Source organism: Sylvia atricapilla, chromosome 5 (genome assembly GCF_009819655.1).
Source record: "Sylvia atricapilla isolate bSylAtr1 chromosome 5, bSylAtr1.pri, whole genome shotgun sequence".
NCBI lineage: Eukaryota > Metazoa > Chordata > Aves > Passeriformes > Sylviidae > Sylvia > Sylvia atricapilla.
This window is the reverse complement of record NC_089144.1, coordinates 25,134,582-25,206,670: the sequence shown is the minus strand read 5'-3', so window position 1 is coordinate 25,206,670 and position 72,089 is coordinate 25,134,582. Positions and strand designations below refer to the sequence as shown.

Sequence of the window (72,089 nt, the reverse complement as noted above, 5' to 3'; positions counted from 1 at the left end):
AACAGACTTTGCTTCTTCGTTTTGGATAGTGTAACCTGTGGTCTTTCTCTTCTATCTGGCTTATGGTTTACTGCATTATGTAATTTTACATCCACTTAAAGACCAGCCAAAGTAAAATACTTCGTTGGAAGTGAGATGTAAACAAATGTTTGATCTTGCCCTGACAGTTTTTTTAGGTCTTGTGCAGAGCTGGGTTACAACATGGAGGTATTCATTAAAGGAAATATATTTTAGAATCCATACCATATTGCTCATAAATATTTCAAGGTACCTGGTAGGTTAGAGATATCTTGTCTTAGTAAACTAAAAAGACAGCTATTGTGCACTTAGTTCTTTACACTGCAACCATGTTTAGGAGTAACTAAGTGGACACATGAATATTTATTTACAATCCCAACTTTAACCACTGTTTTTGCATGCCAGCTTGAAAGTAATCAACTAAACAAAGAAAAGAAAACAAGGAATGCTCAGGAACCTGTTGTTCTATATCTAAAATCTAATACTTTATTATAAGAATCTAAGTATATTCCCCCCATATTTTACTTTAAACAGATACTGTAGATACAGATGTAGTTCTTTTGCATTTACATAAGCTGGTGTATAAGAATATCCACAGGAGAGAAGGTTACAAAGATGATCCTTGTAAGAAGGTGAATCAGATAGCATATATTGTAATATAGAGTACTTTTTGCTATAGCTGAATGACACGTTTAGAAAAGCTGATACTTTGATGAGAAGATCAACTGCACAGTATTCTCCCAGAATCTTCTCCAGAGTCTCAATGCAAACTAACATAAGGACACGACGAATGTGTCAAGAGAAATAAACACACATTAAACCAGACATTCATTTTCCTCAAACTACACTCTGAAATCATATGCAACAAAATACTGTGAAAAGATAGGAGTGCCAATTTTACAGCAACAGTCACATTTCAGATAAAGAAAAGCTTTTGTATGAAGTTGCATCCACAGTCCCCAACATAAAATATTAATAGTTCCAGCTATACCACTTTATAACTGAGGAGGAAGTGTTCCTAGGAGAGAATAATTTGATTTAAAAAATCCTGCTGTTCAACAAGTATTTAGTATTTGTAATTAAAAATGTATATCTCTTGGCTAATATGTAGGAACATTGGTGAAATATGCTTGATGATTTTATTCAGGAGTGTGATCAGGCTCAGCATAAAAAGTCTCATATAAAATTACAAAGGACTATTGCTGAGCTCATATACTGAGGAAATAAATTATCTTATTTTTAATAACTTGATTGACCTAAAACGCTCTTCCTGTTTTTCATGCAAGGAGAACCCCAGTTAAATGCTGTACTTGCGTGTTCTTTTTTTTTTTTTTAATAGTCTGGGAGGAACTGAACGGCATTGTCCTTCCCCTTGCTATATGCTGGAGGTCAGGGATTTTTGTTTCTCACAGGGCACCTTTGCTTTACTCTGCCTCACCTCCTTACAACGTCCAGAAGAGGTGGCAAGCTGCTTTTGACAACGTGAACCTTGCTACATTCCGTGTGAAAAGGGAGCTGGTTGTGGTCAGATGTGGGCAGCAAGTTGTCATTTAGAAAAGAGCTCCCAACTAATGGATAAAGTATTTTTAAGCACGCTGGAATGGTTCCACAGCCAAGCTGTTATAAATGAATAGGCCTTTTGTTGGGAGCCTTGATCTCTTCCCTCCTTCCTCCGTTTCTCCCTTCCTCCACCTCTTTGTCAGGATGAGTCAATATCCTTCTAATTGGGGTGTCCTTTCTGGACTTTTCCCCCAGATTTTAGGCATTAGCAAAGTTCAAATCCTTAAACACATAGCCCAGGTGCCCAGAAACCATTTTTTTTTCTTTAACAGATTTATTGCTTCAAGAAGTATTCATTTCAGAAGGCTCAACGGTATTGTTATGGAGTTTTTTGCTGCACACAGAAAATGTAAAAGGAACTCAGATGTACTTCAGTGAAATGGTATTATCATCCCAAGAATGAACAAGCTGATTTGTTATGTCTTTAACAAGAACCCTCGTCAACTTCTAAATCATGTTGTGGGATTGTTCTGAAACTGTGGCCCAATATGCTTTCAGAGATAACTACCCTGCTATCTTGGTGGTAGTTCTGATTTTGTCATCACATCCTTTCTGACTGCCTGAGGAAAGCAAAAGTGGGGTGAAGCCTTCTCTGTCAAAAATACCACAGATGAGAATGGCCAGACTGGAACACAAATAGTCAGGCAAGACTCAAAATCTGGTAATGGTGCCTCCTAATGGAGACCCCTGACATGGTCCTGGTGAAGACTATTTACAGGTGTGTTCACTGATTCTGCAAATTTTTGCCCTGAGAGTCTTAACAAATAATAACTGCTTGGAATTCACTGGTACCTGGCATCCCAAGATCCCAGGCAAATTTAACCCTCCTGGGAAGCAACTAATGCCATTCTTATTTCATAGGTAATTGAAGGAGACATACAAGGATTAAGTGTTTTGCTTCTAGATGCAGAGAAAGTTTGTGGTAGATTTTAGAAGAGTTGAGGTTTCCTGTGGAAAAAAAAAAACAAAACAACAAAATAATAAAAAAAAAGCAGAAACTATGTTCAAAGAAATGCAGCTGGGACTCAGAATTTTTATAATAAAAGTACTCATGTATTTTACTGTGCAGTTGTAGTCCATCTCCTGTCCTTGCCAGAATGCTGTTTAAAAAACACTATGAAGTATGTTCACCAATTCAGATTTCCTCCCTGCTGTCTCTGTGAATCATTTGTGGATATGAAGACAGAAAACTGTTGGAGTAAATGAGGTCTTCTATTCTTTTTTTTTTTTTTTGTTATATTCTTTTCTGACTAACACTGACAACACTAACACTCAAGTGCCAGCTTGCCAGTGGAGCAAAGTTACCTGCTTCCAGCTTAGAGAGACTCTCCAAACCTGCCTGCCAAACTCTTTAGCATCTTCCACTTTCCTTCTTCATTTCCATTAAATCAAGACGGTTGAATTTAGAGGAAGAGGTAGAATGATGATCAGAAATATCATCAGAGTAGTTCTAGAAATCACCAGATTGCAAACTAATGTTCTTGGGCTTAGCTGTTCAGCTGCAGAAGACATTACCTCCTTTTAACCTGAGCACCAGTAACGCCTTTTGTAAAACCCCCGACATTAACCAACATGGCTGCTTTGTATATAGCAGGACACTGTGTGGGAATGATTTGAGTTTCTTGGTATTCACTGTCTAATAAATATGAAGTAACATCCTTGCACTGGCCTTTTACTTATAACTCACAACATTAACTAACAACAACAAAAAATCCTCGACAACTCAACTTCAACTTCCTCTCCAAACTCTTAGGAGATTTTTCACCAGAACCTCCCTTCTAATTCTGTAATGGCCTCTTCCTGAGGTCTCAATCTTTACTTCATCTATACTTTTGGGGATATAAACAAACAGGCTTGTTCCCACGAGATCAGAGAATTGCCACCGCGCTGGACTTGTTTCCAACATGTGCCTAACAGGTCAGTCTGGCAGATGATAATTGTTACCCTGTTACAGTGGCAATATGAAAATGAGTCATAAATCCCAACTCAAATCACACATGTTCACACCTCAGTCTCTGCCCTCAGTTTCAATGCGGGTAACTCCCTTGGGCAATTATTTGTCCCTAGCACTTTTCTTTCAGAGAGGAACATACTCCTTCCAACTTCTACACAAACTTTACCTACTCCTGCCTTCACAGGAGATGCATTGGGGCTCTCAACTGCTTTCAAACCTTCATTTACCCAGAAAAATATGTGTCCTAATTGGTTGTTTGTTATATGTGCTTCTCTTACTGGCTGATGGGAAAACAGTCATGTGGCTGGAATATTCAACACTAAATAGCTCTTGTGATTATCAAATGCCTCAGCTCCATTTCAGCATTTAATCACTCTCAAAAGCCATAAATTGCCCCATATACTCCTCCACTATGAACATTGTCTCTTAATCAAAGGGGTTAATAATTTTAAGAGACAATACACACTTATATGTGAATTTTGGCAGGTTATGGTAATAATGAGCCACATGTACTGCAGATGTAAAGAGCAATATAAGTTGCAAGTCCATAACTTACACAGCTTCAGAGAGCAGAGATATATGTGCTGTTAGCAGAGCAAGCTACCAACAGGTTCACAGTCATTTACATTCAATATGCAAATGGTTACATTGTGTCTTGTCCCTAGCAAGCTTAGACCAGTTGACAGGGGTAGGTATCAGTACTGTCTAATACTCGGTACTAACTGTATTTTCACTTGGGAAGACCCTTGTTATCCCAACACAGAGCAAATGGCTTGCTCTAGGACCCTTCATGTGTTGACTTTATAGTATTGTGGAAGAGACTGATTAAATGGTTTCATTCTTGTAATTGCTGAAAATTTAAATTTATGTATCAATTATCATCTATACAGTATTTATCCACAGTTAGAGAACATAGTCCAATATTTGTTTATTCTATTCTATTCAGGTGCTGTAAACATTCTTTCCAATAGCTGTCCAGAAAAGTCTGCTGTACAGCTACACATCTTACCACTGCTCATTAACTGGATTGGAAATTAAAGGTTTTAACTGTTCACTTATCCCAAAATACTAAAATTCCACCACATGGGCTATCACAAAGTGCAACATTAGCAAACCCCATCTATGGACAGCAGGATGGGGAATGTGTGTGCTTGCATTTTGAACCATAAGCTCTAATGAAAATATTTTATGGCAGGATTCTCTCAGTTCCAGCTCAAGAGCATCAGATCTGTGTCCTATGATACAGGCTCTGCTAAGCTAAATATAATGCTGACTTGTACTTTATGTATTCACAAGTAGTTTATGTATTCACAAGTGGAAATTAAAAATCTAGGTTATGCTAGGGGATTGCAGGTGTAGCCTGTGATTTGCAGAGATGAGTGAGATATCATAAAGTGAACAAACTGTAAATCTGATTTTGCACAGAGTATAGCACAGGAGACAATAGTACTTTTCCAGTTTTAACAGAGCCATGTCTCCTTTAATTGACTTAGTTTATATGATCAATATCACAAACTGCACATGGTATGCAGAAAACTGATTTTTTCCCACAGTAACATTTTATGAGATTGGCTGTGGATTTGTAAATAGACAGAATATTTTAAAATGAAGACAGAAATCCAAAGACAGAAAGACATAAGTAGAAAGAATCTAGTCATAAATTAATGAAACTAACATCCTTCACACATTAAAAACAAATTTAGTATTGATTAATGCAGTGAGAAGCACAATTCCGTCCCATTGATACCATATTGTCACTTCAACCTGAACTTACAATTTTCACAAGTTTCAGCATTTGTCTTTGAAACTCTTACCTGTCATGCTCAATGAAACTAAGTGACAATTGTATTCTTTTAGTACATTAATATAATTAGAGTTTTAAAACATCCACGTCAGGGTTAAAATAAGCCATAAAACTTCATTAATTATTGCATGAAAAGAAGTCCAGCTTGCTGTGGTTTTTTAATGAAGTAATGTAGGTTTGGTGCTAGTGTTACTTTGTCTCCTTTAATAAATATTGATTAGGATTAAATACTTTATATCATATCTTTTTCCATTCATGAATTCTAGGCATCCACCTTCACAAATGAGGATAAATGTATAATCTCGTGGTCTAGTGTAGCATGCACATTGTGAATGTAGTTAACCACAGATGTCTACACACTTACACAAATATTTCAGGTATGTAGAGAAATCTGTTGTACACTTTCCTTCAGTTTGGTTGTACCAAATTCCCAAATGGTGCATTTCCCTGCAAACTGTAGAGGAAATTATTATAGTAGTTTTCAAATTGCTGTATCCACAGGTCAAGAATCTGATTTTTTGCATCAAGGTGAGGCCTAAGTCACTATTGTTGCCAAGTTCAAACCATTTCCATTGAGAAAAAGACCAGATTATCTTCTGCTTTATTTTAAGAAGTTCTTCTGTGTCATGACCTTGGTGCTATTTATCAGTACAAATTCAATAAGAAATCTCATACATTAAGAGAATTTAATGTATTATAAGATGGCTAGAAGCTTTGGATGCCATAAAAGAGTGTTATTTGTTGGTATTAACAGCATTTTTAGTGTTTCTGCTTATCTTCATGTTTTGACTTTTCCAAGTACAGTTTTATAACAAGACAATTAAATGGCTGATAATTCTATGTTTCTGAAGATTGACTTCCATATTTTTCCCATTGTAGTTAATCATTTAATTTTTTAAAATTCTTGGCATACTTGATCCCATATACAACGACAGGCAGAAAGAGATATGTGTTGAATATATGCCTTGAGTGCTCCTTCACATAAATTTCCAGGTGTATAGTTTGTTTTTTTCTCCAAGAAAATAAGACCTTGGTAATATTAGGGCATTTGAGAGAGCACTTCAATGAACCCTTTTCTAAATTTTACAATTCTCTTCAGCATTACTCACAAATGGCAATTTAAAGAAGCAATTTGCAGTTCTGGTGAGAAATATTATTGTTTTGGGCTGACAGTGTGGGATGATCTTAGAGGAGCATTCCCATTCCTTGTTCCAGACAAACATGGTGAGCGAGGAAAAGTGGAGTGGATGGGAATCTCTGCTGCCACCACTACCAGTGACAAAGCCATGAGAGAAAATAGCACTAGCATTTTTGCTACCCACTTGGTTTTCTCCTTATTATATTTCTGGTGCAAACTGATTAAAAATGTACCTTTTATTCTAAAAATCAGGTGCCAAATCTTTTTGAAGACCAGAGTAGAAGTGCTTGAAAGTTTAACTAGCCACTGCAGAGCACTGGATCAGGTCAGGATTGGTTACCACGCTTATGCAACCAAATCTGACTTAAAAAAAAAAAAAAAAAAAAAAATTTACTGACATAACAAATTGGGGGAAAAAAATTACGGAAGTGGTCAGAGATCCAGGACTGGAACCTACAAATTTGACAGTAAAAGCAGCCATGCCACAATTGCTTAAATTTTCCTTGTCTGTAGTTAATGGTTATCAGAATTTTACTTTGACTATATTAAACTGTATTAAATAAAAAATGCAAATAATTTAGTGAGAAAATATAAAGATCACTTTGTAAAACTACAGAAAAATATTTTACTTGCTTATGTTGATCACTGGTTACCAAGGTAATTTAGTCTGCTGGCATTTATATCTTGAAACAATCTCTCAGAGAGCAGCAGGTGTGTTAGAAGTACAAAACAACTGAGTGCAAACTATCTTATTTTATTTACAACAATAAAAGAAAAAAAAAACCCACAGCTCGGACCTCAAAATAACTGATTTTATAAATTTACAGGAGCCCATTTATAGATCTATAAATATAAAACAATATGAAATAAAATTACACTCTAGCATTGTGACTTAGACAGCATTTTTGCTAATACTTTAAAATGTTTGAAAAAGCCACAGAAAAAGTAAAAGAGAAATAAAGGAATTTTACACTGTAATAGGCTCCTATAGTAAGCTAAAATGTAACAACTTCTTTTAATAGTGTAACACTAGAATTACAGTCATTTTATGTCCACTACAAACATATGTACAATAACATATTCTTTCTCTCTCAGTGAAATGTGGCAGATGTTACACTATTAGTGAGCATATCATTGTGCCATCATTCACCATGCAGGACTGCATCTCCTAGAAGGGATCCATGAATACCAGCTATATGGGAGTCACTTAAATCTAATTTGGTGTGTTCTGATTTATTGGTATTTTAGCTGAGGTATATGATGGTCTTGCGTAAATATTTGGTTCTTGCATGGTAGGTGGTTTAGAATTGCCATCATTTCCAGAAATTATAACTGAAAATGTTCTGGAGTTAATATCTCTGTTGTAATAACAGAACTATAAAGTAACTTTCAGCATCACTTATTAAAATAATACACCTGAAATTATTCTAAAAATAATAGTCAATATAACAGCTATGCAGTCCTTGAAGTGGTATAGGTAATGTCCTCTTGTGTCTTTCCAGTTATTTCAGCAACTCCATAGGATGGGGAAGGGAACTGGGCAAAATGTAAATTGGTCCTTAGCTTTTATTTTTCTTCCTGGGGAAAATCCCCATCCTAGAAGCATAATCCCAGAATTAGATCAGACCTGGATCTAAAATTTGCATAACTTTCATTTTTCTAAGTAAGAAATTTAGGCAGAAGACTATTTTTCTTCATTCCCGGTTTTAGAAAAGTAAAATGGTGTCTTTTTCCATCCTTACTTGCATGGGTTGCCAGAATGGTTATCTGTCAATGGCAGACAAACAATAACTTTTTGTTAAAAAAAGTTTTTTGCAATTATGTTATTGTGTAATATTGCTTTGTAAATTTAGTTCTGTTCAATGCAGAGAATTGCATGCTCCTGGCTGGCAACACCACTATCACTCCCTCCCCCATCACCTCTCTCTTTATTTTAGGCAAATATACAAATAAACAAAATAATGACAGTAAAAAATATTATTAGAACTGACTGGCTGACTGAGGTTTATATTTATGTTTGCTTTTCCTATGATCTGCATTTTACATGTACTATCTGAATGAGCACTTGATGCTAAGAATTTGATGCAGTCACCTATATGGATACCAGAATGAAAAACCAGGAACATATCTATTAAGGAAATATTGATTATGATACAGAGAAAAACTTTCACAAAATATTTTACTTCAAGAAAACTGTAATTCCCCAGTTATTGTTGTACTGGCATTTTTTTTTCTTTTTTTTTAGTTGTTAAGATATGGGTGAGACATAACTGCAAGATAGCACAGTTGTGAGTGAGAAGCATGAGAAAATAAATTCTTTTTCTATCTACAGCCATGACTTTTTATCAACAATTTGGTTGTGCATTCAGTATTATGGACTCATAATATGCAAATGCATTTGGCTGTTAATACACATTCACAGCTTACATGTTAGTGGCTCCAAAGGAACTGTTACAATATATGTTCTGAATATGTATGAGGAATAATATGCAATACGTAAGTAAGAGCAATCCATATTATGAAAATATAAAATAGAGTGCACAGTATTTTTAATACTCATTCAAAGTGTACTCTCTTGAAGCTCAAAAGGAGCATCTGTACTCTTTATTATTAAGTAAAAGATGTACAGAATTAACTAAATTTTTATTGATCTCAGATGTGTTACCATGACCTCACACAGCAATTTAACATATAGTCTTCTGTTCCACTGCATTATTCATTCTATTTGTAAAACATGCTTGGTTTAGTATTTTCAGATTTAAAATTTTTGGGAACAGATTGATTAGATATTCTTTTCACATGAAATTATTTTTGGTTTTGTAGAATTCTAGATAAGGTATTTTTTAAAACATAATTTGATATTGGTGATTAGTTTGATACTGCTGAGAAAAGGTAATGTAAATTTCATGAATACTCACAATTGTAAGGAATGTGCATGAAATACTAATGTAGAATAATGCCAGATTCAGATACTTCTCAGTGCAAAAGCATAAGGAGCTTTGTTAACCTGAAAAATACCAGAAATATTTAGTTCAATTTTTTTTGTAAGCTATAAATGCAGCCTCTACAATTATTAGGACTAAATGTTTGCAGGCAAATTCATTAGTGGTCATAAATTTACTAAGTCTTTATATAATTCATATTACAATATTCTGTGTTCAGCTAGCTACACTTTTTAATCAATATTCCCTTAAAATTCCTGCCCATTTAACTCAAGAGATGCTGTTGTCCATCACTTGCCTTTGCTGTGATGAACTTTACTGTCACTACAAGTTCCAAATAATCTTCAACACCTTAAAAAATCAGTTCAGAGTTTGAAAATTTAATTTTCTGTTGAATTTTAAGTTTCTTCTGATGTCCTAAATAATTTTTTTATTATTACTGAAGGTGCAATATTAACTGTAAAGTGAAAAGCTGAATAACTGAAGGAATATATGCAAATTAATTAACTGTTGCTGTCCAGCCAAGCTGTAATTGCATACTGAAAACTTCTTGACTTATTTGTAGGACTGTAATGAATTACCAGTCGACATTCTGATGTGATGAAACGTCATTTTCCATGCCTCAAAACATGATCTGTTATTTTCATGAGATCTATTACCTGCTCAGGCTTGCTAAGGAATAGCTGAAACGACCGTAAGCCAGGCCATGTGATGTGCTTCACCCTAAGCAGGACAAAGCTTGTTGAGTGGAATTCATCTTCCTGCAACTCCTTGAACTTCATTAGAGTTACTTCAGAAAAATATAATCTCAGAAAATCTTCACTGTTTAACTTAATAATTTATCAGTTTAATTAAATCCTTACCACCTGTGTTAGACAATATTTTAAAGAAACTATCTCTTATACTACTACATTTCTTATACTTACTCTAAACAGAAAAAAAAAGGGAAAAAAATACCTTGAGCTGGCAGAAAGCATTAAGCCTTATATTCCCTTTCTCCTCATTGTGGAGTCCACCCCATGGCAGAAACATACAAACCTGGATAAGGATTCTTTATCATAGAAAACACTTTTGCTCCCAGGTACAGCATTACTGGAACAAGTTGCTCCTCTAAAAGATAATGCATATCTTTATTTCAGTTCTGGTTACAGACAGAGTTAAATCTGCATGTCTCTAGTTTAATTTTAGACATTCAACTGTTTATTTGTTTCGATTAGTGCTCTTTGGAGGTGGACTTCTTTGGCTTAAAAGGGGTTAGTTGCCCTTTTACGACCAGCTGGTGTTCAAGGCACCATCAATCCCACAGCACTTTATGCTTTATGAAGTACAAGTCCTCATCTAAAATACAGCTGCCCTGGCACTTGACAATTTACATGACTTTTTACAGGATGCTTTGCAGAAGAACAATATAAAAGCTAGGTCATGGACACCAGGAACTAAAAGTACTTCAAACCAAGCTTAATAGTGACCTTCAAATTCTCTTTTACTGTCCTTTTATGCACATATTGTGAGTATTTCTGCTTTTAATCTATATTTAAAATTATATATATATATATAAAGCTTCACTTGTAATTATGTTATTTTATAATATAATTTGATTTTAACTCCAAGCTTTTTATTTAGCCCTTTTAACTATTACTGTTTTTTCCATTTCAGCATTGCTGCACTATAAATATTTAGGGCAGAGATCTTGCCATGATCCTAATACTGAAAATACTGGTGAAGTTTAGAATAATACAAATATGTTAAAATTATATATTACAAAATTGAAAATCATGTTCTCAGGCATAGCAGAAAAAATAAAAAACTCACAGGTGCTGAGGTACAAGCAGCCAATCACAAAAAGATTCAATAACATTATGGTTCATTATTCAGAACTGTTTAAAGGTTTTAAGAGGGAAGTAAAATGTCTACCGTTTCTCTGTTCCTCCTGACAGAAGGAAATCGGCATCAGCCTTGGGGAAGGAGAGGGTAGTGTTAGGATGGGGGGGAAATTTTGAGTACCTAGACCTTCATTGATCCTTAAGTAATAGCTATTGACCACATTTTTTATTTTAAGAGCTTTGCACAATTTTCCTACAGCATTTCTGAGATGGGCATCTCTTCTATCCACAACTTCCTCCAACACAAACTACTTGGAATCCAAAACCCACAAACACTAAAAGTTAGCCTTGGAAAATTCAAGCTCAAAATATAACTCGAATTTTTAATAATGTGAGTAAACAACCTCTGCACCTGCTAATTTTGGAATGTTGTGGGTTTACCTTAAATAAACAACTTGCATCTTTCTAAAGCACTTTATTTTGTTCAGTGAAAGTTCTATTTTGACTTCAGGTAATATCTTTTGTATAGCTTGTGTAGGAGCTCAGTCTAGGAAATTATGATAAACAATTTTGTCCTGAAGACATAAGATTATGCTCTACATTTTGTGCACTTTTGATAGAAGTGCATTTTAGAGAATCTTTTTTTAACAGAGAAATAAACTTGGAGGGGTCTTATCATGGTGATGGTGGTGTGGTGGGTTTTTAGCGGGGTGTGATTTTGTGGGGATTTTTGGTTTTTTGTTTGCTTGCTTGGTTTGCTTGGTTTTCTGTTTTGTTTTGGGTTGTTTTTTTGGGGGGGGGTTGGGGTGTTTGTTTTTTTTTTTTTTGTTGTTGTTGGGTTTTTTTTTGTTGTTGTTGTTGTTTTTAGTCGGTTTGGTTTATTTTTGAGGTTGTTTTGGTTAGGGGGTTTTTTGTGCATTTTTTTTTTCTTCTATGAAATTTTAACTTGCCTACAAACTGTATTTATTTTCTATTTACAAGGCTTTTAAATTTAAATTTCACATCAATCCAAAGATCTACCACTAAATGCCTACAAGACCTGAATTTTATGGTTTAGCAATGGAAGACTATATTGGAATATATATGTGCAAAAGCCAGTAACTTGGTTGCTACAGTAAGATACAGTATATCTCAAATTTGTAGCCTGCTTGAAAGGCTGCTGCTGCGTATCTGAACAGCCCACTTCCTGAGAATTGTCAATAATATTTTAGAATTATACATATTTTACAGGAAATAATACAACAAACATTTTAGATTTGCTGAGTATTTGTTAGAAGTGCGTTGTACTGTCAGGAAGTGCAAATGCCAATGAGCTTTGCCTGTCTGTAGTATCTCATTAACAGGGACCACATCTGCACACGTCCTTTACAATCACAGCCTCTGGTATGTAATGTCGTGGATATTGCATAATATTTTTAATGTACTATTTCAGTGAATTGTGCTTTTTGTGTACTGATTTCTCTTACATTTTCTTAATTTGGTTTGTTTAGAACTACCTCTGACTGCATCAGTTGTCTACTGAAGATCCTGTAAATTCGCTTAGTTACTTTAAAATCTACAACTGAACCTTGTCAGGGTGAGCTCATCCCATCATCTTTTCAAAGAAGATAAACTGAACGTCATGGGAGTTTACCATGTGGGTTTCATAGATAAGGTTAAAAACCCACCAAAAATACCAACCCTGGGTGGTATCAGCTCTTCGTAGGCACTTATTATCCAATGAAATATTTGGAAGCGGGGTGTGGTTGGCTAAATTATTGCTCCTCCCACAGCTCTCTGCTATGTTTCCAGTTTCACAGGGAAAAACACAAGCTTGTATGTTGAGAGTGAGTCATAACCTTTCTTCTGCTACTGACTCACTTGGGAGTTTGAGGTAAGTCGTTCTACCTTATGTTTTGATCACTCTTCCCCCAGGACAGCAAGGAGGGGACTATGGAAAGTTATGCAATGTTTGCATAGACAAAAAGTGTAGATATTGAGACCAGTATTATTATTACACAGTAAAATAATAGCTGTGTTTGCCCCAAATGGATTTTTTTAAACACAGCTTTTCCCACATAAAACATCTTTCCCCCCCACTATTTTCCATATAAATGTTTAAAGAAAGACTATGCTGCACCAAAGAACACCTTAGGTTCCTGAAATATTTTAGAATGATAGTGTTTTACAGAGGAAAGCATATGCACCTTTCACCACACTTCTCTTTTGCACCAGCAATGACAAAAATAAAGCTGTACAGTGGTGCAAAATTGCTGATGACTTCTGAAATAAGAGTTATCCCTGAAGGGTGTGGAGTTCATGTAGAACTGGCTTCTTGTCAGGTGTCTACACTTTATCCTGGTTGTTTTGCAAGCATGTCAGGGAAAGGCTAAACTTTAAGAAGTTAACTTTTAATAATTAAGCATGTTGCTTAGCATGTGTGATATAAAAATAAGTATCTATCAGCTATAGTCTCTCATGTTAAGATGCTGATAGTCTATAACTTGTGTACTTTATACTCCTACTTTTGATTCCCAAAAATATATATCTAAATATCTTGCTATAATGAGACAAACCAGTAAAGCTGGCATATTTAATAAACCTAATAATAATTAAAAAAAATCTGCTTGTAAATTTTAAGGAAAATACATTTTAAACCTGGACACACTTCCAGGACACACTTTCCAGTTGAGAAAGGTGACATACTGTCATCCCATAAACAAGGCAAAGCTTATGGACACCAACACCATGACATGAGTGAGCAAGAGTTGCAGTATCCCATGTTTTGGGCAAGAACAGAGCATAAGACTGATAATCACATCAGACTGTGCCACGGGAAAGAAATGTTATTTCCTATGTGGACCAAGTCTAGGTACTTGGCAGATGGTAGCAGATGAAGTAGTTTGCACTTTAAGGTTCTGCTTTTGAAAACCACTTGTTCTATTCGTGTTTTTTGAGTATTTCTGTGTGCCCGCTGTGAAGTCCTTTTAATGGCAACATCTGCATGTTCCCCGTCAGGGGCAGGGGCACGGAGGGCGGCAGGGCCTGGCGGAGGGTGGAAGGGCCGGAGGGCAGGGGCCCGCGGCGCTCCACGTGTCCGCTCCGCGCTCCGACGCGCAACTGGTGGCGGCCGGTGCGGAGCACCGCGGCGGCGCCATGCAGCGTGCCCCGCACCGCTGCCAGCGCTGCAGCCGCGAGCCCTGCCCGGGCTGGAGAGCCTCCCTTTCACATTCTCCTGGGGTTTTTTTTTTCCCCTTCTTGCCTACTTCTGTCTGACGGGTTACGGTGTCCTGGGGGAATTTCCATGGCTGGAGGCCCGGCCGGGGGCAGCCCAGCCCAGCCCAGCCCGCGGGCCCGTCGCTGGCGGGCGGCAGGAGCCGCAGAACCGCCTCGCCGAGCCGCGGCCGCCAGCCGGAGCGGGATGTTTCATTGTCCGGAAATGATGGAGTGACTGTGGCGGCGGTGGGACAGCGGGTGTGAGTGCCAGGCCGTGCGCGCCACTGCCGGGGGAAGGCCCGCGGCCGCGGGGCGGGCGAGAGGAGGCGGCTGCCGGGACGGGCGGCGGCGCAGCGGCGCGAAGGCTCCCGCGGCCGGGGCGCGGCGCAGGGCCGGGCGGAGCGGGAGGAAATGCGGAGGTAAGCGCCCCGCGCTGCCGGCCGGCTCCGCCACGGAGCACGGGCCGCCCCGGGCACCCCCCGGACACCCCTGGACACCCCCCGGACACCCCCCGGCCGCTCCCGCCCCCGGCCCCGCGGGTGCTCGCTGCAGGGGGCGGGGGGCGCGCCCGCCGCCGCGCCCCAAAGTTGCCGTCGCTTCCCTGCTGTCCCTCTTCAGTCCCTCGCCCAGAGCCGTGAGTTTTCTGCAGAAAATACGTTAACGAGTCCTTTCATTTGCTTGTTCCTTCAGGGTCGCGTGTTAGTTTTGTTGGAGAGGGGTGCAGGCGCTGTGTAACTCGGCGAGAGAGCTGGCAGATGTCCCAAGTGAGAGAACCTCTTCCTCCGGGGCCTGGAGGGCCAGAGCAAGCTCCGACTGAAAACAGCTCTTTGATCTCTCTCCCTCGAGGTAAGTTGCTTTAAAGTTTCTCTGTAATTGTTGCACGTTATATTTGAATGATGCGTTTACTGATTTGACTTGTGGGTTTTAACCCCTCTTTTTTTGCCCCTCCCCTCTGCAGTGTATCTCTGTAGCACTTTCACTTCACCGCTTTATTGTTTTAACCCAAAATTCCCATGAAAAAATGGACAAAAAAATAAAAAGAAAGGAAAAAATGTGCTGCTCTCAGCCCTGATTTTCAGTACTTGAAAAACTGCAGTCATTCAGAGGCAGATGTTGCTCCTTAAAAATCGCTTTTGATTTTCTCAGCTTTGTGTTTGTGTTTAGAAATTCTTTCCTGTAAAGCTGTCCTTCCAGGTCTTGAAGCAGATTATGGAAAGTTGATCCAAGAGCAAGAGCGTTGTTCAGCTTGGAGGTCACTTTGCTGTTTTTTTTCTTAGATTACTCTGTGATGCTGCAGCTAAAATCAGTTTTTGAGACTATAACTTATTTCATATCAGCTATTCAAAAGGTTGTTTAAAAGTATATTAATCTTAAACATAAATTATTTAAGTTTTTATTTGTTTATTATTTGCTTTTGAACAAAATACACTGATACTCTGATCACCTTCATATATATGGAACTTTGTCAAAGTATATTTTAGGTTATCCTCAAAGTTGGGCAGTATGTTTGCCTGTCAAGTGCTGGTCTGCGAGGATGAGACTTTTCTTTGTTTATTCATTTACTGCTACGATTTTCCAGAATTCTGACAGGAGTTTAAAAAGTCTCTGAAAAACAGACAAACAATCTTGTTCAAGAACTGTAACTTTATTCATAACTGGTTAACTGGAGCAGAGCCTAGTAATACAGTTGTGCAACTGTGGATTAAAAATGCAGTCTTGTTTTTGTAACTAGGAAAATCAATAGCTATGTGTAATCAAAGCTGAAAACTTGTTTCAGAAAGTATCCGTAGCTAAGTAAAAATGTTTTGGCAGTGAGGCATAGCAAGTTGGCTTATAGTTATCTTATTGTTGGATGGGTTTTGTTTTGTTGGTGTTTTTTGTTGTTTTTTTATTTTCTCTAGAGAATGACTCATAACTTCTAAACTGTAAAAAATAATAATAAAAAATATTAAATGCAGAAGATCAAGCGTGCAGAACTGAACTGCTAGAATCACATTTTTGCCAGAACATCAGTACCTGTGATATGTGTTTATTTACAATGTGTTGTTTTTAATCTGTCATGTGGTCAACTGGCCACACTGGTTAAATTCTGCATGTAGGCCATACATCAAAGTTACTGAAGATTAAAGTCAGTGGACTAGCTAGCATGGAAAGTGGTCTCATTCTCACACTACCACTTCAAACTGAGTTTTCACTATGAAGTGAGAGTCCTATATATGATTGTAAATACATTGTCTATTTTTTTTTTTAATGTAAAGTAAGGAAACAAATTCTGATCTGTCCCAGACAAGTAATGTGCAGAAAATCCGAATTACACAATTAAACCTCACAGCTTTCTTGGGGATCACTAAGGTACACACAAACATTATGATAATGTGTGCACTGGCCACGCCTATCAAGACACATCCTCAATTTTAAAGCTTATGTACAGTTCACATAAAGACAAAGCAGAATTCAGCATTCAAATACATAATTCTTATTCTAATGAACTTAGATTTGAGGAAAATACGGATTTTTAATGTGGATATTTGTTGCTTTTTTCTAGTCTAAGTTGTTGGGGAAGTGGGGGTGGAAAGAGGAAAAGGTGAGTTCATAACATTTCCAGTCAATATTCCAGCATTTCTGTTGTCACTTTGCGGTGTGTGGTTACAGGATAAGGTAATTCAGATATTCCAGGGCTGAAAAACTAAGATAGTATGTCTGGAACTTTCAACAGCCCCAATCCTTGTATTCTACCCCCAGGACATCCAAAATTACACTGACTTCTCTAGAATTTGGTGATAATTTTAAAAGCTTTGATTGAAATTCGTATTACTGACCTATAAATGACTTCATGTATTTACAGTGAGATACTTGAAATCTGCGTTGACCTAGAATTCAAGATTCCTTAATCAGGAAAAGATAACTTATCTTGTCTTTATAATATTATAAAGTATTAAGTGCATTCTAATGAGAAGGAATTTCTCATTTGTAACAGCATACTTTAATGTGCTTTGTATATGTTTAACTGATATTGATACCTTATATCCTGGGAACAAACTTTTCCTCTTCTGTAGTTCTGTGAGGTATCATCAAGAAATCCAGATATGTAAAGTGTTCCTTTTGCTTGGTATCATACACATTCAGATGCTGGAGATTAATTGTATTTTTCCATGAAAGGAAAAGAAACTTCACTTGAATTTTGAATATTCAAAAATAGCTATCCCACAATATAATTAAAGATCAGACAAACTTAATAAGGCTTAGGCAGTATACAGGGATATTCTTCAGTTGTGGACATGGTGAAAAGTGGGTTGAGGCAGTTTGGCCTACAGATGTTGTATGCTCTGGCTTTCACAATTTAAAAGGATTTTTCTGTATTGCTTTAACCAATATGCTCTCTCAACATACTTCCTGTCACTGTTCTTACTTGTTAGTTCATTTTTGAATAAGTGCAAAAATATTTGTGAAAATCTGAGTGCTGCCCATCCACAATTACCATGCTGTGAGAGAGAGTGAATGAAATCATGGCATCTTCTTTTGTGGTGATGTCAAAATTCAACCTCAGTCTTCAGTGTGGTCTGCTGCTCTAAGAGACACGCACTGCAGGATGGAAGGTTTAATCTAATTTCTGCAAACATGTTAATTCCCGCCACAACCTTCCAAAAGTGCTTGTTCAAGATGCTAGTGATGCCTTCTTCTCTGTAGCTTATGGATCTTGGAACCAAATTATGATTACATCTACTTGTATGATGTAGTCAGTGAATAGTGTTATGTGTCTACTTAGACCACTTCAGTTTGGTTCTGATCAGGTATTTCTCAACTGGTAGGTACCAAAATAATGCCCCTGAGGAAGGAATGTGACAATTCGTGACCATTGGACTCTCTGCTTTAAGGAAAATGTTTCATAAATTAGAGGTTATGGTGTGATTATTGCCTGGACTATGGATAGACTTTTTTTAAAAAATCCTCTGCATTTGAATAGACCATGGAATACAATAAAGAAATTCAGTGAACATGGAACTACATTTGGAGAATCAGGCCACATTTTGGAAAATGTAGGACTATCATCTATAAATTATTTGGAATGCTTTATCTTTGCTTTTTGGTAACTAACTGTAAACTAGAATAAAGAAGAATAATATTTAGCTTTCTCAGTTAAGAAATAAAAACAATAATTGTGATAATTAACAACTTATTACAAAATTGAGACTGATAATTTCACTATAATAAATCTTTAGATAATGGAAATTCACTAGAAATTTTTATTTTAACGGGGATATGGAGGATGGAGAAACCTAGTATAAATTTCCTAGTCAAGGATCGGATTCTGTAAGTGACTTTTGTCTCTGGTGCAAATCATCTCATTGTTGCTGGATGGAGATACAGTTCTGATTTGCTATCTCAGGAAACCATATCCAGCAACTATTACTTCCATTCAGAAAGTGTATAAAGTACTCCTCTCCAAGAATGTGATTCTAATCTTTGTGTTTTCGGTGCTTAACTGTTTTCGTGATGAGCAGCACGAAAGGAATCTGATGGCTAGATGAGATTGGGTGACAAAAGACTTAATGCAGGGAATGTTTGGACGTTCTTGAGGTAACAGTGATTGCTATCACAATAATTATTCCGTTTTACCAGCAATGCCTCAGTGTTATGAGTAATATATTTTTATTTTAACGGTTAACCAGTGTACTCAGATTGCTCAAACTAACCAAGTATTTCCTCTGTAATTTTATTCCCTCTTGCTATCTGACAAGAGTTGAGAGAATCTGTATTAATTTGTTTCATTGCTTGTGCCAGTGCTGAGGCATATTTTTAATATTACTGACTAAAATATCTAAAACTTTGGTAAATAGATGTCTGACTGTCACATGAACGTATATGTCTGCTTTCAGTTTCATGTGCATACCGTTCCAGTCAAGTGATTCATGCCCACATGGGTGTGAGAGACTTGTATTTCATAGAGTTGACTGTAAAGATCATGTATCAAGTTAGAAATATTTTTGTTCCATCTTATATTACAGGTTTATTTTATATCATAGTAATTCTTCTGAAATTTGGCTCTGGGCTCTCAGAAGGTAGATTTCTCTTGGCTTTAAACATTTATTTTTTTTCTAGTAAGTAACATTCAGCAATGTGTGAATGTGTTATCCTACTGTTTTTATTTGGATCAGCCATGCAGTTTTGAAGTAAATCTGCTTGCCTCCACTTTGATTTGCATTGTGGAGTGATCCTAGGGAGTGACCTGGATGGGATTCCTTTTGCTCAAAATAATGTGAAAGCTGCAGGAATGTGCCTAATACACTCCAGCCACTAGTAAGCCTTGAATCTTTAAGATTAAATCTAAGAACTAGTTCAAAGTAGAAAGCCCTTGGAACATGTATAATATGGAATATTCTTAAAGTTAACTCTTTCACTGTACAGGCCCATCTTTATTGGCCATTGCTAATACAGCCATAGCTGCAATTGCTTAATATATCCATGAAACTGGTTTTGTATATATGTGAAACTTCTTTGGATGAATGACATCTATGCATAACTGACTGCATAATTAGTGTGATTATTTGTGAAAAGTTTTCACTTATGTATTTGACCTTTTTAGCACTTAAAATAATGAAGAATACGTATTTGCACATTGCTGTTAATTTTTAATTTGTCGTGACTCAAATTTGTTCAGGGCAGTCAAACTTCTAGTACTTTCATAGTTATTCCATAGCTTGCACCTGGAAAATTATTTGTAAGACTTTTCCAAAAAAATTGCTCGGTTAAATTGCTCTAATTTTGAGAAACTGCATTTTTCTGTGGCACTTCTGAAGCCATTGAAAGTTGCACCGAGACATTTAAGTGAAAGCCACTGAAATTAAATGAATGCAAATAATTTTATTTTTTTTTAGTTTTAAAACAATCAAACATCTGATTGGAGGTTTCCAACTCCATAATTTGTGTATTAACAGTATTAATTAGATGTCCTTAATGAAATTAGATTGTTTCAGGTAAATGCTGGAATAGACATTCTGTTACACAAACTGTTGAATTTATTTGTTATATAAAATGCATAAAAGTTTTAGGCATTTCATGAAGTAGATGGCATTACTCTTAATGATTACATTGTGAAATGTGGTTTTATCAGGGTTTCTTTGTGTTATTATTGTGAACAGTGGAATTTTCAATAGGAAGTAACATCCTTAGTGGTTCCTTGCCAGAAAGGTTATTAATGAACAAAGGAAGTGTTAGAAATGCAGTGTTTGCCACATGCTCTTCAATCCATCCCAACAATTGTAGGCTTGAGACAGAGAACTGATTATTACATTTCCCTTTGGGAACATTATTTGACATTTTTATTCCTCGTAGATCTATTTATGTGTTTGTGTTTATATTTTGTGTAAATCGATTTTCTTTTGTAATTTCTCTTGCCTTTGAAGGACAAAAATTCATTTGGGGTGATTTGAACTTTGCATGTGTATTTTTAAATCTGCATCTGCTTGTTATAGGATAAACTCAGACCTTCTGGTGACTCTTTCCAACAACTAGGTTAGCTTTAGGTACCTAGGTAATTTTGCCTCATGCTTCCAAATCTTTCCTTCACCCCTACACCATAAACTGTTGGACCATTTGTGACTGTATTTTTGGAGATCACAGTGATCACTGTGCTAGTCTGTTTTCCTTATTTCTCTCTTCTTAATGAGAATGATGCAGTCGGGTTTTCAGAAACTTTTCCCAGCAGTTTTTTCTTTACATGCTATTTGGAGCAGTCCACCACATTGCTGGTGAACAGAAAATGAATGTCGTAGTAGCAATACCTTTGGTTGCTGCAGCAGAATTCATTAAATTAATTATGTATACTAGCTCCTAAATTTTGTAGACAAACTAAACCTGTTTCTCAAGTCCAGTTTGTCATTTTGCTAGTCATGCACTCTAATGATTCACATTCTTGGAAGCGATGGCTGAGTGAGTTTATAGGGTTATGTGTCATCTAATGAACAGAAATCAAACTCCAAGGACATGAAATCCACTTAGTGTGGGCGCTTGTTTCCATTTTAGTTTTATATATATTACATACTTCATCATACATGATAGCACATGTATGAACACACAAAGAGCCATTTCTGAAGAAGAAGATGTGGTGGGGCTCTGGGGCCAGCTGGTGTGTGAATGTACAAGTGGATAAGTACTTGGAGAAGAAAAATTGGTTATTTATCAGAGACTTGAGCTCTTTGGGGTGTGTCTTGCAAATACACATCCATTACCTATCTTTTTTGTGTTTTTTATCAGTTTCGTGTATTAATTTCATCTGCACTGAATATATTCTACATTATAGAGAAAGATACACAAATGTAGCTCTGAAAAGAGAGATTATTCACTGGGATGGTCTAAGAATATTTCAAGAATTAGCACTTTGCCAAAGGCATAGGAGGCAGAATTGGAAGGAATATGTGGAGATTGACCTGTATACCTGTTGTGCCTGATATTCAGAGGTCTTTCTTGACAGCTCTATTTGTTAGGTTTGCTTTTTTTGTAGTAATAGTAGCCTTGTTGCTAATCCAGACTGCTGACATTATTCAGTTGGTGGAGTCTTGCAGAATGTTTTTGTCATGTTGCAAAGAAGCGTGTATAACTGGAGGCATGTTCTCCAAACAAGAGCAAAAGTTAACAATCAATATTACAATAGTCTCAAAGGCGAAAACAGGTTTCTATTTTATGTAATATGTGTATTGTTGTGTAATTTAAAAATAAATATAACAAAATAATGGTGAAATGAATGTATGTACTATAAAAATGATTTATATATACTTCTGTAATTCCATAGAGAAAAAGCAGTAATTTACTTTATTTGCCTATTTAATGAAGCAGTAATTTTGAGATGTGATTAAAATTTTAATTTTTTTTTCACTAAGTGGCATACCAGTTGTCTGTATCATAGATATCATTTGGCTTTTAGCCATCTCAATTCTATACTTTGCTAGCATGTCATATCTCTTACTATTTAAATCTTAAACTTGCATTAATCTCTAGACAGGTAGAGTTTCTGCCTATGCTTACCTTCAGGATAAATCACAGGGTGTTCTGTGTGGGTGTCACTCCCTGGGGCTTTTGGCTAGAAGCTTTTCAGCCCTGGCACTGCTGTTAGTTTAGGGAAAGTACAGGGCCACACAAGTTGCTGATTTGGGGCTCAGCCGTGGTAGGTAAGAAGTCTGTGTTGCTTTTGTGACATGACCTAGAGTAACTTACTGGGGTTTTAGGAGAAATTGAATTTATACTTCAGCACTGCCAGACTCAGAACATAATGAGTCTTTTCTTTCCATTATTTGAACTGTTAAGAAGAGCATCTCTTTTTTTTTCTTGGCTGCCAGTATTGGAGGTTAGCCACATGAGAGTAGAAGGGTGTGCTAAAGGAAGCAGAAGCTAAAATACTAAGGAAGTCTTACAGAAAGAATTCTTAAGGGTAAGCTTGATTGAAACAGAAAAGTGCTATAAATTTACTTGAAGATGCAGTGGGAAAAAAAGTCATACTTTTCTATGGCCAGATCCAGTCATTAGTATTTCTGTCAGAGTAAGGTCTTTGAGTTGATTCTTCATAAACTAACTCTTGTGACAATTCCTAGGTACCCAACATAAAAGTAATGGCATCAAAAAAGGACAGGAATGTTCTTGAGGCTGTCTTCATGTGTGACTGGTTGTAATTGGTATGTTGTAGTGGCATCTCTAATATTAGAAAAAAGAAAATATGATCCCATTATCAACTGCTTGTTATAAGGGAATAATCAATAAATTCCTTTGTGTAAAAACTGAGACATATTCAAGAAAAAGCAACTGAATCAAGACACTAGTGTGTGTTTTCAGTAGTCTGATGCACCAGAAGCGATTTATGAAAAAAATGCTCAGATAAAGAGATCATAGGATGTACTATTTTTAAAGCCCCATTGAACTAAATCTGGGTGTGATGGGGTAAATTTTCTTCATAGCAACTCCTGTGGTGCTGTGCTTGGAATCAGTTGACTCAAACAAGGTTGATAGCACAATGGATTGGCTGTTGCTGAGCAGCTCTTTCACAGCATCAGCCAAGGTTTCCTCTTTTCTCTCCGGTGACTAGACTGTGGGTAGGCATGGGATTGAGGGGGGCACAATTCAGGCAGCTGGCTCAGGTTGACAAGAGGGCTGTTCCATGCCATAGGATGTCGTGCTCAGCAGTGAGAGCAGGGGAGGATGTTTTAAGGGAGGTAGCCATTGCTTACACTAGCTTGGGCATGGGAGATGTGGGAGATGGTGATTGCCTTTGCATCTCCTGTTTTACTTTTCCTTGTCTTCACTTATTAAACTCTATCTTGACACAAGAGTTTCTTCCTTTGAGTCCTTCTGTTCTCTCCCCTTGTCCTGCTGAGGGCTGGGGAAGGGAGGAGAGGCTGTGTGGTCCTTAGCTGCTGCCCAGGGTGTGCGCCGATGGGCAATTCTGGAGTGCAAAGTAGGATACCAAACACTTGTTTAATGGGGTAGGTTTCTGTTACACACATTTACAGGGAAGTCTTAATGTGAATTCAATAGATCAAAGAAGAGATAATTGTTTTAAACTTATCAAAATTGTTTGGTGTTTAATTGTAACATTGTTTCTTTTAAACTTTAAAAAAGTGCTTCTTTTTTCTTGTTAACTGCTACTATTGTTTACATAGTCTTGACTGGCCATTTACCATATCCAGCTAGAGTAATAAAAGTGCCCATGAAAAACATATACAGCCTAGATAGTGAGAAGAAAAAAGAGAAGAAAATACTGGACTGAAAACAAGCAGATGGATGAAAAATAAATTCATATGTATAATGATGACTGATTGTATTCTGCACTCCTTCAGATTCCTTAGATAAAAATGTAAACTAGAGCACTGAGGGCCCCATAATATTAACATTATTGTTTCCTTATAGCTGTTCATTGTTTACTACATGAAATAATAAGGTTCTGCAAAGTCATATCCTATATGAGAGAATTGTATACAGCTGCTCTGGGTCTGTACTAGCACTGCTGGGTACATATTGTAATTTTGGTGTCATCACTGTAGTAAAGTAATTTAAGAGCAAAATCTCCTAAAATAGCTCATTTATGCTTAGTGTTTGTGGAAAGCAAAGTGCTTTTACAGTAGCTCTGTCAGGACACTACTTATTTTTATCCAGTCTATTCTTGAACACTTTTCAAACACTTCTGAAACACATTTGCACCTAATACTTTACTGCACAGGCTAAATCATCATACTTCAATACAGTCACTTTGTATTTGATAGATACCAGGCAGAAATAATTTGTATCTAATTTCTGTCAAAGGAGTTGAAAACCTCTGTGTTTTAGTTTTATCTTGTTGTTGTTGTTTTTTGTTTGGTTTAGTGGTCTTTGGTTTTTTTTGTTTGGTTTGTTTTGTTTTCTTTTTTTTTCCCCTTTGTTGTTGTTGTTGTTGTTTTGGGTTTTGTGTTTTTTTCCTGTTTTTGTTTTTTTTTTTAATGTTAATAGAATGATTATCTAGGCAAGATTAAGTCATCAGGGCAAGGGGCAAAACTCATTAAAGTCGATATATTCCCATTAATTTCAATAACTATGCCAATCCCAGTGAAACAGTTCCTCTCAGGATGAGCTTGAGGAAATACTGACAAGTTGTTGGTGGGAGGGAGGACTGAGATCGAAGTACCACAGACTGTAGCTAGGTCAGACATTTCAGAAGTGGAAATTGATAGAAGGGGAGCAGCAGTGCTTGAAGGCAAATGCTACTATACACACAAGATGGCATATATTATTTTGAGTGATGTTCAGTGCCTCAGTTTAATAGGGTGAATAACGAAGGCAGAAAGTTAGGATTTGAAATCAAAGTACTATGGGTTATGTGAAGAAACTAACCTTTGCTATGTTACAGTAGCAAAAAGTGATTTTTCTGTGTTTCAGGACTCGAATAATGGCTTTACTAGAGGATACAGTATATGAAACTGTAATACGGGATTTATAAACATATTCTGGTTTGAAATAAATAAATAGAGCTAACAGAATTTTCATCAGTTTCTCGTCTAGATTTACTGTAAATATTGAATGTTGTAGGTATATTCAGAAGACAATACATGATACTGAAAATATTTAGTGTTTTACGGATCCCTTGAGTAAGTGATATAAACTGTTGCTGTGAATAATAAACAAAGTAAATCCAGATTCGAAAATGTTTCCCTGAATGCCAATAGGAAAAAAGTGTAGCAATGAAGAACAGAAAGATTTGTGTGTGTGGATTTGATTACTAAAACATTAATGACAGTGAAGATGAAAACTGTCACTTACCTTGGTTTGAGGAAACTCCTGTGATAACTGGCAACATCATCAAAACAACATCTGTTACATTGTGAAATAAGCTGAAGAATCCCTCAAATAACCTTACTATAGAATTTTCCCTGCATCTTATGTAGACATGGAGAGAAGAGATACTTTTTCTTTTCATTATTGGCTAAATGTTGACTTTTAATCAGCAGCGGCCTTTTAAAACTATTTTTTCAACAAAAAATAGTGATTGTGTTATAATAATTTTTCTGACTTTTTGTACTAGTCACTTTTGAAGTCTCAACTGTATTTGTCGTTGATTGTGTGTTTAATCATAAAAAAAGAGAACAAAATTTTGTGAAATTGCCATAGCTTTTTATATTCTAGAGCCACATGTATGTGGGTAAAAAATAATGTGTTTTTTGTGTGACAAAACTATTCAAATTTTTATATGAAAATTTTGGGGAAAGTAACTAAATAAGAAAACACCTCCCACCCCCGCCCCCCAAATATAATTTGTTACAGAAGCTGCTGAGTATTATTTTGCACAATTGGATACAATATGACTTTTAACAACAAATTATACTGATCTTTTAACAGGTCTTTTTTAGCAACAAATTATACTGATCTAGGCCAGAAAACAAATGGAAAATCAACTTTATTGGAAATTAATTCTAAGAAAAGAAAAGGAGATGCTAAGACAACTTGCATTTTATGCCATTTTACTTTTAATTTTTAAAACTTAATTTTGTTCACATAGAGAAATAATACTGTAGAAACTAATATCTTGAAATTTCTTTTGACTTAGGTAAAACTGACCAAGAGACTACTGTGGCAGGAGATAAAGACATAAACCAGCCTTCCAGTAATCAAAGTATACAAGCAGAGATACAAGAGCAGTCCATCTGGGGAAATCGCACTGATGGTGACCTCATCAGAAGTAAGTATTTCCAGAACAAATTGCTGCCATTGGGGCTTGCTTTCACAGTGTAATGGGATACTGCCTGTTGACTCTGTTAAATGTGTGTCAAATGCAATTGTGTTGCAACTGTACTGCACACCTACTGAATTTATTTCCTAGATTGACTCCTGTCAGCATGCATAAGTAACAAGCATAAAGAAAGGTGTGATTCGAGTGGTGCAGTATGTTATAGACCTCTGTAGCATCTGAGCTTTTAAAGCCTTACTGTTACACTCTTCTCTTATCATTAATAGTACAACAGTTAGTACAGCATGCATGCAGCTGTGCTAGGTGTCATCACCCTCAATTTCTCAGGTTGTACATATATAGAAACAGCAGAGTAAGCTAATCTGAGAGCAGTTGATTCCAGATGCACTAACTACTAGTCAGGTGTAAGTTTTTTAAGAGTTTTGAATCCTAAAGTAGTTATTTTCAGAACTAGAAGAATGCTGTATGGTAAGGTTTTAGACCTATGCTGTAGAACTGTGGAGTTTTTAAGTTAGTTTTGACAGGTCCAAATTCCTAGTGTATATCCTGAATGCTTTTAAACATAAAAAGATACACAAGATTATTCCTGTTTTCCTGTCTTGGACTGAAGATCATGCTATCCATTGCACTCTTTTAAGGCAAAAATCTTTCTGTCAACTGCCAGAGGTAATACTCTGTAATGCTCTAAAATTCTGTGAATGCTTGAACATTAGTTGCTCCAGGGAGGGGCAGCATGAGGAACTGTTCTCTAATTATTGGGTGTATTCAGAAAGAAAACCAAATGCAGAGTGGTACTCCAGCTTCTTGAGGTCGTCTGATCACACATTTCAGGGTTAGTCTCTCTTTACAATGTACATTATACTGTTGACAGTGGGGTAAAATCATATTTCTGAACCTCTGTTGTCAAAACTGGTGTTTCTTTGCTGCAGTTATCTATTTCTTTATAGGATTTTTGTTTGTTTGTTTGTTTTGTTAATTTGCTTAGTTGTTTTTTAGTCTTGTCGATACATTCATCTTCTCTGGAACTTCATGTTAGCACTTGAAATTCTTTTCAAATCTTAGTTAATCCTTTTTTTCCTAAATAATTAATCCCAGCAAATACTTTACACTTCTAATGTCTTGAATAGTTGCCTAGATCCTTTACAGGAAACTTGAATTTAATATGTCAGATATTTATCTGACAATTCAAAAGAATTCTTAAAAGGCTACAAACAGGGAGAATTGTCCTGAACAGCTTGAGAATTTACCTAGTCCCAAAAGGTTATTGTTTTAAACCAAAATGTCCCTGGACAAGCAAGTGCTTTGTGCTTATGTTGAAGATACAGGAACGTGTTTATGGCATCTTCTGCTTTTGAAATAGCCTCATTCTTATTCCCTCTTCCTAGAAGCTTCCTTATTCCCAAACGAATGAGAAAGCAGATTCGTTTCATAGCAGTTAGCACCATGCCTAAACTATGGAGGAAAGGACCAAGGACTGCAGGGTATATATGCACAGTAATTCTGTGCATCCTCTAATCTGTTTGGCACCAAGATGTACTGCAGTGGCTGCGCTGAGGAGTATGACAAAATTTTTTCAACGTATAGTAGAAATTGCAGCAGATAGTGGAAACCCCATGTAATGTGACATGATGATTATATGTAGTTATATCTCTGTGAGGGGAAGGTGAGTTGCTGCTAAACTAAAAAAAACCCAAAGAAACCAAAAAACCAAACAAACAATAAACAAAACAAAAAGACAAGGAGAAGGGGAAAGATAGGACAAAATATAGAGGTGAAAGAAACTGTTCCAGTGTGCATGACTCTCCTTATCCTGGAGTCAGGAGTAACTTTACCTCTGACTTTGTGAAAAGCAAGTTTAGCTGAAAGCTGTAAGTTTTTAAACACTCTACTACACACTTAGTGGAATAAATACTACTAAGTATGTAGTATTTATTCCAAACCAGGACAGAGTTGTATTTGATTAGATGATATGATGCAAACCTCTCCTTGCTTCAGCTAATCTATAATCTTTAATTCAAAGTTTTCTAGATGGAAGAAACAAAAATGATGAAATCAAAGCAGTTTTTCGTTGTTTATCTTTCTTTGGGAGGGAGATGGGGGTGGGCTTATGAGTAGGGAAGTTTGTTCTCTTAAAAATTGAGGAACAATTCTTGACTGAGATGCATTTTGTAGTTTGCAGAAGTTTTATAGCTCAATGTACTGAGTAGCCAAGTTTGAAAACCTGAACAAGTGCAGCAGACATAAGCTTTCTTATCACAAACATTGCTTACATATTTCATGTAAAAAATAAGTATTATAGCTCAGAATGGTCTTGATTCACCCAGATCTGTTAGCCCACAAAACTAAAGTTCTCAGACTGTTGTCTATTGAAAGAAGTTTGAAGTTAGAAAAAAAACAGTGTTTTGATTATTACAGTATATTCTAAATCTCTCTCTAAAAATTATTTTAGACAGTGCATACTTCACAACTGTTCAGCACTATTTTTATGATTAATTGTCTTTTTTTCCCATACAGATTGTTTTCCATCCCCACAGCTGATACATACTCCATTTGTCTTAGCATTAGTTTTTACTTTATAAATGTTTCCAGCATTTAATTTCCAATGTTTTCCTTGTTTGCAGCTGTTTTATCCTGCTGTTATATGGAATTAGATTAATCAGACAGTCTTACTGGCACACTAACAACGGAGTCCAGTGTTAGAGCCCCTGTAATGACTTCATTATGTATGATTTCTCATTTGCACTTGTGAACTCAGTTTACCAGGCAACATCAATAAACTAAAGCACTCTCCCCATTTTCCACAGTAAGATGTTTTACTTTCACCTGCTTTGCCCTTTCAGTCCTTTTTTCAAGCTCTCTTTTTTAACCTCAAGCGATTTCCTCTAGATTAGCCTTTCCCCAGCCTCCTTTGGAGCATCTCTTCTCTCTGTTAATGAAAATGTTCATAATATCCTGGGTAAATGGTTAATCTTACAGGAAGCCTCAACCAAGGAATTCATTGTTTTTGAAGAGTGTTTGAGAATCAAAAGATTACTTTATACTGACATATAAACAATGAAGGACTATATAAAAAGGAATCAGTTGTATTACCTTTCTGTAGTAATTATTAATACACTTGCATAACTGTTACTGGAAGACTGTTCAGTTGGAGGAGGGTCAGGAGAGAACCACAAATATCTCAGGAATGACTGGAGTAGTTGAAAACATGCCATGTTGTGGAAAACCTCCTGGAATTCAATCTGTTTGGTGTTAACAAAGGGAATAAAGAGGGGCTTTGCCTAGTCCCTAAGAAGCATGCCACAACAAACAGAAATTTGGTAAGACAATTCTTCAACTATAGCAAGACAAAGGGAGAACTGAATATAATTCTAGGAAGTGTTAGACTAGGAATAAGGTGTACATTTTTTAACAGAGTATTTGAGAACAGGAAAAATTGCCAAATCCTTGGTGGTTTTATGTGTGTTAAATTGGCTTTAGTCATCACAAAGTGGCAACTGCTATCCATATCCTTCAGTTTCAGAACTTGAGTAAAGGAGAGTCTTTCCATAGTGGTTCCCCCAGCTGGGGAGACATATTTTTCAGTACAGTTATTCTTAAAGAAAATGTTGTGACCTGTTCCCTTCCCTTCACAGACGCATACATACTTTTTATTTTATTTCTCAGTGTAGAGGTTCTGCTTTTCAAAAGAGCTTTAGAATAACTCCATCTGCTGTCTTTTTTGGCAGTGCATTTTAAATATCTGCAAGCACCTTCTGCTTATTTTCATTGTAAGGTCTGGTGGCCCATAACGGAGTGGTTCTGCTTCTGTTATCACGCACAGTTGGCAAGTGAGGAGGAGTGTATGTTAAACATGCAGCAGGGTAACCTGTGGCTATAGGAATGAAGCCATAGCAGTTTTTGCTGCTCTGTGTTACCACAATGCTTGGCTTTGTTCTCTGGAAGAGGAATGGGATTTTTTTTTTTTCCCTCTTAGAGAAAAGAAGTCTATAAAGATGGATTTTAGAATATTTAGGCAGGATTTTTGCAGAGGGCACTAGGTTATCTTCAATGTGTGTTGCTATGCAGGGAAGGGAATGTTTAGGAGGAAATAAAATGTCAGTCTTGAACACTATTTGCTTGTGAGGATTTAATCTCCTTTCCAGTTCTCAAGCAGAACCTTAGCTATGTGATATTTAAGAAAACAAAAAACATCTACCATAGATTCAAATTGTCATGAATAATTGATTAATAATAATCCAATTCTGAAGATTAAATACCTAAAATATGCCCGTGTTTTACAGATAGAAAGGTCATTGCTATCCATCATTTCCTAGCTTCAATTGTCTCTTTCTCCTCCATGGAACACCCTCCTGATAAGAGTAGGATGCTTCTTTCAGCTCTGTGGGGATCAAACAATTTTACACGGTCTTGTGGCCACTATTTTATTTACTATATTCTTCTGGAATGAAAACCTAGATATATTTATCTTTTTGTTTTCTATATTTTATGTTGACATTTTCACCTAACATGATTATTTCTTTAATTTTAAGGCTTGGAGATTCCTTTCTTTGTGTGGCTAAGTGAGTGATTTCTGTAGTTTATGTTACGCTGTTTGTGTCTGTGTTTGTTTTTCTTTCCGACAAGAAGTTGATAAGCTGCCGTTTGAAGTCTTTGTTTTGTTTGATATTAGTCTAGATATCTTCTTAGCTGTTCTATGATGCACAGCCATCTTAAAATTACTGTGTTTTCAGATGTTCCTGTTTATTCTGTCTATAAAATAGTGCAAAGTGCTTGAGTTAAGTTAAACAGTTCTTTGCAAAGCTAGAAGGTGTGACAAATACAGTCTTCTTGCAGTATAATAGTGTGTGACTAGAGAAATTGTGCAGAATAGATTAATGGAAATTATTCAAAATATATTACTGAGTTTGAAAGGTGTATTCTATTAGTTAGAGAAGTGATTTATGTACAGTGTTCCAAATAGACCCAGGTATAAAAATCTGTTAACCTATGAATGAGCAAAACTTAATCAGTTCAATATTTATACAGCAGCACGGTATTTGATATTTAGAACCTTCTTTAAAAAAAGATTAATCTTTGACAAATCTGGCTAGTAGATGTAATAGAGGAGTACAGGTCCTCCCTGAGAACTCCTCCTCTCCCAGAGATTTTCTAATCCTCTCCCCAGCAGAGAACTAGCCTGTGTTGCTTCTGTTTCTCCCCTGATGTGGCAGTTCTGTTACTACAGCTACTCCAAAAGTCTTCGAAAAGCTTCTCAGGCCTATTGAAGGGCCTGGTGAGTTGCACAATCAAAGCCTTTCTCTTTGATTTTCATTTTACCTTCTCCTGGGTAGAGAGGGATTTTCACAGATAGCTGTACCATTATAGTTACAGTGTTCAGAGTCTGACTGGGTCTTTGGCGTTCGCCTGGAGAAAAGGAAGCTCAGGGGAGACCTGCTCACTCTCTATGATTGCCTGCAAGGAGGTGGTGGCCAGATGGGGGTTAATCTCTTCTCCAAGAACACAGTCTCAAGCTGCACCAGGGAAAGTCTAGGTTGGTCATCAGCAAGAATTTCTTCACAGAAAGGATGATCAGATGTTGGAATGGACTCTCCAGGTAGGTGGTGGAGTTACCATCCCTGGAGATATTTAGGGAAATACTGGATGTGGCACTTGGTGCCACGATCTAGATGACATGGTGGTTTTGTCATAAGTTGGACTCAGTGATCTCGGAAGTCTTTTCCAACCTAATCGATCCTGTGGGATTCTGTGTTTACAGAAGCCACTTTGAAATGACCTGACTGTTGCTGAAGTTAGTGGTCCCTTGTAAACTGAGCCGCTGTGAGGTGAATATGTTTTATTTACATCCTCTTCCCTTCAACTCCATGTTGAATGTGGTAAGGAAATGCAGCTAATGATGGACTGAGGTAGATGAGGAATTGGTACACTATGTTGTCACTCCACGTCAAGAAATAAACTTCTTGCTGTTGTTGATCATTTACGGAACAGTAGTCAAACCTCAGCAAGAACTTTAAACTGTTCCAGATGGCCATAAGATAGATGTATGTATTCTGCATATCACTAACAGCCAGAATTACTTGGAGCCTTTTAGTTTCTGTTTTATTTTACTTCTGACTCTCAAAATGTTATTTGAATTTATGGTCTGAGGCTGAGGAAGTTTGGATGGCAGTAATCATCAGTACCAGACAAAGGTGAAATTCTTTAAGTAACATAAATATTACTGTGCTTGCTGTATTTGGGCCTGAAGTAAATTGTATCTTAATTTCAGAATATTTTCCTGTGTTGTATTGGTACTGTCTCAGAATTAATCATGCTGTTATGACTATATGGGAAAGAATAGTTATATTCTTTTTCTGATTAGTTCCTCATACAGGGGAAAAAGTAGAGTATGCCTGTAGTAGTTCCCTGAAGAGGAAGAATGGTAAAACTCTTCAATGCATTCTATGTGAAATATTATACTGCCAAACCAATGCGTCAGTGTGGTTTTAGTCTTCTGTTTTCAGTACTAAGAGCATTTAGTTAGCCATATTTAGCAAAGGAAACACTAAATTACAAAGTGTAAGAAAGTGTCATTATCTAAGACATACTTTTAGGAGCTGCCTGCTGACAAAAATGTCATGAACGTAAACCATGGCAAAAGTTCTCTTTTTTTCTCATTTTAGATTTAATTTTGTATTTGCTCTCATGGGTGTTAAAAGCATGGAGTAGGTTTATACAGCTCAAAGGTAGTACTGTATATTGGGCTTACATCAAAATAATTAAACGAATTCCTCAAAATTTGAGAGTCAAAATAGTTTTAAATATCTTTGAATTTCTTATTTACTGATAAAAAAGTGAAGAGGAGAAGGGACACAGGATTAGCCTTAGCTAAGTAACCATCGTTAAACGTTTTTCTTCTTTGTATAACTACATAGAGGAAAGAGAGGTCTTAATACTGCTTACTTCCTGTACATTCTGATAATATGATATCTGTAGTGCAAAAGAACCCACAAGTACCTTTCCCTGAAGGTATTTTTATAAAAGACAAGGAAAAACAGGAGCCTGTGACCTGCTGGTGTCTTGTTGTGGTGTGGTTTTCTGTTTTCTCTTAAAAAATAGTTCATGATCCAAACTAGGAGGAGCCTTTTGAAAAACATTAAAATGTTAAACAGCTGTGGTCACTCAGGCTATTTCTAATACCAATTTCTTTAAATCATTTTACTGACGAAGTAGGCCTCCAGATATATTGAGGCTTGATTTAAGAGAATGATTAATTATTTGCTACCTGAGCCATAACTCTTTTTGAATGAACTGTAGTGTGTGCTGTGTGAGAAACATTTTTGTGTGGAGACTGCTCTTGAAGACTGTGATTACAAAATGCAAACTAAGACATTCTAACACAAGAACTTTTCAAATTCTGAGTTTGCATGGACCCATGAGGTTCAGAGGCTTAAATGTTACTTCTAAATTTTCTTCCCTCAAATTCTATGCAGTATCTCAATTATAATGTTTTCTCTTTGAACTATAAATATTATATTTATATTTTTAATATTTATAATATATTTGTATTTATAAATAATAATACTATGCTTATTATATTTGAACTATAAATATTTTTACACTTGTTTGGAGAAAATTTAGCAATGCTAATGTTAATTACAGCAGAATTTCAGCTAAGAGACTATTTCCTGTTGCAAAGGTTCCTCAGGTTTAAGTGAGTTTTATTGATTTATAACTCAGACTTAAGGTTGGATAATGTTTGCCTAAAACGTTAAGAAGTTTGCTTTTGAGACAAGTCAAGTAGAGCAAACTGTTAGGCAAACCTATGGAAAAATGGCCTATGAGTCAGATTTGACCTTCAGGGCAAGTTTTTGCTACTGAGAGACAGCACAGACTATTTGCCTGTTCTTCGGCAGATCAGGAGCAGGCCCATCTTAAGGTATTGGTAACTCTGAAGTACATCTTAAAAAATAAAACCTCTTAGCCAGGTAGAAGGCATCTACCTTTCCCAATCTCCTTTCTTCTATAGGACAGGTGCATATTTTGACTGTATTTCATAAGCTGCAAGTTGAAATAAAATTCACATTTTGACAGAAAAGCAATGAAAGATTATACTGGCTAGAATTATACTGGCCTGTAAGAGATGGCAAATCAGAGTGGAACATCTTCTGGGTCTGTTCAGTTCAGGAATACAGGAGATCAGTGAACAATACTCTTTCTGCTTGAATTTCAAAATGAAAAACTAAGTTTTGGTGAGAAGATTTGGGATTAAGCTGCCTGGAAAAACTTGTCTGAAGGATCCACCTCAGTTTTTCACAGAGGTGATGCAGAAAAATATTTGGATGGTGGGGTGGGATACTGAGCTAGCTTTGGATAGTGTACATAGAATTTTCTTATAGGTGATTTTATGAATTTAGACCATCTCATTTAGTATTTCACAGCTCGCTTTGTAACTATGACTTTGGGAAGTATTTCCCTACTTTAATACATATTTTGGTTTTTTTTTACTGTGTGATGACTTTTTAGTGATAAGTCACTATCATATTTATAATGTAAAGTCAGTACTGGTAAATAGTTTTATACAGTAATAGATCATTCAGTGGGACTTTATCCTAATCCCACTATGAAGTAACTGACAGTGTACTTTACCGTGGCTCTAAAGATCTCTGTTCTTGATGAGAGTCTTCTATACAACCCTTCTGTGAGCTGTTCTGTACTGGATCAAATCCTGGAAACTTGCAACTAGTGTGAGTTTTCTATTTACAACAAATAAGGCAGTGTTTAACTTTGGAAATATGGAAGGGAAAAAAAAACCCTCACAAAACTTTTTTAAGGAGGAATTCTAGTCAAAGGTATGTGCTTTTTATCCATTCCTCTTCTTGTTCCACTCCTTTGACTGCTACTTGATATACTTCTCTGTCCACTTGATTTTCTGATTCCCATTTGTAGCATAGTGTTATGCCTGAGAAATCTTTTTCTTACAATTTAGTTGACAGACTTGGTTTTAAGTAAGCCATATTTGGTTTTGATTGTTTGTGTTATTGCAGAACATCTGCTACTGTAGCATTTTCAGAAGAACAGCAAGATCCCATTTGCTGTGCTCTGCTCTCTCCTTGAGCAAGAGCTTTTGTTCGTTATCAACTCAGCATCCACACCAGGGATTCTGCTGTGATAGTTGGAACAGGGCAAGAAGTTCAGGTCTCATTATTAATATTTTGTTGAATGTTTTTGAAGCAGCTCCTTATGGAAAAGGAGAGAAGACTTGTTTGATAGCACAGGGATGGTTTTGATAGAATAATACACTTTACTTTCAAAACTTAGAAGTGCATTTCACAATGGCTGCAATGGAATGGCACTTCAAAGATTTAGGGTAATTTTGGAAGAAGGTAAAGGGTGTATATCAGGATATGGTGAAATCAAAGTTGGAAGAATGCTGAAGGATTTTTAATAAATTATTCTCTATTCTCTTTCCTATATTTGCCATATGAAGTAAAAGGATAAAGACTGACCTGTTCCTGCAATTCTGATGCCAAGCCATTTTTCTCTTTTTTGTTTTCATAATTTTCTCTAGTGCTTCTTTTTCCTGTGTTTCTTGTTTGTCTGCTTGCTTGCTTTGCTTTGCTTCCTTTTCTTCCCCCTTATTTCTTGACTACAATGACAAACCTGTAAGTAACGACAGTAAGGTTGTGGTTAGAGGCTGACTGGAAGTATTTTAAAGTGATTCGTACAAAAGCCTGTTTCAGCATCTGTGTGTTAATGTCAACATTTAAGTTGGTTTTTAAGTAGCAGTGAACCTTCTTGTTAGCATGAGTAATCTGACTGTTGGAGAATTAACAGTGAATTAAACATTTTGCAAAGATACTGTGCAATTCAGGCAAAAACCCAGCTGTTATATTTTACAACACACTATGAAACTCAGCTTCTAGAGCCATGTGATTATGTGAGATTTCAATTTTCATAAAATCAAAAATGAACCTGGTCTTAGTTTGCAGCTACTGACAAAAGCAGAAAGTTAAAGACTGAAAATTACGAAAGCAAATAAAAAAGACAGATTTAAAAATAAAGTATTGGTGATTTTTTAGTAGTTTGTCTTCTCTGTACTGCACTGGAGAGAAACAGGGAATTTTGGCTAAATGATCATAATGCTAATTAAATAAAAGGTAATAGAGAAATATTCCGTTGTGAATTGTTAGTTCTAGGAGCCTCAGAAACCATTATGGCACAGTAAAATGTAGCAAATTATACTGAAGGAATATGAAAGAAAAGGCTGCTAGAATTAATTCCAAATGGCAGATAAAATGGCAGATTGCCAGGACTCTTGAGAAGAGTGGGTATGGTAGTATTAAAAACAGTGTAGTTCTGTCCCTGTAGCAGCTGTTTGAGTGGTTTCCTAAGTGTTTCTGTTTGGGGCCAAGAGATGCAAGGAGTGAGGCTGCGGTGTTTGCTGGGCAGGGAAGAGCTGCACAGCACAGGGGGTGCAGCAGGCAGCACTTTGGCTCGCCCATCACAGCCTGTGGGGTGCTGCAGTTGCTGGTGATGCTGTGAATGCTTTTGTGTGGCTGAAGGCTTGCATAAGCAGCAAGGGAAGGTTGGTGGTGTTTGATGTAGTCGCTGTCTATCCTATGCTGTATGTTGGCTCTTTGTGGGTAAGAGAGGTTTGCTGTCTCAACTGTGACTTTTTAAAGCTCTTAAACTGTAAAAGAGCTTTTACTCTTTCTTGTAAAAGAACAAAAAAAGTAGTTAAAGTATGCTTTCACTTAAAATGCTATTCCTTTTCTTGAAATCCTTCAGCTTATTGTAAAAACTTGTAGCAAAATGTTTTTAAAATGCACTGACACAGTGCAGATTTTAAAATACTGACACAGTGCAGATTTCATTGCTTGTATCTACACTCCATTAAAAAAAAGTAATTGTGATTAGTGTGCAGAAGGATTTTTTTTTCTGTGAATAAAGAGAACTATGTCTTCTAAATAATACAAAACAAAAGATTTAAAAAAACCCCACAAACTGTGTTACAAGAACACTTATTCCAAGCATGGAGGTAATTAAAATTTAAATACTACTTAAAAATATTTTTAAACAAAAGGTGAACCAAATAAACTTCAGTGGGTCAAACTGCATAGTTTTGTAAGTTGAAAGAACTATTGTTAATAGAGAATGAAAATAATTCTGTAGGTAATGATGAATGCTTTTAAACATGCTAGAATGAGAATAATCCCATCTGCATGTTAGAGATAAAAACTAATATTTTACTGTTAATATCATCTGGGCACAACAATTTCATAGGGAATTATATCTTGTTTCATGAACAGAGTGGAGAATCAGAATTATAGCTCAGTTATGGAATGAAAGAAGAATGTTTTACAGGTAATTTTATCCCATTAAAACAATTAATCTATTTCTTCACCTAATCTGATGCATTCCCATTGAGTTAATGCATTTGTTTCTCTGAATTTTTGTGCTTGTTGCTGTTGGTCACTGATGTGACACTGTATTTTTTAACAGCACAGATTTGTAACTGTGTAGCTCAGATATCAGTGTTTTCTTGTGTATTGTTTGAGCAGCTTATGCTTTGCTTCCTTTCAGGAAACCAAGTGCATCGTTTTTGCAGGAAGTTTGGTCTTCACCAGGCAGTCAGCAGTCTGACTTTTGCTCTGCTCCATGGGATGGATCTGTGAGCAACTGGCAAAAGCTCATTTAGCTTTTCTCTTTATTGCTATATTGAATTTGTGTAGTCAAGGTCATTATGAAAACTTGGACAGGATGTGTGGGTTTTTCCAGCCAAGTCAGAAAGAGGTCTTGCTAGATCATTTTGGTAGAATGTGATAAGTAAGCAGTTAAATAAAAAATATTTCCCTTTTTTTCCTCAGTATTGGTGGCTATGATCACATGTTGAGTGCATTCAGTTTTGAATTTATCAGACGAAGCTCTCAGTTGAAAAAGGTTTATATTGAGAAATACTCCATTGCTTTTTCCCTCAGCATATGAAACAACTGTTTTTGAGTCAGTTACCCTGCCTGTGGGGTGGGGTGGGGAAGGGGAAAAACAGCAAGCTTTGATACAGAGGTTCAGCCTTTTAGTCCATGGTTGTTTGTGGCTTTGAAGCTAGGGAAGAAAAAAAGAGAATTTAGGTTTTTCAAGGACTCTGATAAGAACACTTTTCAAAGTATATTCTCAAGAGTCTTACTCGTACAGCTTGCACTAAAATATTTTGGGTTATATGGTGCCTTATCACTTCAAGGTACACCGAAGAGTTAGTTCAAAGGTGGAAAAAGAGCTCTCTTTTCTGGGTCATCCTGGTGCCAAGCTGGTGGCATACAGCAGCCCATGAGACAGCACTGGTGACAGTAGCTCTGCCTGGACTTTCTGTGTGTGATTCAAAATCCTTTGGTGACCTGGGGTCCCTGGAGTGCTTTGGGTTGGGCGAGCTCCACTCATCCAGCCCATGGGTATAAAAGGCAGGTGGATTGGTGAGGGGTATCCTGCTAGACCCTGTTTGCCATAAGGGAATTCTTGCAGCTAAAGAACATCCATAAATGAGACTAAATCTTCTCAGAGTGTTATCTGTGCAGATAGATGCTGCTTCTCTTTCTCCTCACACTTTGCTTTTTCAGGATCAGGAAATAGGTGGACATTTTATACTCTCTCTACCATGTTTCCATATCTTTTTTCTCCTTCTGTCAATCACTGTTAACTATGAAGTCTGCAGTTATGAAAAAATTGGTCATGAAGAGTTATTGTTGTGGACCTCAAGTCCTCACCCTGCTTTCTACCACAGAATTTCCATTTTTCATTATGCTGCTATTGCTAAATGTGGCTTATGTTTTTGGCCTGAGCTCCAGGATCCTCTCTGACCTCGAGCAGAAGGGGAGCCTTTGCTTCAGCACCTGATCACTGTATAAGTATGAAGTGTTTATCTTTGTTATATTTCACTGCTTATCAACTAATGATTTATAATTTAATAGCTTTCTTACTTGTAAAATCTGTAGCAAATACGTTAGATCTACTGAGATTTTACTTGTGAATTTTTTTGTTTCTTCTTCCCTACTCTTTTCTGCTCTCACAGAAGTGGCTCAGCTCACTATGTATTTTCTCTTTGTCTCCTTCCCTTCCAGTGCTGTCTTCTTCTGGGTGGTTCCTATCTTCTCTTTTTTCTTTTGATGTTTTTGCCCCGCTATTGTTTTAATAATGTAAAACCCAAGTTTTAGCCTGTTATTTGGAGTTACTGTCCATTTGCTTCCCTGGTGACATTTTTCTTGCAGCTGTGCTTTTTTTCTTTCTTTCTTTGGTTTTCTGGTACTTTGTATCAGCCAATGCCAAACTTAACATCAGCTGTAGGTTGCAAGAAAGAATAGCAAGGAGAAAATAAGTGCAACAACAATGGAATCAAAAGCTCAGTTACCTATTTATATATTACTATATTTGTACCCATGTTCTGTGTTTTTCTGCCACCTTTTTAAATAATCCTCTATTGCTGTTACTATTTTTTCATTCCTATTTTTGATTTCTGCAATTAGTTAATAGTAGCATTGGGTATTAAAATTATAGAGATAACAAAAGAGAGTGCACTGAGAGCTGGTGGAACACTTTCTAGAATCTTCTGAAATTTTATCACTTACATGAGTTGAGGACTAGAAATCAAGGGAGCAGTGAACATTAAGGGAATTGTTCTTTCCAATAATTTCCTTTCAAGTTCTTTTTAAAACCAAGTTTCAGCCAGTTTATATGCACTTTTTTGTATGAGTTCAGCTGACCACTGTAATCTTGATGTCTGGACATTTTGAATATATGGTCAGTGGAAAATAAACCTGAACTCAGAATATCTTCTCACTCAGAGGTGAATGCTGAATGGGCTTGGCTGAGAAGCTGTTGCCTCACCATCCCACAATCTTTCCCTGTGGTGAAACAGAGTCTAGTTTGTCCGTGGTTGCTGGAGTTTTGAGGAAGGGAGCAGGAGGTGCTGGAGGCAAGAGGACCTGTTTGTGCGCTTGCTTAGGTTACGGCTGTTAATGACATGGAGATTATCTCTCCTGGCTGGTGCATCCTGCTGTGCTGCTTATGAGGCAATACCCAGCAAGCGATATCCTGTTGTTTGTAGCTTCTCTTTGATGTTTTTCACTTTATTTGGGAACAAGTAACACAATGGTGAGGGGCATCAAAACTGTTTCAAATATTTGAGACTTAATGTGTCAAATTCCATGGGACACCAGTGTGTTATTCTGCAGAGGTATTACTGTATGTTGTAGCAGGTAGGAATAGTGCTGTAATGTCATGCCAACAGCTTGGATTCCCTTAGTGGTTGATAAACTTTCTTTTAAAATTGGAGCTCCAGAAGCAAAGCATTCTGTCTTTCAGTGAGATGGGTTGTATTGCACTCCTAGAGCCCTTTATCACTTCAGGGCCTGTGTTCACATTTAGAAAATCACTGATTATTTGTGTTGAAGAAATAGATCAATTTCATTACTTCAAGAATTAGCAAAAAGCTAATTCTCTGATTTTTAATGCCTTGGTTATTCACTTCTCAGATCTAATGCTTTACAAGCCACTGTGTATTATAAAGGAAGATGTAACAACAACCAATCAAACAAACAAACAAAAAACTCAAACAAAAACACAAAACAAACACACAAACAAAAAGAACCAAGTAGATAAAGATGCCTCTTAATAAATTACCTCTGTAGAAAACACAGGACAAAATACCTAAATTTCTCACCTTAAATAAGAAAAAAAATCTTAACCCCAAAAAAACACCAACCCACAAACTAGCTGCAGCAACAAATAACCAAACAACAAACTAGCTGCAGTAGTAACTAATGAATCCATTAAACTCCCTAAATATGCCCTGGGAGTATTGGAGTGGTGACCACGAGAAAACCTGCCATTCCACATGTCTGCGCAACTGTTACCACTGCTGTTACATTGCTGTAATGCTGTGAAACATAAGAGCAAATACAGTATATTTTTCCAGTCCTAGCAGAATGCATGAGAAGAAAAATGGATACAGAAATGTTGCAAGGAAAGTTTGCAGTAAAATTTCCTGCTTTTGAATGCAACTTTATGTAGGGATTTATTCCCCAGGTGTATGGGTGTCTGTTACCTAAAATGCCCTGGTTTGTGTTTGGCTCTTGACATTTTGTGGTGAGTTCCTGTTGTTTGTTCTCAAGAAGTGACAAACTATGCTACAGTAAGAACTATATTCAACTTCATGTAGGTGTAGTTTTACAATCACTGCATTATGTGAATTACCTTTATTTCTAATTATATTGTGATCTACCAAGAATTCCCAGTTCATCTGCAAAGTTTATCACAGATGACAATATTGGCACTCAGAAAAAACATCGCTAATGATGGCAAGATATGTGTTTGATAAAGAAGAATAATTTACTGACAATCTACTGTTAATTAGAAGCCAAAGGTTTTTAGTTTTTTTTTTTTTTGATTCTGAGATAATTGCTGCAAGATAGGTAACTAAAAATGTTAGGGGATTTACTCAGTTTAGCTAAGATTTAAAATCTGCTGTTGCAGTCATTAAAGAAAATTGGTGGGCATTTGTTGATTTTGTGAAATCACATCAGGAAGGATGTAGGATTTGTAAATAGAAAAATTCACTCCATATTTTCAGTTGGAATGCTTATCAACTTTGTAAACCCTGGCTACCAGCCCTTTTCTTGCTTCCTTGTGGTAACTTCATCTCTCTAGGTATGTCAAAGACATCTTTATACAATCCCTGCAACCCTTCAAACAGTGTGTAAAGTCCTGCAGTGCTTGGGAAGGAAGGCACTGCAGGTGTCTTTGCACAGATATGAGTACACTGGGCACTGTCTTGTGCACTTGTGTTGCTTCTCGACCCATCAACACACATGCACACGTTGCCATTCTTGTCCACCCTTCACAAAGTGAAAGCTGACAGGATAAAATGTCTTTTCCCTTTGTCCCCTGCCAGCCTTGTTTCTGTTATACCACGTGTTCCCTGGATGTGCTCTCAGACATATTCTAACAAAGCGTTCTCAGTGTGGGTCCTGTAAAACTCATACCAGCAATTTCACTACAGTATTTTCATTACAAAGGACATCCTGTTTCATAATCATATATTGTATTCATTTTGAAAATGTCCTCACGTCTTACAAGAAGGAATTCTAAAAAGTGGTTGATGCTGTTAGTTGATACTTTGTTTTCTTTGTAAAGTCAGCATGGTATAAAAAATTCAGTGTAAAAAAATGATTTTAAAAGATAGATGGTGCCTTGATGGTACCTTGTTATTTAGTTAATGTATGCCTTCTGTGATATAGCAGCTGCAGTATATGCTATTTATGTCCCAGAAAATATTCAAAAATAATTGCTGACAAAAGCCACTTCACAGGTTGACTCAGAGGTATATCTTGTAATCTGAATGTTAATATTCTGGATAGCTAGACAGAGAAAACTATTGATGTAGTTTGAAGATCATATTAGAGACTAGTCAGGATTTAGTTAGAAAGTGGGGATGGAGAAGGATTGAGATGCTTGAGTTCTCCCAGTTTCACTAAAATGTTATGCTTATTGAGCATGTAATACATACAGTATATAATATTTTTGAAAAGTTAAGATTTTTTGTTAGTCAGTGGGAAATGTTGCCTTTTATATCTAAAGAATTTATGTTTTCTCCAGAAGTGATTCAGAATAATCTTAATTTTAGTCTAGAATTCAGGCAGCCCCTAGTTTTACTGTGCAATTCTTGACTGTCATCTGCTTTATTTTCCCCCATAAGCTTAAATTGGTGTTATAAAGAAGTACTGATAAAAATCAGAGGCCTGATTCTTACCTCCCTTACATATGGTCTGTTCCTTGTGATCCATGCAGAGGGAGTAGGAGCAGTGTCCACTGAGATCAAACAGTTCTTCCAGCTCAAATCAATGTGTAGATCTTAACTTCCAGTGTTAGTGGACCTGATTAGGACCTCCTCTGCATTTCCAAAAAAGCTCATCTTCTTATTGTAGTTGCAACTGTTTTGGGAAGAAAGAACTGTTAAGAATACTGTCAAGTGAAACAGTATGTTGTATTTTCTCAATATTTGAAATATTTGAAAATACCATTACAGTTTTTACAGCCAGGAGTTGTGCATTTTATTCTTCCCACATCCACCTGCAAAAATACTGTAAATATGGCCTGATTTGTCATCATAAACTATTGTGTTGTACATAAAGAAAAAAAAATGGTCTTACCTCTCTGAGTGTGTAATCAGATAACCGAGGCTGTGAACTGGAAAAGTTTTTTTCCCATCACTTTCATTGGCCAGACTAGTAAACTCCACGGGTGTCTGTATCAGCTGCTATGGAATTGCTTTTGATGTGATTAGGCTACTAATTAACTGTCTCATTTCTTCTCTCCCTCCTGATGTTTTCTTTTGATTCACTTTGACTCAGAGGAATCTGCATTGAGTGTATGTTTGTTTTTGTGTTTTGTCTAAAATCCCTAATGATAGCTTAGACTGTTCTCTTTTGGTTGAGAGTTCCCCTCTTTTGACATACATATTTCTGTTAAATGCATGCATCGGAATTTTTCTTTCAAGAACAGCTGGGACTTTGCAAGGTGTAAAACCAGTGTGTAGTCAGGGTGCATATTTGTGTGCATATTCGTTCTAAGTGTGCTAAGGGTTTTACAGTCTGAAAGAGAATGTGCATAGCTACTTCAAAACCTTAAAAAACCATAATTAATGTTTACTACTTAAATTCAACAGATAGTAACCTTACAATTAAATTATTGTGTAAAGTCAGTTAAATATCAGCAGAAGTTACTGTACTAAGGCCCACTTTGCAAGGAAACCAATGACAAGGAAGTGTGAAACACACGAATAGATTATATGCTATAGCAATATATTGCCTTTTTATTGCTTTTCCACAGGCAGCACATTCATGTGCAGTTATTACTATTATCTGCTAGTTTTCTATCAAAAAAGATTCAGTCTATTGAATCATTAATCTAATATTTATCATTCTTATTGAAAATCCACTAGTGTTAGCACTGTATAAAATATTGACTTAAATCTACTGGTTTTGCTAAAGATTAAAAACATATTAACCTGAAAAGCCTGGTGTTTCTTAGGACATTTTCAAACTACTCATTGTAGATGTTTGAAATGGCAATTTTTCTGTGTTGTCTGAGGAGTGATTTTTTTTTCTTAAATCTTTAACATATAGTGAGTGACCAGTACCATCCTGATTTGATGATGCTGAATGTTCATCCAACACACATTTGAAATTTTGATGTGTATTGCATTAGTTAGTGAATATCAAGAATAACATTTTTGCTCATACATAGAGTGTAAAATGGGATCTTTTGTAGCAGCACACGGCCTGTTTAGAATGATATAACAGGCGCTGAATGTTCACATATCAAACAAAATGCCATCTTTCTGTAGAAAAGAGGTGTCAAAAAGTTTCTTTGTACCTTTAACGCATGTGATTATGTAGTACAAAATGCAGAGTTTGTAAAATTTCTTGAATATACAGGCAAAAAATGAATAATTCAAAACAACTCATAAGTTCTACATTCTATTGTATCTTTTATAACGCAGGCAGAAGATAGCATTGTGTTCCCAGTAGAGCTGAATTTGCACAAGTTACACCTCGGAAAATGCCAGATGGTCTATGGTCTACTTTTGAGAGCTGTCACATATGTAAAGATTTGAAAAAAGAAAGACAGCTGAATGAGAGCAGTGGATCATTAAAGAGAGAGTGAGAGTCCCTGGGTATCACTGTGTTTTAAGAAGCATTGTGTCGTTCTCCATATTACACCTTTTTTTTTTTTTTTTTTTTTTTTAAGATATACACAACCTTTAAAAAATAAGGTAAAAATATTTCTGTTCTAAACTGAGTGGTTGTGGTTTAATCTGGGAACTGTCAATTGCTTTTGTTCTTTATGCTAGAATGCGGTCATATGGTTCCTAATTGGTTTCAAGTGTGTTTTAACCATAAGATTCAAACCTCCCTAGTGCAAAATTATCAATAAAGTTAAAATAAATTTAAATTGAGATAACTAATCCATTTGGGGTTTTATTCCATTTTGATTTGACCTGCGTATCACACGTGAATACTATAAAGCCAGTCAGCTAAAATGTTGTATGTTAATGCTAAAAGACTCAAGTAAGAGTCTTGGGGAACAGGATTACTTAATAAAAAAATAAAATTAAAAAACCATAGAAAATTCCCTAAACCCTTAGTGAAAATAATAATAAAAGCAAAAACCTATTAAGTGTTCAGATTTCCAAGACTTTCCATTTACTCACAGTTTGATAGAAACACACCTAATTTTGAAGATTGAATTTTGGATATTTTGTCAGTTTACTATATTGTAGCAAAGCGCCCAAAATATACAAACAATTTGTGAGCTGCCACCACTAATTAAACTGGATTAGGTCACAGTTTTATAAACTAACATCCAGAAATAGAGAATTTTTAGAAAACTCTATTGCCTGTTTATTGAGGAAGGGTAACTGCTCCCCAGCAATTCTAGTTCATTGGTACAACTGCAGTACTCCACAGCAGAGAATCATAGACAATGCAGGGAGAGGAAACATTACATGAAACATGAAAAACACTGTTCCTTAATTACAAAATCTGCATTTAAGTGGGATAATGAAGATAAAACTAAGGGGTGCTGTGGACATAAACACTGAATTTTAGAGAGCAAATTTTTATTTCTGATATTGGCAAAGATTTTTGACTGTGATTAGGTTTGCACTGACTTTTTAAAATGGAATGAATAACATTTAATTTTTGAAAAAAATAATTTTGCACATACATGGAAAGAGAATATACATGAAGAGTTCCTGGTAGTATACTTTTAATAATACTTATTCAAATAGGAGAAAATTTCCTAAAAAATGTTTTAGGACCTTTATGAGAGTTTGGAAATGTTAACCAAATAGATAGTGATGCCTTAAGTTTTAGCTTTAATGTTTTCCAGATTCTGTACTGCATTAGTATATAACTCTGAACTTCATATACAGTGTTAGCAAGTTCTCCTCACACTTTAGTTAGACAGAACAAGCCTTTTCCAGCCAGTGAACCAAAGATACCATTGCAGCTTTAGGCCCAAAAGCATTAACAGCAAACTGAGGAGAGCAATCTGGGAGGATGGGACTTCATAACCTGAAGCTGTAGTTGGACAATTAACCCCAATGTGTAAATGGACCAAAACTTGCAAAAGTGTGAAAACTCGTGACTGGTCATCCACCTTGGGTGTAGCCTCACCAGGCTCTTTTACTGCCCAAGGTTTGAAGGCTTTTTAATAAATACCTACTTCATTTCTTTAATGCTGTCTAGCCTCTGTTCTAGGTAGCCTCTCAAGGCATCAATAGCACAGATTGAATTCCAAAGTGAAGAAAGTGCCTTCTCATTCTTCTGTTCATAGGTTTTACAAACACTAATGCAAAACTGAAGGAGAAGCAGTTTTGGCATTGTCAATAAAAAAGCCTTTGGGCCACAGTTGGTTCTTCAGGTCTCAGATAGTGTGCTCTTGTTTTGTTGGCTTGGAGGTTTCTGAGCAGTTACTACTGGTAATGGAAGGGAATGATCTTTGATCTTTGTATTCTCTGTAACATCTTTGGGGAGTCTAAAACATGAATGTTTCCCCCAGCACTCCCTTTCTTTCCTGCAACAGAAAATTATCACTCTGGTCAAGTAGGTTCAAGCAGGGTTACTCTGACCTAGATAAATTCAGGCAGTCAAGGCTATCTTCTGAAAACATTAGTGGCAGTATCCAAAACATCAAGGAAAGCATGAACCTGTTCCTATTTAAACTATTATGAAAAAGATTCCTTTGTTGCCTGTGAGCGTGACCAGAAAATAAAGTTTAAGATTTGTGTGAAGTTTATTCGGGAAAAGTTTATGATAGTGGAGAAAGCAACCTGAGAATGGTGTTAGTGTTCAGGATAGAAGGAAGGCACTGGGGGTTTGTTAGACAAATTTAGAACTGAATCCTTTTAGAGACCATGTTGTTCTGTTTGTCCCAGTAGTATTTGTTGGAAAATTTGTTAACTGGTACCTGAAGTGATCAGTGGAGTTGTTTCTTTTAGAACAAGCTACCTATAATTATCTCTGTATATTTTTGCCTTGATACTGTGAAAACATCAGGAAATGGATATGAACTGTCTGAACAGAGAATGAACTGCAGCACTGTTTTTCCTTACTGCTGGCCCTAATTTCTTGTCCATTTGATATCTAATAGAATCTGGACTTTTTCTTTGACATAACATTTTTAAATAAATGAAGATTGGACTGTCTGAAAACCTCTTTACATCCAAGCATGATGCAGTAGTGTTTTGATTAGGAGAGGTGATTGGGCTGATGCTTTTTGATTGTGAAATCTTGTTGTGTTACTGTGTTTACAGTTTAATTAGTTTCCCCTCCACAAAATCTGCATTTTTTTTTCTAAATAAGAAATGTTGAATTGAAACCACTTTTTTATTACAAAGCTTTCCATTAAAAAAGCAGGCATCTTTTCTGCAGTTACAGACTAAAGGATACATAAGAAATCCCTTTTCCATGCTGTTGAAAATATTCTCATTTATGTTACAGTAGGTCAACACAGAATGGCCAATTTCATGCTTACTCATTAGAATGAGTTTATAACATACTTTCCGAGGCTTAGCCAGGTCACTGCAGATTCTTGCCTTGACACGTTTGTTTTTGGTTTTTTTTTTCCTTTGACCATTTTAGTGTTTCCATTAAATCCCTAACTGGCCTATTACAGCCATTTCTAAAATTGTGAATCTTTGTTGAAGAATATGGAGGGGGGTACTCTGGCTTGCCATAGCTCTGTGGTGTTTGAATGCATGTTCCTTCTGGTTTCCTCTTCCACAAAACCAGATTTTGATTGGTTTTGTACTTCTCAGTAATCCACAATCTTTATGAATTGAAGCTCAAATTTGTTAGTTCCCGGGATATTCCTGTTCTTTTCTAACACACTGGTCAGTGATGGCTGAGTGTCAGAGGACCCCTACCACATCACTCAGGTTATTTTTTGATAGCTGGCAGGTTGGCCAGCTTGCATCTTAACACACGTGGTCTGTATGTTTACTCTTACACTTTTTATTTCATTTAGGTGAATTTCACACATTATTAATTTGATTCCCTCAATACAAGTTTATTTCAGTCTTGCTACGTTCATTCCCAGTCTTGACATTTTCCCTTTCTTCAAATTCCTTGCATTATTCTCTCTGTGTAGTTCATAGAGCCTTGCAAGCCTTTTGTTGCATTGCCAAATGGGGCATCTAGGCCTTGTGAAGGCATAAGGTGCTTTTTTGAATACCTAATAATTATTTTTAATCTGGAGTTATTTTTTTGCTTTATTGGTCTTGATGCGAGAATTTTTACTTAGATCATTAAGAGCAAGGAACATTGCACTCCCAGTCCAGTCTAAAGTGTTCAGTTATCAATTTACAATTTTAATTAATCCTCTCTTTCTTGTACTTTAAGCACAACCTCAACGTTTGCCTCAGCCAAATACTTCAGCACTGGAAAGGAGTGAGGAAGAAAATGGCAAAATCAAAAATGGCCATGTGTGTCTGAGTAATGGAAGTGGAATTCACAATGGGGTCAAGCATATGCCTGCAGACAACAGAAAGATTTCATCTCCTGTTTCAGAAAAAATGCACAGAAAAATTCAATCCACCTTGTCTGTCAACAGCAACAGCAGCAAGAAGAGTAAAATAAGCTCTGTGTTTTCTCAAAAGCCAGGTACTTCACCAGAAGGTAAGCTGATATTCTTATTAAAAAAACCCAAACTGAATAAAGACCAACCAAACCTCAGTAAAAATTATACAATCAACTGAAAATAATTGAAGAGTGTGACTCATGCTCCAGAAACAAGTAGAAGTTATTAGATAAAAGACAAGCTTCTTTCCCAAAGGAAAATATTAAGTATTTGAAGGAAAGGGAAGGAATGGGTTTCAAACATTTGGGCAACATGATCTGGTAATATTTTAGTCTCTGTACTTAGTATCCTGAACTGATGGGAACTCCTGTCAACATTGTCACACATGCACCAGAAAAAAAAAAATTAAAGTACTACTAGTTCAAAGCACAGTAAATATTTAAATCCAGTAATGGCTGGCTCCATAAGGGTAGACTTTGCTTTTGAAGTGTTCTGTTAGCTGATATCCTGACTAGCTGTGAGCTCTGAACAATTGATAATAAAACAATGACCTGTGCTTCAGGTGTGCCTTATGCTATATTTGGGATGTAGGTAATGTGCACAAAAGGGCTTCATACTCCTTCATAGCTTAAATAAACAAAATTAGATAATTTCTCTTATGTTTTAGTTGTGTCTCTGTGCTCTCACTGCTTGCATTTACACTCATGATTCCAGAGTTTCTGAGCTTCTTAATCCACTGCCTTCCCATTAGCCCTAATATACTCAATGGACTTTGCTACTGCCTGCTACTGCCCTTAACAAGGAGAGTGTAGTGACTCTAGAAATTTTATTGGTTTGAGAGACATAGATGTGACTGGTTAAAAAAACACCTCTAGAGGGAGGGGACAGACATTCTTAGAGAAGTGGGAGGCGGTACTGTTCAGTGAAATGGGGAAGATTCTCAGCCAAGATGAAAGGATGAGGGATCAGAAGGACAGCATGTAGCTCCCTCAACGAAGCCTACTGATGTCAGTGGAGTGACTCCTTTTAGTAAGTTTTAGTCAAACTTAGTGAATCTGTGTAGTAACATCAAGAACAGCTTCAGTCAGACCCTTCTATGGGCTGTCCCCCTTGCTATTGTTTATTTTCATGTTTATCTTCAAGAATCTACTGCTACTTTTCTGTTGTACTTTTAGTCCTCTAACATTTTTCTATCCAAAAATCACAACTTCATACTTCCTGTATTCCCTTTTCTGACTTGTGATATATCCTTATATGGTTGTCCTTACTGCACTTGGAAAAGACGGTGTCTTAAGAATCCTAGATCTGTTCATGTGACTGAAACAAAGTGCAGACCTCTGAATTTTAGGAAATTTAACCTCTAAAAAAAACAACAAACTGTTGTTTCAGAGGCAGTGCCAGCCCTGTTCATTCCCCTATACAGTTAATTAAGGCAAACATTTCCTTTTTTCTTCTTAAATTATCCTGTCATAAAAACACTTGTTTGGTTTTTTTCTGTTTAATAACTGAATACAACTATGTCAAATTACTAAGCTATTGAAGAGAAAATTAATATCTTCAGATTTAACTTTAAGTTCCAATGTCTCATTTTAATATCCAGCACAATTTTGTTAGTTGCCTGAAACTGCTAGCATGCAATATTTTTATATACAGTAGAAATACTGTAAGAAATACTTAAAGGCATATCCAATTAAAATATAGATAATTAAGCAGTGTTGTCACATTGTATAAGTTGCATTCTTTCAAAGCACAAAAATACAGGATCGTCCTATTGTCACACTCAATTTCACAAGTCACCTGATATCAAGGTTAAATATAGTCAACACTGTGCATCTGGTATTGTAACGTTCTCCTTTTGAATGTGAGAACTTGGATATGTGCTCTGAGTAGCTCATCCCATTCTGCAGATGTCTGCAGCTCTAAATTTTCTTTTACTCAATCCAAGCAAAGCACAGGTTTTATCATGCAATGATTAAAGCATGTCTGGTGTATTGGAATATGCCCGTAAGGTAGTATTTGTTTTTATAAGTGATTTTCTGGTTTTGAAGTTTATTTTGCTTTACAGTTCTCTGACAGTCATGGTTTATATTTGTGTAAATACATCTGCATGCACACATGTACAAGCCTTCTGACAGCTTCTTCAGCTTTTCAGTAACCCTATGGGACTACATGACAAAACTATAAACTAACTATAAGTAGTATTCTTATCAAGCTGTTGCCTTTCAGGAAGTATCAATATATGCTTTATTTGTTCTATCATCCCAGTTTTCTAGAAGATGCACAGTCAGAAAATCTGGTAACAGTTGCTTGAAATATCTAAATTAACACAAAGAAGAGCTCACTGTTTCAGGGAAAAACGATTTATTGATAGCTTAAAAATAATCGTGCTATTACTACAGGTCATGTTAACCCCTTATGAACTACTTCTGGAAGACTGCATTACAAAAACCTGATATAATTAGCCCAGTTACTTGTTTAAAGGGCTGTAATTACATTTAAATCAGGAATATATGCATATATATGTGTGTGTATAATTTTACTAAGCCAGAAGAGTGTATTAATTAGTTCAGTGACTGAGAATTGCACAGACATTCTTTGAAAATGGTATACACAACTTAATTGGAACGTAACTTCTGCAGCTTCTTTGTGTAATGAAGATTTTTGGCCAAAGAGGCGTTTTTCTGAGCAGTTGCCTCTTCTGATTCAATGACATTTCTGTAGAGGTTATTGACACAGCTTACAGGAAGATGGAAAAGATACAAAGCTATTGAAAATTATTTGTGACATTGCTTAACTACCTGGCTTTGCTTTAACTTGTACCATGTTAACCTCCTAAGGCACTGGTTGCTGCTGAAGCATTGCTGGGTTTGAATTTACTTGAAGGTGTGTATTTGTATTCAGGCACAAATATATACATATAGTGTAATGATATAAATTCTAGGCAGTTTTTTAAATGGTCTTATGCAGAAAGAGACAAACGATATTTATTTTGTACTGTAATAAATCACCCAAATTCATTCACCTGCTTAGTTTACTATAGCATCCAGGAAGTTTTAGTAGAAAGAAATAAAGTAAACTTTCAGATATTTCAATTCACTTTAATTTTGCTATTCCTTATGTAGTACCTTGGATTTTATAATCTAATTTATAATCTAATTACAATCTAGCCTTGTTTGGTTTTTTAAACCTGAAAATACACACACGGTATTTTTACTTCATCTGTGTTGTCTTCCTCCTTGAGTGTTCTTGTCTGTTGTCAGTCAGGAGACTTACTGAATTAAGTGAAGGAAAGTGGCCAGAGAAAAGGAAAAGTTATGTCCTCGGAAGAGAATTGAAAATTCTGGCTGTCAAGTTGAGTTTAAAATATAGGAAAGAGAAAATATTTTTTTCTTGTTCTATCCCAAAAGCTGCATTCTTCTTGTTTCTTCTTAGAAGACAAGATGTGAATATTTCTGGAGCACCACACTTGGCTGTAATGCAAAGTTTTTCCAGGTCTGGTACTTTGCTCTAGAATATTCTATTGACAGAACAGAGAGCTTGGAAGTTCTTTTGAAGCAGGATAGAATCAAGAAACATGATGGGCTTGCCCCCATCCTGCACAGGAGCATATTTGGGTTCATGCTTATTTAAAACGTAGCATTCTGCTTCATATACTGCAGCTTTCACTATATATACTAGAAAGCTAAATGAAGTTCAGTATTACTTTACCCTGGGTAGCAGGTCTTCCCATGAAGGTTGGTACTGCACTTGTTGGTCCCCAAAGCACTAGGCAGTCCTAACACCAGCCATGAAACCTCCCAGTCTGCCACTCCTCAAAAATTCACCCACTGCAGTTAAGAACTCTTTTATTAATTGTTCCAGCTGAAAACTCCACTTGTGCTGTGGGTCACATCTTGTGAACTTTTTGAGGTGATTTTGTGTAGGAAATGCAACTGACATTTTGGTAGCAGTAGTAAAAAAGCCTTAAAAACTCCTTTTAAAAATGAGTCTGAGGTATACGTGGTCATGTCAGCATTCCAGAATATGCTGGTTAGAAACACTTTCACATCCAGTGAGACTTAGGAGGGTGTGAGTGCACTCACCAGTTCTGCATTTCTTCCACATCTATTATTAATCCGTATTGTCCCTGAAGAAATCTTACTCAGCTCCATAACTTACACTACAAAAAACCAAAGGAATTAGGAAATAGCTGGAGTTTCGCTGCTAAAAAGCAGTTTTTTAAACACTGTTTCAGTTCTAAAGATTTTTCAAAGGGAGTGGGTAGGTTTCAGTGAATATTGGGAATAAAAAAATTTAGCTCAAAGAAATTTTAATAATCTTTTGAATTATTGATGCAAGAGGTGTCACAGTACTTCCAAAATTCTAGTTGGTAGGTCACTAGCAAAGAGAATTGTTAGTATTTTGCACCTGTTTGTTATGAGCAGTGCAGAAAAACACTTTGGAAACATGGAAAAGCAATAATGATGTTAATACAGTTTTTGAATCAAAACAATCGTTTATGAAAAGTTAAGGATGGAAAGAGGGAATAGAGGTTTTAATTAATTTTTGGCATTAATCTGTTGCTTCTGGTCAAGTTGTTGTGACCTCAGAAGTTACTGTTTTGGCAAAGAAGTTCCCACAACTCCATTGATTTGATATTTTCAGTTTAATGTGGTACTTCATTCAAAAGGCTTTGAGCATACACAATTGCTATATTCATTTGGAAACAGTAGCTTGTTAAACTATGCTGAACAGATCATGAGCCTGCTTTCTGTGACTCTTTATTCCTTCCTTGCCAGGCGTTCTAAATTAGAAAGGCACTAGAAGGCATCTTCTTTGCAATGGGTTTCTTCCAGGAGGGGGTCTTTAGGAAGTGTAATAAAGCTAGATGCAGCAGTGAGCTAGATAAGGAAAGCCTGCAGCATGGGGGTGAGACTGGGGAAGGACAGTCAGTGCAGACTTGTCACCACATTTAAGTTACCATTCATGCTTTCCCAGAAGCAAAGCCTGAAACAACCTTCCTCAACTTGTGGTGTTGAGCTTAGAGACACGATGAACTATTTCACCCAAAGTGTGGGTGTTTTTTTAGATCTAGTGTTTAAAATTCAACTTTTCGGGATGCATTTGAGTGAGGCATCCCTCTCCTCCTCCCTCTTCTTTTTAGTATAATGCAACTTCATCTGTTCTAGATTTTTAATCAAAGCATGGGGTTGGTGGACACTATTTAACTCCTGCTGCTGACTACATTAATTTATTAGAATATCCCAAGTGATACTGATGGCTTAACTGAAGACAAAGCAAGTCCAACAAATAGCCTTTGTATTAAGCCAGGGTCTTAAGAGCCACTAGGTGCATACACATGGAGAGTAATTGAGTAGTTGTCTTAACACGCTAGCTGACTTCTTTTTGAAGTAGGAGTGTTTTACTTCAGTTTGTATAATTTTATAGGAATAATAGGAATAGGAATTATAGGAATAATTGTTTTCAGGAAACTTTCCTTTAATGCGCATGATTTGCAATAGAATTGCGTTGGGTTTTTTTCCTCATGAAGGACACCAGAGCAGCAGTAAGTTTTCTTTTATATTCTGTTCAGTTGTTTGATTGGTATTATTTACTGACATTCAGTAAGAGTGTGCATCAATAGCCTAATATTGCAGAAATCTCTTTGGCTGTCTCTCAACTTGGCTGTTTTTTTAAAACATACATACACTTCTGAAATCCATTCTGTAGCATTAACTAGTATTTAGACAGCTACTTCTTAGTATCCTGCTATCTCTCTGCTTTAGCTGAAATTTTACTTGTTATGTTTTAGAAATTCGTTCAAAGTGGATTTGTGTCTGAGCATGAAGTGCTAAACAGAGGGTTTTGTTAGACAAGAACACAGTTGTGATGTATCAGAACACAGTTGTGAATCAGGCAGTGGGTAAATAACATTATCATGTGGTGAAATATGTTTTTTGAAGAGTGATGTGTTTTAACTATGTTTTACTTTTTTTTTTTGCATAGAAGTCTTCAAAGGTAATTTACATGTTTTTTAATAGCACTGAACAGGGCCTGTAATGGAAAAAGGGTCTTCCAACAGCATCTGCTTTATAAGTACATAGTCTAGTTAACCTAACTTCTCTCAGTATTTGCAGTGGTGAGCAGTGGCAATGAAGGCTTCATATTCTAAGGAACTCTTAGGTATTGGAAGTTAGCAGATTCCTTAGTATGCATGTTTAAAATGGATAATTTTACTCCTGAGCTTATGTCTGTATTGAGAGCTTAGAATATAAGCTTTGATGGAAGTTTCCATGTGTTCAGTGTGATTTGCCTGTTCAGGCAACATTTTAATTTTCTTGTTCAATAGAGATAATAGATTTTTATTTTAAATGGTGAAATATCACATATACTTTGTAACTATGTTTTCCCCTGTCTAAATAAATGTCACTCTTTTATCTAGAAATAACCAAATTCCATACAAAATGTCAGTTCATTCTTTCTGCCTTTTCTTATTTTCCTGTGAACATTTTCCTGGGTGCAGTGATGTTTCTCAAAAGAAAGGCAGTGGGTCGCAGAGCCTGCCCATGAGTTCCATTGCAGGAGCTGTGGGAGGTGTGACGGCGTGTGTGCTGTCACTCGGGAATTTTGCTCCTCTCCTCTGCAGCCCTTTAGGAACCTGGTGCTGGGGTGGCTCCTGGCTGGTGCTGGGGTGGTTTCTGGCTGGTGCTGTGCTGCTCCAGCTGTGGGCTCTCTGTGGCTGGCGCTGTGTGTTCATCACAGCCGCTGCCAGCCTGCGGGATGCCTGTAGCACCTGCTGGGGCTTCTGTTCAGGGCTCTGCAGGGGCCCGCAGTAAACCCCTGCTGAAGACCTCAGCTGTCACTTTGATTGTGAGTTTGCCCTTTTTGATTCTCTCTGTGAGACAGCAGAGTGCCTGGAGATTTGTTTTGAGTTGTCTGAACTTGGTGAATATAGTTAGTAAGAAGCTGACCAAGGTCACCATCCTGTAAGTGAGCTTATTTACCACTGTAGACATGAAAAACTTTTATCATATGTGACCTGCCTTCTTGGTATGAAAGCTTTTTGAGTCAGTTTGTGACAGCTTAGTGTCAAACCTTACAAAAGCAGCACATAGCAGCCTGCACATACATTTCTCTGTGTATTTTTCAGTTCACCTTCTGCATTTCTTGTACAGTTTTGATGGTTGATAGTTCTCTTAAAAATCTGTCTTTAAAGTAGAGCTGCACCTTTTCATAAAAATGAAGAGGAGATGGTACAAGGGAAATTGAAATGAAATAAAATAAATGCGTATTTCAGTATTTGAAAGAAATTGTTTACCATGCTATTATCTGTACGCAGAAGTTTTTGAAGTGAAAAGTAGTATGCACATGCAAATGTTTAAAGATATGGATTAACATTAAAATAGTTTTCTTGTTTTATTGGTATTATTTCTTTTCCTTTAATGAGCGTAGCTGTTACAACTGGGGTAAGGTAGAAGTGGAACTTTCTGGACTTTTATAACAGTGTGTAAACAGTTTGAAGGGATCTTAGGCCTGTTTCTTGTCTGGATGTTGTCTGTGGTAACATTTAAAATCCAGGTAAAGTAGATGTTACATGTACTCTTACAGTAACAGTTGTTACTGTATCCACTCTGATTAAATCAGCACAGGTTGGGGTGTGTGTGTGTCCGATATAAAGCAGCAAAACCTTGAACATGTTGGTTGGGTTCTCTTTGCCTTGGCATTATTTAACAGTTTTGATGAAGTTCCCTAACAAATCTGTGCCTTTTGGGGATATGCCAAAGGATTAAGGAAACACCTTCTCTTACATTGGTTTCAAAAATGCCAGATGGGATGACCTTTTTAACTTCAAGTCTGACTTTCATCCTAGACAAAATGAAAGAATAATTGAAGATAAGCTTGCATATCTGAAATATCACCTTTTTTCCCCTAAACACAAGTTGGTCTAATAAAATGTACTAGCATTGCCTACAGATCAAGACTGTTGTAATTTATGCCAATCAGCATAGTTTATGGGAGCTTAGATCTAGTCAACAAATGTGAAATAGTGTTTTGATGAAATCAGAAGCATTTGGTAAAAGAACATAGGTAGATGTACTGGTTTAGATTTTTTTTTTTTTAAGTATGCCACTAGACAGTGTTCACACTCCACATCCTCACTTTTTTTATAGTGACAGCCTCTAGTGCAGCATTTTCTCAATTAAAGTGCAATATAAGAATTAAAAAAGGATGGAAATTTGAGACTGGTGTGGTGTAGTACAAAAGTCCTACGGAAAAGTTTGTCTTCATTAATGATTTGACTGTGTGATGAAACTTAAATACTTCCACAGAGATGGAAATTGATTTGATGAAAACTAAAACATAAAGAAACTTCAGAGTCAACAATAGTGCATCATGGATGTCAAGGCTAATGGAGTTCTGTCCCCAGTAAAGACATGCCCCTAATTCTTGATTGTGCTGCTATATCTAATGGGAAAAGAAGAATGAGACCCTCTAATTCTCAAACAAACAAAAAAGAGCTTAAAGAAATAGATGGTTTTAAGCTGGCACCGGTGTTGTAACTGGTATTACTGTACCGTTTCTGTATTAGAAAAGACTAGAATATACTCAAAGTTTCCAGAAAACACATGGTCAGACATTAAAATCACCAAGTTTACAAGTTTTTTAGTTCTACTTCGATTAAAGTGTTCCATTCCTCAAGCATCTAGAAAAAAAAGATTGGATTTTGATGGGGTAAGGTTAAAGAGTAGAAGTATAGTCTTTTGAAATTTAGAATAATACATCATATAAAATAATTTCCTTCATCTTATAAGCAGGAAAAAATTACTGGAGTGTCTTGTGCAAGCAGTGAAATATATTGTAGTGGTCTCCAACATGGTAATGAAAAACCTGTGGTCATATCTTTTGAAGTGAGCTTTGTGTAGCACCTTCATGTCTGTATTCCACTGATCGTAATGGAAATCGGTTTTAGCTGTATAATGTTTCTGGTGGAACCAACAGGTTGCTGTAGGAATGTAGATACTAGGGAAGGATGAGTTTTGTGAGGCATGTAAGTTTGTTATTACTACAAAAATACAGTATAGCTGTATCTTTTTCCTTTGATTGCATCTGTAGATAAGAAGCCAAGAAATAGGGGTTATACATGGAAGAAATTATTCTTCCACCCATTTTATCCAGCTGTATTACAGCCCTTTAGAGCTATGTTTCTGAATTTAGCAAGTCAGGTAAGACTAGGTAACAGCATGCTTTGTCATATGTTAAATAATTGCTACCTGGATAGCTATTAAAAGTCAGTAACATGAAGAACATAAAAACATTACTATTTCAGGTTTGTCCTTGAAATGTGGATCAAAGTTTATGTTCATTGTACAAATGAGTCATTGCAAGAATGAAGAGAGCACTAAAGGGTGTCTCTGCTTTCTTTTAATTGTTTGTGGAGGTTAAGTAAAATTGGTATATAAAGATTTTTTGAATCGAATATTAGGTTCTTCATCTGGAGAGAAGGAAATAAAAATAAATAGTAGGTAAATAAATCGTTTTAGTGTTCCAGTCAGTGAAGAAGAGATAGAAAGAAAGACCCTCTACAGAGTTTCTGTAATAATACTAATGGCCAAAATTTCCTACTATGTCTTGGACCTTTTTTCATAGCTTTTGCCTTTGAAATAGCTTCACTTAAATCAACATGGTCTCTTCTTGTGCATCTTGATTTGGTGGGTTTTTTAGATTAGGGGGAAAAAGTTCTTTTGTGGGTCCAGAAAATGCTTTCTGAGTACAATCTCTGTTTTTTTAACCTATGAACTCTGTTCCTTGCCTATCAGTAGAAATGTACTATAATGACTCTGAATGCGTGTTTCTCTCCCTGCAATTTTACATATCCCTGCATGAAGCAGGCAAGATTTTTTGAATACCTTATTTACGATATGTATACACACAAAGTTTCATTATGGTGTACTAAAAAAAATACTGTAGAACAACATTTGATGTAGTTTTATTATCTTCAAGCTGTATTTTAAAGATGCAATATACTAAAACCTTAGTTCCTCCAAAATGAAGGTTTCTTAGATAGAACTCTTGGCTTCTTTATCTTTTTCCTTCATGTTAAAAGAAAATCTGAAAGGCAATTTTACCTGAGCATATTTAACACCATCTCCATGACAACCAGCTAATTAATCACTATTAGTTTGGCTTTGGTCCTCTTTGGTGAACTGATACTCTCCAGCTTTTTTTCACATATCTTCTGTGTTTTCTATGAAGGTCATTTATTTAGCGACATTATGTCTTTGGGAGTGGAAGCCTTTTCATACAAGAACAATTTTCTTTAAAGCACTTTAAATATACCTGTGGTTTCCTCTCAGTTTTGCTTCCTGCACAGTAGTAGGGAGATTTTTAAGGTTAGAGTTTTGGGGGTTTTCCCTCTTCTTGCTTTTTCTGAAATCTCCATTTTTTCCTTTTGGGCATAAAGGTTCAGTAGTACACTATGACTGTGGCCACACTGCAGTACAGAAATGTCCAAGCTGAGTTTGCATCTAAGTAGTATAGTAAGTTAGAATAGGCTAAGAGTTCAAGTAGTTCCTTTGCTTCTTGGGACAGATTTGGCTGGTCTGAGCCTCTTTTGCTGAATTGCTGTAATTATTCATGCTTGCTTTTGTAAGTCATCACTGCACTATCATGCAGTCAGAGTTTCTGCTATGTTAGAGGTATTTGGAGTCAATCAACATACTTGTCATGGCTATTGCATATTCTTTTACATTTATAAATTTGGTTAAAAGGCCTCATAAGAGTATTGCTGTTGCAAGTAATTGCGTATTTTCCCTTGTGACAGCAGTTTAGCCTGTGAACTGTAAGAACATAGCATCTATAGAACATAATGTCTGTAGGTGCTCATACCAGTCGTCCGTATAACCCAATATCCTGTTGTTCCTAACAGACTCTTGTACAGGATACTTGTAATAGACTCTAGGAACAAGAGATAGGGTGAGGTTGTGCAGGATATTTTCCCCAGAACATTTTCCCAATCTTCACTAGTCTATGGCTAAAGAGTTCAAGGTTTACAAGCAGTAAAAAGAATGAAAGCTGAGGCTAAGAAAAAGAAGTATTTCTCCATCCTGAGCACATCTTGCATTTTTAAGTTTTCATTTTATTTCTGAATGACTATTCACTGCCTCTTACAAATTAAATATGTTTATACATATAAATTTATATCTGTTATGTAAAGTTGAGTATACCCCTCCTTCCTGCAGTCTCCTTTTCATTGGTGCATATTTAGTTCCAATCCATGTTTTCCTGTCACGTCTCATGGATGTTTTATTGTTTGAAGTTATTCCATATAGTTACTCTTTGGGTGCCGTATTTTTTGCAAATATTTTGTGGGACACCTTAATTATCTATACAATTCAGTAGTATAGTATTTAATACTTCTAAAAGCTGGATATTGATATTCAGGTGTAGTTAAGAACTCTTGAAAATTGAAGCAGTGCACTAAAAGAATTGCCAGTAGATTTGTGCAGAAAAGCAATAGAAGAATCTGTATTTTGACTGAATATTTTACATATTGCTGAAAGTAAGAAATGCATATAACATACTGTTAAGCTCGTTTTAACTTGCACAAAAAGCAATAAAACAACAACTCCATTGTGCAAAAAAAACAGTTTCAGAAGGGCGAGATGAACTGGGAAGGGCTGGAAATAATTTTTGATAGTTTCTTTCATTAGTTGTTTTTTAAATTTTTTTAATTAGTTTGTATAAGAATGTATAACTGAAGATAATAGAAACAGATACTTTACATAATAAATGACTAAGGAGATTGATCTGAGCAGCTCTGAGCAGAGTTTAGTACTTGGGATTTGCATGAAGTGAAGTGGTGACAGGAAACTTGAATAGAGTTGGAGATGAGTTGAGCTGCAGAAGTAACCATGAAGCTGGAAAGCACTTCTTTTTTGTGGTAGATTATGTCCACACTGAACCATTTTCATTCAGCTGCTTATTTAACAATGTCATATATCTGGATTTAGAATGACGTATTAATGATTTTCTCTTTTCTCCTTTTTTTTTTTTTTTTTTTTTTTTATTGTTTTCTTTGTTTGTTTTGTTGGTTCCTGACATGCTGCTGAACTACTACTATGAAGATTGCTGTGTTCACTGTATCCTGGCTTGCTTGTTCTGTGAATTTCTCACCCTCTGTAACATTGTTCTGGGACAAGCATCGTGTGGCATCTGCACGTCGGATGCCTGCTGCTGCTGCTGCGGGGACGAGATGGGGGATGACTGTAACTGCCCCTGTGATATGGACTGTGGCATAATGGATGCGTGTTGTGAATCTGCAGATTGCTTGGAGATCTGCATGGAATGCTGTGGGATCTGCTTCCCATCATGAAATATTTATCCCTTTCTATATTATTCTCTATAAAACTGGAGAGCTTTTCTTTAAATGCATATGAAGAAAGACAAGGTAAGATTTTCACACTTGCACTGTTAATTCCCTTTATATAAATATTTTTTTAAAAAGGAATCCTCAAATCTTTATTCTAACACAAATTGTATAGTTTTGTATGTGAAACTAAAGCTACATTCCAGCTTCCTTTTGGCTTTGCAAATGGAAGAGTTTACTGAAAGTGTATTATAGGTCTGATGGTGCAGGCCATATGAAGGCAAATTTGCCGTTTGAGTCGAGTGATAGGTTTTGGTCAGAGAACAAACTGCAAGGCAAAGCCTTAAGTATTTGCCTTTACCTACTTTAATGTTTAAACACTCAAATGCCACCATGCATAACATGCCTTTACAGGCATTCTGAAAATCAAAATATTTCTATTTCTCTCTCTTTGAGTTGAAAGCAACTTTGCTCTATTGTTTTAAACTTTCTTCAAAAGCCAGCATCAGAAATCAGAGTAGGTTTTGCTACAGTGGTCATGTTGACAATATGTCTTTTGTTTTGAATATCTCATTGATTAAAGAGCAGTTCCTGGTGTTTTCCATTGCTGAGACTATCTGACAATCCAACATCAAATATAAGTTTTGCCCTGGACTGGAAAAGTACCAGGATTTCTTTGTCATCAATCAAGACAGAATAGAGACCTTATCATTTTACTTCAGTATTATTATTACTTGAAATGCTTTGTCTTAGAAAGAGGCTTTGGAAATCTGTGTAAACATGAAATACAGAGTAACAAACTAATAGACTAACAATACTTCAAAAATTGGCTATGATAGGAAAATAATTAGAAGTTAACTTAAGAATCTAAACTAGTACATAAAGTGGCCTGGTCAGTGTTTATGGCTTTGAAGCCAGTGTCACATAGCTTAGTATTTATTTCTTTAGAGTGTAAGAAAGATCTACAGAGGGTAGCAGAATTTAAACATATATAAAACATGTATAAAAACAGATTAAAACTGACTTGATCAAGGAATTCTGCCATTATATGCAAAAAGCAAGTGAAAAAATGTTTATTCTCAAATACATTTTAAATTTTCTTTTTAAATAACTGTAAAAAAAATCATTTAAAAACATATAATATGCTTTCAAAATAAAAGGATTTGTATTTAAAATGTTTGAAAAATACAATTAGGATCTGTTGGATGTAACTGTATATTCCCTATTACGCCATTAGGTTTTTCCAAGAAATATCTCTCTTTTGTAATTGTAATTGTGGAACATATAAGGACATTTATGGGATTCCCAGATTTAGGGAATTAAAGTACCCATTTTCTTTACCATCTGCTATTTTTTCTCCTCCATGTCTGTTGCTCACAAACTTTTCTGTGTAAACCACCCATGCATCTTGATTCCCATTTCCACTCCAGATATTCCATTTGTAGAGTGTAGATTTGTAGATCTCCTAAATTAAGGCCTTGTTACAACAGTCATCAATAGCCAATAGCATGTATGTTGAGTGAATTGGCCATAAATGTCTCTTTCTACTACAGTGAATTCAATTTATGCAAATGTGACAAGCTAAAGATCACAGGAGTGTGAAGCTAAGTCGACAAATGGTCTGATATTAACCAAAGCTTCTTCTTGTGAACACTGACTAGTAGTGCCTACTACTGCAAGTTATCACTGAAGCCAAATCCTTAACTATACTAGGGAGCTGGGAAGTGTTACATTTTGCCTTAGCATATGCAATATTGTGGTGTATTCTGGTGCAATGCAGATTCACCCTCAGAGGGTTTCCTAATCTGTTTTTTGATATTTGCTGCATTATTCTTATATTCGGGGTTTTTTCCTCCTATATTGGGCTAGGTTATGATCTGTATTACGTAAATTAAGTGCATTTCCATTCATGTAAGAATTTTCTATTGGTTAAATTCCAGTTAGAGAGCACAAAAATATTATGGTAATAGGCAGGCTAATAAGGAATAATATAGTTAAATTGATAAATTCCCAGTGCTCAGAATCAGGCTCATGGGGCTCAATTATGACTCCTAAAAGGCTGAACCACATTGGGAAGGGGGAAGAGGTGCCTTGGTTGAGTGGCATTGCCTGGAGGCATTTTGTCTTTGTGAGGCATAATGCCTCTGGGGAAACTGGGGGCATCACAGTGAGCATTGGGACTCAATGCACCTTGGAAAAAGTCTAGACAGTACTTTGTCCATTGTAGGTCTGTGGTTGACACCGTGGTTGTGGGAACATGTTCTCTGGGGTTAGACAGCACCATGAACTGTCTTTCCTCATGTCCTTCTGGTCAGAGAGAGGTGAATTATGGCTGTTTTTTGTCTGACTGCTTTTGGGACAGGGAAGAGGACTTCCAGTCTCTTGTCCTGCCTCAATATCCTCAATATCTTGTCCTGCTGGAGCAGTTCCAGTTCTGTGCTTGGAAAATGCATGTTTTTGTATTTTAGTGAACGCTAAATGTTACTAAAAATTACTTTTACCACAGGTTGATATGGTTTAAAAAAAAAAAAAAAACAAGCAAAAAACCAATCTAGAGAGTTCTTTCCCTGTGTAAAAGTTATCTAGAGTTTGCCCTGCACAAGCCCTTGTTTCTACTTACTGGAACTTAGTGGGTTTGTGATTTATTGGAATTATGAAAACAGTAATTACAAGAAATTTGTTCATGCATATGTGTATACACTTTTTCTCACACACATGGACATACACACAGAGATATGTCTTTTCCCACTGTATTTGTGAAATGCTAGGAAGTGAAAAGAGTGTTATTAAACATGATGATGATTAGAAGTATCGAAGTATTACAGAAAATTAAAAAAAATTGTGTATTTTGTTTGACATTTAAATGTAATCTGCTACTGTTTGTCATAGATATATTAGCACTTTTGAAAATTGCATCTTTGTAGCAGAGAATATTAGCATGTAGTTTAAGGAATTCCTTTCTGTATTTATATCCTAAAATTCTGTTTTGTAATTTTCATTCTGTAATCAATCTTGTAAGCACCTTGTGTCATTTAAAAAAAAGCAGAATTAGAAGTCAAATGTGAAAATAGAGTTTAAATAAAATGAAAACATTAGAAATTAATTGTCTATTTTATAATAGTTCTTATGAACTTGTACAGTATTTCAGGTTATAGTTCTGCAAACTGGCCCATTTGAAAAATATGCTGTTTGTATTTTATATCAATTGGATGTGCTACTTGCAAACACTATTTTGAAATAAAGATCTTTATTTTGAAAGTTTTGGATACCACCTTCTTCTAGTCTTGCCTTTTTACTTCCCGATAATTTCATGTCTTTTTGTGTTGTTTTCTTTGCTTTAACCCTTCCTAAAGGTGTTGGCCTTTGGGTGACTTGCACAGAGGATGAACTGGTGTACAAGTTGTCTTGCAGATGGAGCTCAGCCAACTCAGGCACTAGAAGCTGTACGAGTATGAACCTCCAGCAGTAAAAAAAGTTTGTTGTTAAGAGGGAAAATTCATTCCTTGGTGAAAATGGATTAATTAGGTGATATTCCAGTAATGATTAAATTTTTTTCAAAATGAAAGTTATTTTAGTAGATCCACAGCAAGTCTTCATTTTAGTAAAAATTAAAAACAAAACAGACTGAACCAAGAGTGTAATCAGCTTTTAGTATTTATATGATTCTTTTTCTCATGTTGGCTTAAGCTAAGTGTGAACATCCTTATGCTACTTTAAAACTTCAGAAACTGCGTGTCTACAGACTTCTGCGCTAACTTTTCTACATCTCTACCCCTGAAGAGGGTCAAAAACAATTGCTTCTCTGGCCATTACTGAGGAAAGATGATAAAACTGGCAGAAGTTGTGTTTGAATGTGTATCATGAAGTCTTGCATTGAGAGTGTGCACCAAAAATACTTGTTTTAGTAAATGAACTGATAAATACATAGACAAATAGTATCATTTGACACCTATTTTAGTTGGTTTAGCCATCCATAAGATTTCTAGGAGAAAATGGCTCCTGTGAAGGATTTGGAGCATTCAGGAGCTTTTGGATTGAATAATGGCTCTGTTTCAGTCATAGTTCTCATGTTAAGAACTGTGTATTGACTTAGATGAATCACTGATTTTATAATATTCAAAATGAGAAACTTTTCTGAGCTCTTCATACTTTCAGCTTTTTTTCACACTATCTTAATGGTTGCAATATTGGATGTATGTTCTTGGAGAGCAGTGCCAATTATATTGATGTATCTCCATGATAAAGCTTTTATTGTCTCCTGTCTTGTAACTTTGTAAAAGGTAACAGATCATAGAATGAATAATGTATCTGAAATCTTGCTCTTGGCCCCAAAATTAAGTTAAACATAAGAGAAATATCTCCCTAATACCTTGTCTTGGTCCTTGAATGCATACACCATGCACTGCAAAACTCCACATTTTGTTGATGGTGACAATAGTAGCTCTAGAATCCTACAGACATTAGTCATGTTTTTTCCCTTACCCTCCTAACCTTTTGCCAGATCTTAGCACTTCCAAAGAGAGCAGAGAGACATTAACTCAGTTTTAATGTTGAAAGAAGTTCAATAAAAATAATACACTGCACTCGCTTCCAAGGTGCACTTGTTGAGTCTGCTCAGTGCACTTGAATGTGAAGTTGATTGCTTGTATAAAGTTAAACACTTCCTTATGCTATTTACCAGTGATTTGGTGCTAGTGTTATAAAAGGATGGGTTTTCTCTCCTTTAGAAATCTTTAATATGATGGGATATTTCTACTACAGTTGGAAAGAGAACGTTCTCTGAATGATCATTCTGCAAAACAGGCAGATGTTTAATTTGATTAAATGTTCTTAATGTCTTTATGGCTTTTAATCAGAGCTTCATAGAATGGCTTGGGTTGGGAGGGACCTTAAACATCATATGGTTTCAACCCACTTGCCGTAGGCAGGGAGAGCTTCAACTAGATCAGGTTGCTCAAAGCCCCATCCCTTGATTTTGAATACTTCCAGGGGTGGGCCATCCACAATTTCTCTGGACAACTTGTTCTAGTGCCTCATCACCCTCACACTGGGAATTGCTTCCCAATATCTAATCTAAACCTCCCTTCTTTCAGCTTTAAGCCCATTCTCCCTCGTCCAACTTGTAAATAGTTACATGACCTTGTAAATAGTCTCTCATTTTCCTTTTAGGCTCACTTCAGGTAACTGGGAGGCTGCAGTTAGGTGACCCAAAAGCTCTTTTTTCCAGGCTGAACAATTCCAATTCTCCTATCAGTTGAGCACCCTTATTAAAACACTGAGTACAGTCCTGTTTTCTTATTTTATGTACGCATATTATAGCAGTTGTTAGTACATTACCATTCAGTACTCATAAAAATGGAATGTAAGATGAAAGACTGTATAATACCTTTTATACGTTTAATAGTGCCTTACTGATTTTTATTCTGGTATGCATATGCTATTTTAACTGACAAAATACTCCACTATAATTGGGGCTCTTTATATCATCTCAGCAGGGTATGTAATTGGTGCCCAAGCACTACACAATTCCTCTTCAATCAGTGATGTAGGATTCAGAAATTTGTCTCATCTCCAAGTTGCACAAAGTGACCACACTGTGAATATACTGTACTCCAGTATGTTTCATGTTACAATCCTACTTTTTTAGGCACCAGATTCACAGTGCCTACCTTTGTTTCCTTAGCTTTTTTTGCAAGGTAGTATGTTTGGTTTTGTTTTGCTTTTAAATTTTGGTTCAAAGAAAATTGAAAGGGTCATCATTAGAGAAGTCTGGGACAATACCAAGATACATGTTGCATTTTAAGTTGTTCATCTTTTCTATGTTCTCTGCTATGTGCAGCTTCTAGTCAAAGAGACTTGTAAAAGCAATGTCTTTGGAATTTTGGACTTAGCATCTGAATAACTGAAGCTCAATAGTGTTGAAATATTTGAAAACGAAAATTTATTGATTATCTCTTTATTGCTCGAATAAAGCACCAGGAGTTCTATCAAGATGAATTCTGCAGAATTTTGCAAAATGACAATCTTCAAAATAGTTCTGCTTGCAAGAATAAGACTAGCATGTTAGTTTCAATTTAGCACATTTTAGAGTAGCATATTTATCTGTGTGTCTATATATATGTATATGTGTGTGTGTGTGTGTGTCTATACAGATATATATATGTGCTAGTTTTTTGATTCTGAGCTATCTTCAGTTACTGAGGACTAATTAAGAACAAGCTGGAAAGAATAAATGTATTAAAAAATGTGGTATTTCTTTCTTCCCTAGGAAATGCAATTCCATTTGTCTGTTTCTTCATGTGAGGAGGAGACACCTTGATTACATATTTAATGTAGACTAACAGCAGTGGTTTAGAATCCACAATAACTTCAAGGTCATTAGAAGTAGCGTGTGAAGGATAAACGGGAATGTGTTGCAAGGATCCCCCTACTCCTGACAACTGCTGTCTCTGCCTCAATAATCTGCTTTGCAACTACCGAGCTTTCGTGGGGTTAAGTTTAAGAAAATTAGGTATCCATGGCTGAAATTTTATATAGAACTCTTGTTTCTTCTGAAAGAGTAATTAGACATATTTATACAATTACATTTTAGTAAACTATTATGTCAGCTTAACTGTAACACATATTCTGGTTAAAGTACATTAAGGCAATCCAGAAGTAATTTAGCTGCAGAAGGCATTATTTTCTAGCTAATTATTTGCAAATTAATGAATAAAATTAAATTCCAATCACTGAAAGAATGAAGCAATGGTAAGAATCAGAACTACAGATTAGTTAAAGCTATGCAATTCATAACAGAATTAAAGCCGCCTTTTATTCAAATTCAATGCTTAAAAAAGAACAAATCCATCATCTTGAAATTTGACTTGTAGCTTGACATTAAAAATAATATGAGTAGAATTTTCAGTGGGGTAAGCACAAAACTAGTTCAAGTAGTGTCACTCTCAATTAATGTACTCAGGTGCTGTGCCCATTAAAATTCCCACTTGTGGGTTCAGCTCTCTATGCAAATGGGGTCATTACCTGGAGAATTTAATTGGGTATGACACTGGGAGTAGGAATTTTCCTTTCAAAATAAACCTTCTTGCACACATTTTCACTAGAAATTTGATTGTTACATATACTTCATATTGTTTGGCTCTATAAATATTTACCAAAATTGAGAATGTCCTCACTTACTTATTCTTTTACAGGTGATTTATAATGCATCAAAATGATTTTTAGATTGTTCCGTGTATTGCATATGCAAGTCTTGTTACAAAAACTGTGGTGAAAATTTTTTTTTGGTGTTAAAATGGTGTATTTACATATGCCACATCCTTTTAAAGCTGATATTAATTTCTATAATGTCTGAAAGCAGAACCATAGTACTTTTTGTAGTATATGTACATGTTAATGAAAAAAAGGTTATTTCATACTCAACCCCTACCATTACACGTTGCTTGTAAAGGACAAAAATGTATTGTGTTTCTGAGTAATATTAACTTCCAACTTTTCTGGACATTACTTTGCATAATCACTTGTATAAATAAGGCTAATACTGAAAGATATTAATCCCAAAATGCACATACAAATGTTGATGGATGAAACTTCTAGAGAACTTCCAGACATGCTATAACAGTGTCTAAAAACATGTTCTTGGAATCCTCTGGTGAAGGGAGTTTGAGAGTCTCACTTGTGCTACAGTGATCTGGCACTTAATCTTGTTTCCATTTCTGCAAATAAAACTGATGTACCCATGTTCTATTCCCAGTGGATGTGTAGAACAATCACCATTCTCTGGTCATAGCCTTTCATATAGTTTGTGCACTCCTGCCCAATTTCTCTTATGTAATCCAAAGAAATCTAGTCCCAACCTGTTGTTTCTAGTGCAACATTCATTTCAGGCGTTATAAATGGTATGAGCTGCGCTTCTCATTTCAAACTACGACAAGACTGAGGGAGCAACTTACGAAGGAATTTTTTTTCTGCTAATAAGAAGCACAGATGGTGGATAGTGTATTGAGGTAAGAGATACATTCATGTTTATAATATGCAGGGATTTCTGTGGCATGAAAGTTGACGGTAGTTCCCTCGCTCCTTAGCTTCTATAAAGGAAACAGTCAAAAGAATCAGCATTATGATCATCTACATAATCCCTTGAAAGATTTTCATGGGATTTGCAGAACACTTAAAAAATTTCCAGAATGGAGACCTGCAAGTGTTGTATTAGCTAACAAACTGAGAAAATGAACTGATCATGTCATTAAAGCTTATTTATATTTGTTACTTCTGTATTTTCACTCCATTTCAGCTTTCAGCTTCTTGCCACTCTTTCGGCCACTTGGTTTACTGATCCAGCATCCTCATTGAACCTTCCTGTCCAGTTCTGTTTGGTGTCATTACTTCTTTGATGCTTAATACATATTTATGAAGGAAAAAGCTACTGAAGAGTGATGGTTTTTCTTATTGAACTTACCTGTAACCTTGTAGTAGCCTTGCAATATGGTTTTAAGATCAGAGGTGAGAGTGGATTTTAACATAAACAAACTGTGTTTCAAAAGGTTATTGCTCTTTTACTACTCTTCATGTTCAAAAATGGTAATTAGAATAATTTTATTCATGGAGAAAATCTATTGTATGCCTGTAGTTTTATGGAAAATACTTCTCAATTATTCACTAATGAGAATAAAAGTTTTATAAAAAATAATTGTATAGCCATAATATACCTGAGTTCTTAACACTTTTGATTTGCAGTATTGTTCTTTAATATGTACAGGTGATGTAGACTGAAACCAAGTAACTTATAGGTCTCAAAACCATAGTTGTCAAATGAAAACATGCTAAAAGGGTGATTTTAGAGAGGTTCTGAGGAAGTTACTGTGCCTGTAACTCTTCAACATTTTTATCAACGATCTGGAAACATTTCTAGCAGAATTTGTAGATGAATCAATAGTTGTTGGAACAGCAAATTAAATGCATATCATTACGTATCATTGCTTATTTAGAGCAATCTGAACCTGGTAGGATGAATCTCTTCTCAGAAAATGTTTTTTCATGATGTGATAGGGAAAGGAAATATTCAGAATTTACTCCATATAAAAAAGAATAATTTCAAACACTTTGAAAGGACTTAAGGATCATGGTGAAGATGGTACTGAACAATGAATTTCAGCTGAAATCCCTCAGCCTTTCATGGTGACCTTTTGATATTTCAATGGATAGTACAGTGAGTAGAAGCAAGTAAGAGTGAGTGTGCTAAGGAAATCAGTTTCAGAACACCCTTTCAGTCCTTCACATTTTGAAAAACAGAAAGTTCAAAACAGAACATTGGGAATTACTTAGAGATATAAAATCACTTTAAAAAGAGAAAATTTCAGAGTGTATTCTACTCAAGTTTGTCCAGCAGAGGACTGGGTTGTGACTTCATCACATTGTACTTGTATCTTCACAGACACAAATGAGAATGCTTTGAAGCTTTTCTTATTCTGCCAGAGAGATACAGAAAGAACTAAACTCTAAAGCCAAACAAAAATGGATGTCCAATTTCTTACTCAAATGGAGCTGTGAAGATAGTAATGAGTTGAACAAACCGTCAAACCCAGCATTTGATTACTCACCTTCTGGTAGTCTTGGTCCACAACTGATGCTTTTCTCAGTTACACTTACCTTTAAAAGGCTGAAAGGCTGTGTATGTATATGAATATATGTATATATGTATATATATATATAGCATATACAGAGAAAAAATGTAGTCAAGAAATGCTGAACTGGACAGAATTTTATCTCCTTTCATCTTACAGAGGTTAGATGAGATGGTACAGTACTACCTCATGGATTTGTCTAGGGGCAGGAATAGATTACCCTGAGTGAATGGGGTTTGAAAAATTCTTACTTTTGTCAAACATTAAAATAAAAGAAATACTTTATTTTTGCCACTGCAGAATCTCCACAACACAAATATGTATGTCCTCAATCACAGTAGTTGTCCAGGATAATACATGGTCACAGATGATTCCCATACCAACATTCAGATATGGTGCATATAGGTTATAGTTCTGGACTAATAATTCAAATAAAGATTAATTTCTATTTCAAAAATGTAAAACACATTAGATGTTAATTTCAAGGGCAAAATGAAATTGAAGTCCCTAAGAAAATACCTTAAATTGGATGAATTACCTGTAAAACAAACATCATAGATAAAAAGTGAATTTGCTTAATATAAAAAAGTTAATAAAACGGGCTGTGAAAGGAAGATAAGCAGCAGTGTTAAGATAAATAGTTCACTCATAGTGAAATAAAGCATGAATGTTCATCTATGATATAGAAGTTTATGGAAAATTCACAAGACAAAATGCATTCCAGTGTATTAAACAAAGGACCAATGGGATTTGTGTTTTGTGAGCTGCCAGGATAGGTTCGTCATAACCATTACAAATCTACTCTGAAATGTTAAAAAAGCAAAAAATACAGAGCTAGAAGGTCCAATTCCTCTGGGTTGAAAAAAGGAAGTG

General features: G+C 36.1%; 1 protein-coding gene across 2 annotated transcripts; it reads left to right on the top strand.

Annotated features, from left to right (window-relative positions):
* The first annotated feature begins 12,952 nt into the window (after window positions 1-12,952).
* MDFIC (MyoD family inhibitor domain containing) lies at window positions 12,953-64,864 on the top strand. 2 transcript variants are annotated; one of them, XM_066318995.1, is made up of 5 exons: window positions 12,953-13,112; window positions 15,125-15,280; window positions 26,496-26,627; window positions 49,070-49,345; window positions 61,352-64,864. In XM_066318995.1, exons 2-5 carry the CDS (start codon window positions 15,190-15,192, stop codon window positions 61,597-61,599), a joined length of 747 nt encoding a protein of 248 aa, XP_066175092.1. In that variant the 5' UTR covers window positions 12,953-13,112; window positions 15,125-15,189; the 3' UTR covers window positions 61,600-64,864. The 2 variants fall into 2 exon arrangements, with proteins under 2 accessions (XP_066175092.1, XP_066175094.1); XM_066318997.1 differs by lacking the exon at window positions 12,953-13,112 and adding an exon at window positions 14,725-14,853.
* Window positions 64,865-72,089: the final 7,225 nt, after the last annotated feature.

What these genes read in the sequence shown, in the direction of transcription:
- MDFIC (XM_066318995.1), top strand. Translation starts at nt 15,190, where the DNA reads ATGTCCCAAGTGAGAGAACCTCTTCCTCCGGGGCCTGGAGGGCCAGAG. An exon ending in TTTGATCTCTCTCCCTCGAG is followed by an intron (nt 15,281 to 26,495) that starts GTAAGTTGCTTT and finishes CTTTTGACTTAG; the next exon opens with GTAAAACTGACCAAGAGACT. An exon ending in TGATGGTGACCTCATCAGAA is followed by an intron (nt 26,628 to 49,069) that starts GTAAGTATTTCC and finishes TTGTACTTTAAG; the next exon opens with CACAACCTCAACGTTTGCCT.